At 37.8% G+C, this 72,089-nt stretch overlaps 2 protein-coding genes and 1 long non-coding RNA gene across 4 annotated transcripts in view; all 3 read left to right on the plus strand.

Annotated features, from left to right (window-relative positions):
- RBM7 (RNA binding motif protein 7) overlaps positions 1–6,690 on the plus strand; it is a 9,508-nt gene extending 2,818 nt beyond the window's left edge. The window contains exons 4-5 of the mRNA XM_027579318.2: positions 2,018–2,108; positions 5,142–6,690. Coding sequence (XP_027435119.1) covers positions 2,018–2,108; positions 5,142–5,495 — 445 coding nt within the window. The 3' untranslated portion in view covers positions 5,496–6,690. The remainder of the gene's footprint in view (positions 1–2,017; positions 2,109–5,141) is intronic.
- A 2,129-nt stretch (positions 6,691–8,819) lies between these two features.
- On the plus strand, positions 8,820–22,081 carry LOC113914256. Its single transcript, XR_003517421.2, has 4 exons — positions 8,820–13,069; positions 16,218–16,429; positions 20,802–20,878; positions 20,964–22,081. It is a non-coding gene; the product is annotated as an uncharacterized LOC113914256 (long non-coding RNA).
- A 2,485-nt stretch (positions 22,082–24,566) lies between these two features.
- Positions 24,567–34,650, plus strand: REXO2 (RNA exonuclease 2). Of its 2 annotated transcripts, XM_027579319.2 has the most exons (7): positions 24,570–24,784; positions 25,749–25,832; positions 28,657–28,734; positions 29,329–29,440; positions 30,806–30,914; positions 32,273–32,326; positions 34,186–34,650. In XM_027579319.2, exons 1-7 carry the CDS (start codon positions 24,638–24,640, stop codon positions 34,313–34,315), a joined length of 714 nt encoding a protein of 237 aa, XP_027435120.1. In that variant the 5' UTR covers positions 24,570–24,637; the 3' UTR covers positions 34,316–34,650. The 2 variants fall into 2 exon arrangements, with proteins under 2 accessions (XP_027435121.1, XP_027435120.1); XM_027579320.2 differs by lacking the exon at positions 28,657–28,734 and having other exon boundaries at positions 24,567–24,784.
- The last annotated feature ends 37,439 nt before the right edge of the window (positions 34,651–72,089 follow it).

Raw genomic sequence — 72,089 nt, forward strand, 5'->3', positions numbered from 1 at the left:
CATTAACTTGCTCAAGTTTGAACTGCTCAGGAACAGTGGGCTGGGATTGAAACCCAGGCATTGTGACTGAGCCCCAGCCACTGTCATAGGCTGCATAGTGAAGCTTAAAAGTCTATAGGAAGATACATATATATTTGGCGACTACCTGTTTAATAAGTTCTCTAAAGAAATCATAGAATGTGCTCGGAGAAAGGTCTAACAGGGAGAGATGATATAAATGAATGGGGAACTAAAAGAGGCAGATGTATCTAGATGACAATGAAGGAAAAATGGAGTAGTAGATGATGTTGGTGAAGTAGAAAGAGGATCTTTCCTACAGACCATAGTTAAGATTTGGGAATTTTCTCCTAAAAATAGTAGAGACACATTGAAATGTTTTCAGTAGGATAGTAACAAGAAGAGGTTTGTATTTTAATAAGTTGTTTGGTTCCTGTGGGAGAATGGCTCATTGGAGGGGACAAGGCTGAAAGTAGACCAGTTAGGAAGCTATTGGTAGCTAAGTATTGCTATTAGTAGCAAGATAGCAAGGAAGTTATTAGGGTGAGGTTGTTGGTTTGGATTAGGGTGGTGCCAGGATGTGGGGCGAAGTCGCTTCAGTATGAAAAGATAACTGGAAAGTAAAATTTCCAAGAAAGAATAGTGTAAAAATGGTACCTCTTAGCAACCTTTCTTGCCAACTGAAATTGTGTTTAAATACTTCTCAGCACATTTGGAACTTGAAGCATCTCAAACCACTTTTGTAGAAGCTTCAAAGGTATCTCAGGTGGAGGAAAAAAGTTTTACCTCCCTGAGAATTTCTCTGGAAAAAAATATACAAGTAAATAAGTTGTTTTTAATTTAAGGCTAGAGTGCACATCGTTTTTGTTTTCTTAAAAGGAGATTTATAGGGGCGCCTGGGTGGCTCAGTTGGTTGAGCGACTGCCTTTGGCTCAGGTCATGATCCTGAAGTTCCGGGATCGAGTTCCCGCATCGGGCTCCCTGCTCGGCGGGGAGTCTGCCTCTCCCTCTGACCCTCTTCCCTCTCATGCTCTCTATCTCTCATTCTCTCTCTCAAATAAATAAATAAAATCTTAAAGAAAAAAGGAAATTAATACTTTTTACCCCTTTAACATACACGCGTCTAACCGGATTTAAGAAAACCCAAAATGAAAAGATCTAAACTATGAGACAAATCAGTTAGTGATTTGATGCTAAGTATTTTAAAATAAAATTAAAGCACTTGCTAAAGTGACTTTTTCTGTAGAGCAAGCTACTTTTTTAGGAATTGAGAATAGGTATAATTCTTTAAAATTAATATCCTATTTATGTTACAGAACTCTTAATTTCTTGCTCCCCCAGACCTGTTCCTCTTCCCTCTCACAGTAAATGCCCACATAATTGCTCAAGCCAAAAATCTAGATTTTATCCTTTATTTTTCTTTTTCCTTCATCTGTCATATCTAATCAACCAAATCCTTTCATCTTAGTTTTCAACCTAGGCCTCTGCCCTAGTCCTGGGTTTGACAAGGTTTTTTGTTTTTTTTTTTCTGTGAAGGGCCATATGGTTAATGTTTCAGACTTTACAGGCCATACTTTTTTTTTCTTTTTCTTTGTCATTGTAACACTACATAGATAAAACAGACAGGAGTGTTAGAAAAACGGGGTTTGGCCCACAGGCTCTGTAGCTTGCTTACCCCTGTGCTAATTCTTCCCTCAGCTGGAATGTTTTGTCTCCAGGTAATCTTGTTACTTAGTTTTCACTTCAGATGTGTCTCATTTTTAGAAAGACCATCCCTGACCAGAAGAGCTAAAATAGAACCCCTCTCTCTATCCCATTACTTGCTTTTTAATCAGTTATTATATCACTTGTAACAAGGTGAAGTTGTTTTACTGTCTGAATCCTTACCCTTATCCATGAGAGCAGATAGATACCTTGTCTTGTTCATTCCTGCCTTTGACACTGTGTCTTGCTCATGATTGGTATGTAGTAAATATATGTTAAACTGTTGATTATATGTTGGTTTTCTTATTTTTCACAGGTATGAAAGGACTGTGGATAACATGACTCCATCAGTACAGATAATTCAGAGATCTTTCTCTTCTCCAGAAAATTTTCAGAGACAAGCAGTGGTAGGTTGATATTTCTCTTCTCTCTCTTTTTTTTTTTTTTAAGATTTTATTCATTCATTTGAGAGAGAGACAACCAGAGCGCAAGCAGGGGAGGGGCAGAGGGGGGAGGGGCAGAGGGAGAAAGAGAAGCAGACTCCCTGCTGAGCTGGGAGCCCGAATGGGGCTTGATCCCAGGACCTGGAGATCATGATCTGAGCCGAAGGCAGATGCTTAACTGGTTGAGCCACCCAGGCGCCCCTTATTTTTTTTCTTTTCTTTTCCTTTCTTTTTTCTTTTTAAATAAAGTAATAATTCCTTTTATTAAAAAAACTAGCACATATCTTTGTTGTGCTATTTACTCACAGGTACAGACAAGCTAGTCTCTTAGTAGCCATGAAAAATACCATGCAGTCTTCTACAAATTGAATAATTTCTAAGGTATTACCTAAAAAGTTAGTTTCATGATGAGTAAATTATCAAATTTTTGAATTTAAAACAAATTAGACCTCGATTAGCATCTACTAGAGCTAGAACTGGGGTTACCCAAATGTCTAGACTAAGTCTGCCTTTAAGTAGCTTACACACACACACACACACACACACACACACACACACATAAATGAAGTCCCTACAAAAATAAAAATAGTTACAGTGTATTGATTAATTAATATGTGTCAGGCAATATCACCTAAAAGTGTTACATATATTACTTATTTTTCAGGGTAACTGAGATATATGCCCTGTTATATAGGAAAATTAAGGGTTAGAAAGGTCATAAAATTAGCAAAGGCAGGACTGAGATTAAGTTGCAGCCTGCTAAAATTTGAAACCGTGGAGTGTTACACAGAAAATTTAATGAAAAAGAGCAACACAATATAATTAAAATAGAAAACCCAGAAAATCATGATTAGGTTTTTGAAGTATCACGTTATATGATAATTATGCAACGCAACAATACGATGTACACTTGCAAATACAATTCAGTTTATGAAGTTTTCAAAATTTGTCACAAGAAGTTTTTTGTATTACAAAGACAAAAGCAGAAGTTGTAATTGCTTTTACCAGTGATTTATGTACTTTGAGGGTTTTAAACTCAGCTTCCCAAAAATAGTCACATTTTGATATATTGAACGCTTGCTGAAACCTTAATTCTTTGAACACCCAGTCTAAATTTATCAGCCAATTAACAACATTATGCTACAAACTTGCATCTCTCTCACGGCTGTAAAATAAAATTTATCACTCATTTACTTTCCTCTGCAAATAAACTAAAATACACTTCTTGAGACATATTTGTTGGGTCTAAAGGTCACTTATAACTGAAGTTAAATAATGTCTCTAGAGGTTGTGCAAAAATGTTGACTAAAACTCAGGCATCTTCAAAAAAAAAAAAAAAAAAAACCCCAAAAACTTAGAATGTTCAAACAGGGGTGCCTGGGTGGCTCAGTTGGTTAAGCATCTGACTCTTAATTTTGACTCAGGTCATCTCAGGGTGGTGAGATCGAGTCCTGTTTCCGGCTCTGCGCTCAGTGGGGAGTCTGCTTGATATTCTCTCTCTCTCTCTCTCTCTCTGCCCCTGCCCCTACTTGGGCATGCATGTGCGCTCGTATGCGCTCGCTCACTCTCTCTCTCTAAAATAAATGTTTTAAAAAATGTTCAAATGATTCTTAAATAATGTTCTAAGTTAGTTAGACTAGCATGATCTCTGTAGGTTGATCACCCATTTTGATTTTCACTGGGCTGAAAAACATGTTTAACAGATTGAAGATAAATAGAAGAACTGCATATCACATTTGTATTTTTCTTCAGCCATTGTTGGGGGTTGGGGGTGTATGTGTGTGTTTCAAGGACTGGAAATTTATTCTCTGATATTCTTGCAACCTATGCTGAAGAGCTTCTTACCGTACATTCTCCTTAATGCTTAATAACAGTACTTGAATATATTGATTGGACTCTTTGACCAGTTTCCTCTTCATTTCCATTTTTTCTGTAATAACGAGACTGTGAGAATAGACTTAAAATCTTTGGTGTGTTTTACTGTTCCATCTTTGTCTCCAGTCTTTCATTTTTTTCATTTTGTCACCAGATCCTTTATTTTTTTCCTTTTCTTGAATTCATTTCTTCCTTTTTTCTTTGCCCAAATCACAGTGTTGACTTGTGACCCCTCACCATTTTGCAGGTCTGCAAAATAAAAATATAAGTGAAATAAAGTAAACTTGAGGGACCAATATAAGGGGATGTCAACTTTTATGTAAATACCACATATTTTTCTCATTGTGGTATAGGCTATTTAAAAAAATCATGACTGGCTAATGCTTATCCACAGGCAGCATTGGGGACCACTGGTCTAGTCAGTTCGTACTTGTCTCCGTTTTCTCCTCACTAGCCCATCTCACATCTCACAATGTTTCAAAATGAATGTTACAATCCTGTTTCGCTTATCTTCCTGGTAATTTGATTTTCTATCGTTTGCAAGATAAAGTCTGAATTCTCTAGCCTACTTACAAGGCACTCCCGTCATCTGATGCCAATAAACCTTTCTAGCCTAACTCCATTATTCACTGCTTATGAGATCTGTTATCAGTCAGAATTCTTGCTATTCTACAAACTCATTGTTTCCTTATTATCTTTGCAATTTCCTTTCCTTGGTATACTTCCCCCTTAAAATATTCCATCCATACTTTTAATACTTAGACAAAAATGCCACCTTCGTGAAGCCTTTCCTAATGTTCCTGAGCTCTTGGCTCTTTATGTGTTCATTAGACAGTGATTTACATTATAATCATTTGTATGACCTCTTCCCTTCTAAGTTGTATTCTTGAGGGCAAGGAGTAGTAGTTATGTACAAATAGCTTACAGGTGTACATTGGAATGAACAAAGCCATTGTATTTTTTTTTTTTTTTACTTTGAGTTCTGTTTAACCTAAGATCTATATGGGCAAGAGTAATTTTGCTTTTCCATCATTATGTGTTGGGTTCACTGTGACTAAATATATATTGGCTTTGATACCTAGAAATACTTGTAGTTAACATTTCCTTTTTGTCTTCTCTTAGATGAATAGTGTTCTGAGACAGATGTCCTATGGTGGGAAATTTGGTTCTCCACATCTGGATCCATCAGGATTTTCCCCATCGCATAGTCATAGTTTTAACCAGTCTTCAAGCTCCCAGTGGCGCCAAGATACGCCATCATCACAACGTAAAGTCAGACAGAATTCTCATCCCTACATCCCGGATCGGCATTATAGCCGTGAACAGTGGTACACCGACCATGGGTCTGATCATCATTACAGAGGAAGCAGGGATGACTGCTTCAGTGAGGATAGGAATCCTGATGGCTGGAGCCACGACTATGATAACAGAAGAGACAACAGCCGAGATGGGAAATGGCGTTCATCTCGACACTAACAAGTGTTAAAAGGACGAAGTTGTTATAGGGTCATTCTAGGTCCGAAGTTGTTATAGGGTCATTCTAGGTCCTTTTGGCTAAACTGACCTGGAAATGTTTTGTTAAACTGTATAGAGCAGCTTTACAAGTTGCCACGTTTCTTTATAAAATTTTTAAAACCTATTGCTACAGTCTAATACAGAAATAAGGGTTGTGGTTCCAGTTTTACTACAGTAATAACCTTTCACCTCAGGGTTTTATGAAGAGGAAAGGGTTTTATGCAAAAGAAAGTGCCACAATTCCTAATCATTTTAGACAAATGAGGAAGGGGGATGTATTATATGTGTTGGTTGTATTATAAAGCAAATATTTTAATTATCTGTTATCTTTTTGTATTGCAAGAAGTTTCTTGTTAGTGAATCAGATTTTGGTGTGTATAATGAAAACATTCAAGTTCTGATAGTCTGAATTGACTATCAATATTTTGTTAAATGAGAAAATTAATTTCAGTGATTCATTTTACTAACATTTTATGTAGAAAGCTTATTGGTAAAGTTTGGGGATAAATCATATTTGACTTCTTAGAGAATTCTTAGTGTAAGTTCTGTGACCTGGTCTTTTGAATTTTACTCCAGTTGAACATAAAATTGTAAATTTATACATGCTATCTCATTCTAAAATTTTAGAATTTGCGCATTAAGTCATGTTTGATGTATAGCTGAAGTCACTCAGGAAGTTAAATATTTTTAAATGTATTTTTTTACATTAAAAATACAGTGTTAATATAAATCCCCCTTTTCAGGAATAACACAAATGTAAATGCATAGTCAGATAAAAATGGTAAAATGTTTTACTGAAAGTATGCTTTTGTGAGGGAAAAAAAAGGTTCCTGAAGCCTTTAAGTGCTGCCTCTAACACTCAAATTTTTAAAATTCTGACATTTTCAAAGTGCCCAGGACATGTGTATAAGGATACATTTTTATTATGGAGATTGTACAGGTCGCTTTTTTGTTTGAACATTTGAAAGAATTTAGTCTTAAACATTTTCTGATTAAAAATTTTAAGATCTTGTTTAGCAGAACTTTTGTGTATCAAGATGCTGTTTCCTCTTTGTTGTAGAACTTGTTTATAAAAATATCATTCCTTGAAAATTTTTGATCCTTTTTAGTATTAATCACAGCATTTGTACTGTTGCTTTTTAATATATTGAAGACAAAAAGGACCGTGCCTTATTTTTTTGACATCACTTACTGTATACGACGTTAGCAATATGCTTCAATTCAGTGATTGCCTAATGTTAAGAATGTCTGTTCTTAGAGCATCCTGAAATACTCCTTTTGTACATATAGAACTTAATATTTTAGAATCAGATTTTTGGTGACATGGATTATAGTTCTGAGCATTAGCTAACTAGTTCAAGTTAGCCTCTGAGAGTTCACGTACTCTCAGGTCTTCCCTGTTTGTAAATAAAATGCATGCAGTTTTAGGCAAATGGAATTATTTACTCAACATGGAGAGCATTAGGATCAAAAATTTCTGTTTGCTTTAGCAGTTTAATAGAAGGATTTGTTTCCAATGAGCTTGTTCTCAGGTATCTTACCTGTATGAATATTTGTTAGCTTTTATAGAGATTCACAAAGATGTATTCTGCTTTATTGCAGTTTATCTTTGGGTCAGTTCTTTTCATATTGATTCATAGGTAATCCTGGTTCGGAATAATCTTTTTATTTTTTTAATGACTTGGGACACACCCCTTTTGAGGTTTCAGCGAAACTTTTTCACTTCAATCTCTCCCAGTTGAGGGTAATCAAACCAATAAATGTCCTGTGTAAAGGGATCAAACAAGACAGCCTCAACAAACTGAATATAGTTAGTAAGATGATTCACGTCGGTTTGGGAGCTGCAGTAGGAAGGAAGAGGTGTTTCTGTGGGAGCAGTTTCTCCCCATGTGTTCCTGAACCACCATTCTCACAAGGTGTTCTGCACAATAAGGGTTCTGTAATCAAGTGTTTTGGTAAAGTTGGGTACTATCTAACATTGAGTGTCTTTCTCTTAGTGACAACACCACAAAGCTTCTGACAAGTACTGCAGTAAAGAAATCTTTATGCTTAACCTAGTATTTTCCGAACTTATTTGACCCTTTTGTGCATAACACTAAGATATTAAGACCCCAAAGAATCTGACTCAACCCTTCTCTATCCAATCAACCAAATTTTTGATACTACTTTCTAATCATACTTTGTAGGTCCATATTCCTCACACCAACTGCCATCATCTGAGAAGGGGCAGTCATCCTCAACAGGATTATTCCAACAGCACCCTAGTGTGCCAATTTATGTAATACAATAATAGTACCCTGTATTTTTTTTGTCATAGCCTTATACTGTGTTAATTTTCTTTTTATCTGTATCTCTCTAGGTAGCTCCATGAAGGCAGAGACCATGTCTTACCACTGAATTCTCATTATCCAGTGCCTGGCACTACAGTAATACTTGGTAAATTTTTGATGAGTAAATGAACATTTGTCAAATAATTGAATAAAAAAGGGAGGCTTCAGCATAGTACTCTTTTTTTTATCGGTTTCCTAATCCTGAACCATCATTTCATCCTGTTATAAAAACTCTGTATTACAAGATACTGTGCCATTAACACTCTAGAATTCTATTTTTAAAAAATGTTAAGATTTAGATATGTATTCATGAGGTTTTCTTTAAAAAATTGTTTATTATCTTGGTTTGGGAATTATAGTTCTGCTAGTTTTATGGAATGAATTGGTAAGCTTTTTCTATGCCCTGGCAAGAAAATTGAATAATATAGGAATTATCTGTTAATTTAAGACTTGTTGAACTCATAAAACAGTCTTAGAAATAAATGATTTTCCCCCCATTTTTCCTTATTAGCCATGGGGGAAACTGTTTCCTACTTTCTCAGAAATCAATTTGAATAATTCATACCTTTCTAAAAAAAAATCAACCATTTTCTTTATCTTTCCAAATTAATTGATAGAAGTACATGGTATTTCTTACAATTTTTGTTAAACTCTTCCTCCAGTTAGAGTCCAGTTTTAGTTCGTGATATATTTCTTCCTACATCCTGGTCAGACTTGTTAGAGGCTGTGCTGTTTCACAGTTTATATATGTAAAAGCCCCTCACTGCATTGTTTTTTTTGTTTTTTTAAAGCGCATTTATTTGTTTGACAGAGTGGTGGTGGTGGGGGGGGTGCGGCAGGCAGCCTTCTCCAAGCAGGCTCCCCACTGAGCAGGGAGCCCGACAGGGGGCTCTACCCCAGGACCCTGGGATCTTGACCTGAGCTGAAGGCAGACACTTAACTGACTGAGCCACCCAGGCGCCCTGTTTTTGTTTTTGTTTTTTTTTAAACATTCTCTTTTAAAGAGATTTATAAATAAAAATCTTATTATTCCAATAGTTACCATTTCTGGTGCTCTTTGTTCCTCTGTGTAGATCCATTTATCCATCTGGTATTCTACTTGAAGTTTTTTGGGTATCTCTTACAGTGCTGGCTTTGCTGGTGATGAATTCTGTTAGCTTTCGTGTCTGAAAAAGTATCTTTCACCTTTGTTTTTGAAATACCTTTTTGTTGGGTACAGAATTCTAACTTGACAGGCCTTTTTTTTCCTTTCAGTACTTTAAAAATGTGGCTTCACTGTCCTCCTGCTTGTTATTTTTTCCTGTAAGAAATATGCTGTCAGGTACATAATGTGTCATTTTTCTCTGGCTGATTTTGAGCAGTTGGATGATAATGTGTCTTAATACAGTTTTTTCCATGTTCCTTTTGCTTGGAGTTGATTGAGCTTCAGGGATCTGCAGGTTTATAATTTTCATCAAAATTGGGAAAATTTTGGCCATTATTAAAAGTTTTGTCCTCAATTTCCTCTTTGGAAACTCCAACTACACTTATATAAGACCTCTTGATGTTATCCCGTAGCTCACTGATATGCTGTTTATTTTTTAAATTATTTTTTCTCTGTTTCATTTTGGATAGTTGTATTACTAGGTCTTCAAGCCCACTTGTCTTTTTTTTTTTTTTTCCTGAAGTGTCTAGTCAGCAATTACAGTGTAATCTTCATCTTAGACATTATAGTTTTTCTCTCTAGAAGTTTGATTTACATCACTTCTGATTGTTACTCTTTTTCTTCAGCTCTGTCGAGGTACAGTTGACAAAACTGTAAGCCGGTTAAGGTATACAACATGATTCGATACATATGACTGTGAGAGGCTTCTCCACCCCCCACGCCAGTTAATTAGCACATGACTTGGATCTTCTTTTTATATCTTCACTATCTTTACTTAAATTTTCAACAAATGGAATAAAGTTATAGTAATTTCTAATGTCCTTGCCTGCTAATTCTAATATTTTTGTCAGTTCTCAGTTGGTGTCTGTTGGTTCACTCTCATTATTGGATGTACTTTCCTGCTTCTTTGCATGCCTTGTCATTTGGATTGAATGCTAGGCAATATGAATTTTACCTTACTGGATACTTGATAGTTTGTATTTCTATAAATATTCTTGAGCTTTGTTCTGGGACACACATACGTTACTTGTAAACCATTGTATCCAGGACATGATTTAAGATTTGTTAGGCAGAATTTGAGAACTATTTAGGATTAACTCACCCCATTACTGACTGAGGCAAAACTCTTGGATACTGTAACAGGTGCCTCATGAATTACCAAGACTTTTGGTCTGACTAGTGGGAACAGATACTGTTCCTGGTCCTGTGTGAGTGCTGAGTCGTATTCCCTCTGACTTTTTGGGACAATTTTTTTCTCAGCCTTAGATAATTTCTTCAAACCTATATGCTGTTCATTACTCTCATGGATACTGGAGGAAACCTGCAGATCTCTGAGAGTTTTCTCCTGGGCAACTTAACCCTCTTCAGTCCTGTGTACTGGACATTCTAGCTGGCTTGGTTTCCCTAGATTCTCAGTCTTAGCTCCTCAACCCGTGGAATTTGCCAGGCTTTGCCCACCCTGCCCCCAAAGCACACTGCAGCTTGGAAATTCCCTCAAGGCAGCAGGCTGAGGCAATCGTAAAGCTTACCTCATTCGTCTCCTGCTTTTCAGGATCACTGTCCTTTCTACCTGGTGTGCAGTTGTCTTGTTTTGTGCTTTTTTGTGTGTATTGGTTGTTTTGGGCAGGAGGGTAAATCCTTGTTACTGCATCTTGACCGGAAGTGGAAGGTAATTCCTGGGTTTTGACAGGTAGTGTACTCACCATCCTTCCTTTAAATGGTCTGTATTTTTATGTTTGATTTTTCTCTCTAAATTGAGTTGTTTAGATCCTTTTTAAATTTCTAAGTGACTTTTTTTTCCTTCTACTGTGACTTTTAATTTTATAGCCTGTGGACAGAGAATGTGGCCAATGTGACATGAACTTGTAGAGATAACGAACCAGCTCACTGGCTGGATGATCACAGGCTTTGTGTAGGTTTCCTGGCAGTGACCTAGCTATGCTGACTCGCGGCCCGCACACCTATCCTGGGGTTGCTGAGGAGGACCTGGAGCCACACCCATCCTCCTTGGCTGGCCCTTCTGCCTGTGAGTTCCATCCCGCACTGTGTGGTGTCTGCAAGGTATTTGCCTAAAGGTTTCTTTTCCCAATTTTTATAATGGTTCCATGCATGTCTGAAAAACATTTATTTTCTCTGTCTCAAAATTCTGTCTTTACAAAATTATCTCTTACCTGACAAGATTTGTAAATCAAACATGTTAGAATGAGGAGTCATTTAAAAAATGAAAATGCATCCATTTTAATTTAATACACATAGATATACATTCATCTGCCAATCTTTTGATGTAGGGCCAAGGCCTTTTCCTTACATCTAGCTACACCAGTTGGAGTTTAGTTGGCCTTTCTTGTATAAATCACTGCCAGACTGCGTTGCCTATAATTTCCATTTTGGGTTTCTTTATAGTGGAATACAAATGCAGAGAAACTTGTGAAGGATTCAAGTTTTCTAGGATTCTAGTATTTTTTTTTTTTACAGTTGTCTTGCACACATTTAATCTGACAGCAAATTCTTACAATGATTTATCCTTACTGAATCATTACCAAGTATTCAACTAGTTTTCTAGAAATTGTTATTTTACAAATTCATATTTCACATTCATGTTCTTATTCACTGGCTTATATAATATTCAGGTTAAGAAGTTATATTAATGAGAACTAGCATAAGCAGGTTTGGAACCACTTACCTAGTAAGAGCAAGAACAGGTGAACATAGAGGAGGGGTTGACTAGCACCTAGCTTGCAATATGTCAAGGACAAAGACATTTATTACAGAAAGAATGGAGAACATCAGTTAACCCAACAAATCGGTTATGTGGAATTCAAGGAGTTAAATGTGCTAATATGGTAGATAAGTTCTATTAATTACATGTTTTAAGTTCTGTATATTTTTCTCTTCTTGATCTCTTAGTTCTGAAAGAGATGATTTTAATTTATCATTTTCTCTGAGTAATAATACATCGTGCAGTTAGTGTATATCCTGAAGCGCTGCTAGATGCAAAAAGAGGTATGACGTTCCTTCCCCGTGTCCTGTAATCGGTTATTAATGGAAATATCGTTGACCCATCTTCATGCTATTAACTTTGGACTCTATTCTGTTTTATACTGCTGTTTCACATCTTATTTTTTGTTAATATTGGCCTGCTTTGTCTTTGTCTATTTGTTAATTTTTAATACCTTTATGTCACTTGATTTTAGGAATATCTCTTATAGTAAGGTATATTTTAATTTATTCCTGCTTTACCTACTTGCGTATATAGGTTTATAGGATTGATCACCTTTTCTCTTTTTTTTCCTTCCTTCCAGGGCAGCATTTAATAACCCTGGATGCAGACTGGAATCCCCTTTCAAAAATCAACTTAATGCCCAGTGAATCATGGAATACTACATCAAAAACTAATGATGTAATGTATGGTGACTAACATAACATAAAAAAAAAAAAAAAAAATCAACTTAATGCCTAAACTTTACCCCAGAATCTCAGGGGAGGAGAGTGGTATCAGTATTTTTTAAAAGAGTCTGGTATGTAGTCAGAATTGAAAACCCTAGTGTCATACTATTTCTATTCCTGCAGTGTATTCCTTTAAATTCTCATCCATCATATTAAATTTATAGTCTTTTATCAGACAGACTGAAACAGTTGTAGCAGTCAAGGTAAAATCAGAGTGATAAAGTATAAGGGACTTACTGTGGGGATTTAACCTTACACAGCTGTGATTGCAGGTGGAAAAATCTGCTGCCCTGCATCTGGTGTTGGGCCTGAAGTCATAAATAAGTTTGCCAGATCCACAGCTGGGAAGAAAAGCTGAACAAGAACAGGAGCAGGAGCAAACCGGAAACTGCTAGAAAACAAACACAGAGCTTGCATCTGTCTCTCATCACTCTGCCTTAGATGACTCAGATGATGCCTGCAGGTGTAACCGGCACTCTTGGCTACAGAACTGCACGTATCTTTGGCTCAGGACTCAGAGAAGTTGGAGGACATGTGGCAGGACCTGGAGGAGCCATGGGCTGGGTGCTGCCCCACGCCAGCAAGGTGAACCAGGAGATAGCAATGTGCATGAGGTACGCTGGCACCCACCGCTGATCTTCTGCAGTGTAAAAAATATGACCACCCTTTCCTTACGATGTCCAAATCTCAAGTGAATTTCTCTTGTGGTCAAAACTACATTGCAGTCCTAACACGAACTATCTGGAGTTAGGCCAAACATCACAGGTTAAGGGCTTATTCCTCTAGATACTGCCCTCACTTCAGACACCAGCTGCAAGGTCAGTGATTCCTGGGCCACCCACACTTCTGACCAGTTGGCTACAAATTCAGGGATTCCCACTAATCCCTCGGGTTTGGTAATTCACTAGAATGACTCCCAGAACTCAGCTAAGAGCTATATTTATGATTACATTTTATTATAGCAAAAGGATACAAATCAAATGAGACAAAAGAGGAGACACATAGGGTGAGGTCTGGGAGGGTATCAAATATAAGGCTCTGTGTCCTCTTCCCATGGAGTCAGGGTGCATCACCCTCATGGTACATCAGTGTGTGGTACCAGGCAGGAAGCTTATCTAAGCTTTGTGTCCAGAGTTTTTACTGGGGTTTCATTTTACTGGGGTTTCATGATTGATTGAACCTTGGCCATGAGATTGAACTCTCCCAGGAGTTTGGACTGGTATCAAGTGGCTCAAAGCCTCAGCTCTAATCATGTGGCTGATCTTTCCAGCATGGCCAGACCCAGTCCTGAAACTATCTAGGATATCCAAGAATCTCAAAGGTACTCTTCTCACTTGGGAAATTCCAAGGATTTAGGGAGCAGACACAAAGGCCAGTCAAAATCTTTACTATAGAACACCAACTCTAAATGGAACTAGAGGGGGGTGGGGGAGATTCTGGGAGCCAAAGTTCCGCCCTAACTAACCTGATACAGTGCCAAACCACCACAGCAATATTGTATCTGACACCCTTGCACCCCACCAAGAAAATGCCTTTAGCATGCCTTCACTTTCCTTGCCGCTTCTCTCCCACCACAAGCATATAGACCACCTTCAGTGCTTTATCACAATTACTTGGATTTTAGTTTCAGATTGCCATTAATATTTAAAGATTTTATCTCCTTGGGGTGCCTGGGTGACTCACTTGGTTAAGTGTCTGACTCTTTGATTTTGGCTCAGATCATTATCCTTAAGGTGATGAGCTTGAGCCCTGAGTTGGGCTCCCGTGCTGAACGTGGAGCCTGCTTGAGATTCTCTCTCTCTCCCTCTCCTAACCTCTAACCCTAATCCCTAACCCTAAACTACCCCAAAACTCAGTGTTAAAAAAAAAAATTATTTGGCTGGGACTCAATAGGGATGTCTCTTCTCTGCTTAGCATCACTGGGGTGACTCAGTTCACGGCTGGATGATCCACTTTCAAGATGGATCACTCATATTACTATCAAGTTGGTGCTGGCTATTGGCTGAGAGCTCAGCCAAGGTTGTGAGCTGAGTGGTTTGGTTCCTAGCCATGGGGTCCTGCTTGGGCTTCCTTTTAGCATGGTGAATGCATTCCAAGAGTGAGCATTCCAAGAGAGCAAGGTGGAAGTATTTTATAATCTAGCCTGAGAAGTCACTTCTGCTATATTCTTCTGGTCAAAAAAGCCGCAGTGGTCCACCCTAGTTCATGGAGAGGGGGCACAGAGCTCAATGATCAATGAGAGGAGTTTTAAGATCATATTGCAAGAGAAGAATGTGGGACAGGAGCTACGGTTGTGACCATCTTTAAAAATTAAATCTGCCGTACTATTCTTCCAGGACCTAGATTCTGCAAATGGCACAACTAAAAACAACTACTGTTGTTTTCTTCTAGCAATTTTATTTTTAATTTTTCCCACTTAAATGCTTAATCCATTTAGATTTTATTTTGGTGTACATTTTGAAGTCAGGAGCCAATTTAATTTTTTCTCCAGATAACTGCCTAGTTGCTAACAAAATTTATCAGTCCATCTTTCATCACTTATATGAAATGGTGTCTAAAGCCCCCCTTGTATTGTCTATTTCTGGGCATTACAATCTACAAATGTCTGGCTATTCCTGCCCTAGAACCTAATTATTGTAGGACTATTCCACACCCACCCTATTGGTCTTCTTTTTCAAAATTTTGCTGGCTATTCTTGCATGTTGATTTTTTTATGTTAATTTTTCTGTGGCAACTTAGACTGTCTACTTTTAAACCATTCTATTGGTATTTCCATCAAAATAGTGGTTATTAATTTTAAATCACTTTTATCATTAATGAAATTGGGTGTTTTGGCTACTTTGTTTCAGCCAGTTCCGTTTTTTCGTGAATTGTTCATAATCTTTGACCATTTTTCTACTAGGGTTTTGATTTTTCTTATTCATCTGTGAAAACTCTTTGTATTTGGGGATATCAGAGCTTTGTTTGAAATGTTTCTTGTAAATATTTTCCCCAGTTACAGGAATCCTCCCCCATCCGTGGTTTTACTTTGTGGTTTCAGCTACACACACGGTCAGCTGTGTTCAGAAAGCAGATGATCCTCCTTCTGACAATCTTTCAGTAGTAGCCTCAGTCTGTCACAGTGTCTACGTCATTCCCCTCCCATCCTCTCAGCACTAGACCTTTTATCATCTCACATCATCGCAAGAAGGATGAATATAGTTACAATAAGATATTTTGAGAGAGAAAGAGACCACGTACACATAACTTTTATTACAGTATATATTATGATTGTTCTATTTTATTATTATTGTTGTTAATCTCTTACTGTGCCTAATTTATAAATTAAACATTATCATAGGTATGTATGTATAAGAAACAAACGTAGTATATATAGGGTTAGGTACTATCTTGCATCCACTGGGGGTCTTGGAACTATCTTGCAGATAAGGGGGGACTGCTGTAGTTAATTTTGCTTCTAATATTTTTTTAAGTATTGAAATAAATAGTAAATGTGTGTGTGTGCACATGAGTGGGTGGGGGATGAAAACTATCTTTTCTTGAGTGGTTTCTTTGCGATTTTGAGAATTATACATTCTTTCCCTGTCCCAAAATAAATAGTCACATATTTTCAGGATTTTTTATGCCCTTGTTTTTATATTTAAGTGTTTAATCCATTTGGGAAATTTATTTTAGTGTATTTTGTGAAGTTCTGATCGAACCAGTTTTTTTGCTTGTCTGTTTCTCCCAACACTATTAAACAAATGCCTTTTTTTTTTCCAGAGTTCAAAACATAATCAAGAAAACGTAATTTTTCAAGTTGGAAGAAAAATCCAATTATGATTTTTAAATATGATTGTGTGAAGCCCACAGATAATAGGCATTCAGGCCTGAATGTAAAATGACTTGTGGCTGGAGTATAAACACATCAAGTCACAGATTGAGGTCCTCTAGTTTCTATTTTAAGATGGGCCTCCCTCCAAATTTGGCGATCTGTAAGTTTTAAATTAAAACTTTTAATTCCTATTCATAAAGAAATAATTCCATTTAAAATTTTATTGTGGTAAAATATATAAAATTTGGCATTTTAACCATCTTAAATTGTACAGTTCAGTGGCATTTAGTACATTCACACTGTGCAACCATCACTCTGTATTTCCAAAATTTTCTTGTCACCCGAAACACACTCTGTACCTTTTACGTAGTAACTTCCTATTCTACTGCCCTTCCCACTCCCAACATTTCAGCCCACAGACTTTAAGCCTCGATGAATTTGCCTTTTCTAGATATTTTCTATAGGTGAAAGCATGCATTATTTGACCTTTTGTGTCTGGCTTATTTCATTTATCATAATGAAAGGAGTAATTGTAGGAAGTGGTTGTTACTATTATTTTATGAGTGAAAAACAAGAAATGTAGACAGTTTTCATTACTTGCCCAAGGTCACACAGATAGCATCAGAATTTGAATGTAGGTCTTTCTTACTCCTAAACTCACACTCTCAAATACCCTAGTACTAAATGTTACCCCCATCCCCGACCCTCCCAAGATGAAGTGTTTTGCTTTGGGAATCACTGTACAGATGGGGCAAAAAAAGTGAAAATAATTTGTTAGTTTTTTTTAATGTCTGTAATTTTTAAATCCATACCTTTTCTTCTCAGAATGGAATTCAAAGGCTACTTTGAGGTCACTGCAGAATCAGAAGATAGGAAATGGATGTCTTCCTATTTGAATAGTTAGGATTAGTCATCAAAGTATTCTCTAAAGTGAAGTAGCTATTTCTTATTGCTTTTACAGGAAGCAAACTAGATACAATAAATTTGAAGAATGAAATAGTACTAAGGAGTTTGTAGAGTTTGCCTTTAGAGCAATGCTTACATTGGGCTGTATCAGTAATAAGTTCTGTGAAATAAAATGAGATCTGTACAATGAGGGGAAAAAGAAACAGGTCATTAAAATTTTGGTTGTGGCACAAGATGACTAAAATTCAAAGGTAAATGATGAGCTCTGAAGAGGGTCTAATTTCATGAACATATTTCTGGTGTATTAGTTTACTCTTAGTCTATTTGCTGTTAATGACAATTTTAAAAATAATGGAAAGCTAATTATGTACTTTTCCCAACAATTACTTTTCCTCGTGTTTTGTTGGTGTTGCAAGATTTTTCCCCTTTCAGAATTACATTCTGAGTGCTGTTATGCTCATTTAAAATTTAATGCAAGTGTTTGAAGGTGGCACTTAATTTACCATGTAGAAATAGAATTACTGCTGTCAGCACTTAACGTTTGAAAAATTTTGTCAGGACAATATAATTATTTTAAAAGCCAGTGTTCATTCAAAGGAGAAGATTTCATTTGTGAAAGTGATCATTCTGAGGTTTGTCCCAGCAGCTGTGCCTCTGTGATTTGTTCTCCCAGAATCTTTTGCAGATACCTTTTTCTCAATTTCATTCTTCTCTACCTCTTTCCCTGTATTTCTTGAGCTTTTCTTGTCAGTGGCATTGTGGTTCTTACTCTTAACAAACTTGTTCGCTCCTATGCTGCTTCTCTTCCATTCTCTCCAAGGCACCAAGAAAGAACCTTTGTTACTCACTTTGTCAACTTGTAGTTCTCTGATTTGTTTCTCAAGCTGCAGCGAAATTTTGTGTGTGTGTTTTTTTAAGATTTTATTCATTCATTTGAGAGAGAGACAGTGTGTGAGACGGGAGGGAGGAGCAGAGGGGGAGGGAGAGGGACAAGCAGACTCCACACTCCATGTGGGGCTCAATCCCAGGACCCTGAGATCATGACCTGAGCTGAAACCAAGAGTTGGACACCCAGCGAACCGAGCCACCCCGAATTTTATGTTCTAATGACCAAATACAATGACATCTTTCTGAATTCGTCCTGAGTTTGATACCAAAGACTTCACTCACACCTTCAAATTTTTTCATTTTCTGTAATGCTGCCTTTTCTTGAAACTTTTCCTATTCCTACCACTTTGACCAATAGTTATCTTTCTGATTTCCTTTTTCTTCACTCACCACTTAAATATAGGCAATCTCCAAAGCATGTTCTGTAGGGATTAGGAATTGTGTTAGGTTATCAAAAACAGAGGCTCAAAAATAGTGGCTTCACAAAGTAGGGAGTTTTCTTTCACCTCCGGCAAGTTTCTAGGTAGTATGGAAGCTCCCCTAAGTCACCATGCATAGAGAGACCAAAATCATTCCTATCTTTCTGCTTTAGCATCCTCACCACTAGTTCCATGCTTAAGATGGTATCATGGTGCAGGATAGGTACTAAGGCTTTAGCCACTGTGCCAAAATTCTAAGTATCAGGAAGGATAAATCAATTCTTTTCAAGAAAACTTTTGGAAATCCAATAATATGATTGGCTAGAACTCAGTCGCATGACCACAGCCAGCCACAAGGATGGCAAAGTGTCTTGCTAAAACTGAGAAATATGCATGAAGAAAGAGGGGTATTTGATAGGTAATGCTCACTCTCTGCCACAGTCTGTTTTCTCAGATGCTGGCTACGTGATCAGAAATGGTCAGTATTTATAAATGGTGAGTTGGGTCTGTTAAATAATAATGATGATTTATTTATACTATTTATTAAGCACCTGCCACATGCCAGGTATTCTCCTGCCTTTATGCATAGTATCTGAAGCTCTTACAATAATTTTTCAAATGCCATAGTGCTCTCAGTGTTTTGAAGATGAGGAAAGAGTCTCAGAGAGACTAGAGTCTACTTGTTTAAGGAAATATAGGTAGAAATGAGCTGAGGTAGGGTTTGAATTTAGCTAGTTTGTATCCAAAGCCCATTTTTTTTTTATTATACATGGCCCACATTGAATATTCATGCACATTTTCTTTTGTCCAATAATTACTTAGACTGCTTTAGCCCGATGTCATAATTTCCGGTAGCATTTACCTTGGACTATTCAGAATATATTATAGAGTTGTCTAAACTTGGTTGCAGTGACAATTACTAGTTGATTCAAGGTTGTTATCAAGGTATCCAGAAATCACCAAGGTAGCCTGGTAGCACAGGGAGGTGGTTAGATCTGAACAACCTGTGGGTGCCAGTGACAGAAAGGACTCACACTTAATTCTCTGGGACCCTCCACCGGAGTAACACAGGACCTCGGCTCTGCTAAGCCTCCTGCCCAAATACTTGTAGGACTTCTAAACACGCCCACCCCCTAGGACACTGCCTTTGTACCAGGTTGCCCTTGCCTGATTTCCTGTTCCAAGTCTTGAAATGTTACTCCGCGTTTTCATGGAGAAATTAGAGAGGCCAGGTGCATGGGGCCAGGACTGGTATGCCAGTGGCTGCTCTTCTGCATGGAAGGCCAGTATGAGGAGTGGGAAGAGATACTCCTCTTCGTTCCCATGCCTGCTGCTGCCTCGCTTCAGTTTTGTCTTTTATTTTGTTGTGCTGGTGGAGAACTCAAGCGACATATGTGCTTTTTATTGAAAACGCTCTCTTAGGACACCTCTCCGTTCTCGTGGACCTTAGACACACAACCAGTAGGGACTAAGCCAGGAGACAGTCTACTACATGATAGTTGCATGCTGTCAGAATTACGGTTTTCCTCCCTCTGACTTAGTCGGCTTCCATGCTGCCCTGTGCTCTTTGTTTCTGGCTGCTGCTTCCTTTAGCTGATTTCTCTCCAAGGATACTCCTTACTCTTCCAAGAAATTGGCTTCTCGTGGGCTTGCTTCACCGCTTGGTTCAGTATGTGCCAACATGCATAAATCCAGCTGAGAATCTTCTTTACGTGCAAACTGGGTTTAAAAATTAGTTTTGCGAAAAAACGAAGTTCCTAAGGTTGGCCTGAGCCTATAGCTGTATTTTTTAGACAACTTGCAACCTTCTTCTCTCCCATTGCTCCATCTATCCCGTCTCTGTACATGACTTCCACGTTCACGTCTCCTTCCGTGCGCTCTTCCTGGCTGCCCGCTGGATACCTCTGTGTAGTTGTCCCAATGGAAGTGTGACTCCCAACCTTTCCAGAACTCTTACTTGTACCTCTTGCATTCGTTCTCTTTTGGGTTTCTCTCTTATTTTAAAGACTTATCATTCTAGTTGCTTAAGTTCAAGATATTCTTTCTATCTGGGATAGGCTTACCATACTATCTGTTGTCAAAGTTACCTTTTTTAAGGATCAAATTCAATTTCCAACCTCCTGTATCTCTTCAGACAAAATGAACCCCTTTCCCCTATATTCCCATAGCCCTCTCTAATCCTTTAAAGCATTGGTACAACTCTCTTTATTAAATTTTGTATCTTCTGATTTGCTTCCAGAAATAAATTAAATGAGCACCTATTATGTAATGTATTAGATATTTATATGTTTTTGCTTAATCATGCAACCCATTTTACAGATGGAAAAAGTAAAGCTGTTTCCTTATCTGCAAAGGAAGAACTCTAAACCCAGAATGAACCATCTTATTCTTAGATGGTAAGCCTATTTTAATATCTTAAATGCCTACAGTGTCTGGTATAATAAATATCATCTTAATTGTATTTTTACTTTGATATTCTAGCACAGTGTTTGATACACTCCAAGGATTCAGCGTTTGTTGAACTGAATCGAGATAAAATGCAGTTCAAATTTCATGAAAGTCTTTATAGAGTGTCAATTTTATACAAGGTGCATTTTGAAGATTATATTTGGCTTCTATTTTTACTTTTTTTTTTTACAGTGATAAAGGGTAAAGGCAAAAGATTTATCATCCTTTATTCCCCAGATCACTAGATTGAAGTAAATAGCAGTTGTCAGTAATTAACAGCAGTAAACCTGATGTCAACATTTCTCAAGACTAAGCTCCACAAAGCCGTTGAAAGGAAGAGATATTAACATCAACTGGTAAGTATTCATGAGGTACCTACTGCCTGTTTAAAAATATTTTATAAACTGTAGGACAGTTTACAGGTGTGAAATAGTTTCATTACTTTGGTGACTACTAACTAGTACTACTACCCTTATTATATGGCTCCGTGTGAGTCTTATGAAAGTACACAAATAAATGTGTTTGGAAATAAAAGTCTAGTTAAATAGGATGTAGATAAAGCATATCAGATAAAGTTCACTAGAACACAATTTTAACAGTGTTAGTTTTATGAACTTGCTGTCACAATTAACAGGAGGAACCAGGGGCCTCTCTTAAGAGGGAGTAGTAGGGAAGGACATTTTAAAAGGTAGGGTTTGGAATAGTTCTAAAGAGGAACCAGGGGGAGTGGGGATCGCCTCTGGATTGATTATCACAGTAATCTTTGCTTAGGAAGTGAGAGAGCAAAGCAGGTCTGGGGAAGTTCTGGTGAGAAAGCCCAATTAAAAAAAAATATATATATATATATAAATATATAATATTAAAAACCATGTCAGTGCTCACAATAGCCTAAGGGTGGAAGCAACCCAAGTGTCCATCAACTGACGACTGGATCAACAAGATGCCATGTGCCATATATATATAATGAAATATCAGTCAGCCTTAAAAAGGAAGATAATTATGATGCACACTGTAACACGGATGAAATTTGAGGACATTGTGCTAAGTGAAATAAGCCAGACATAAAAGGACAAATATTGTATGATTCCACCTATATGAGATACTTCGTGTAGTCAAATTCAGTGAGACAGAAAGTAGAATGGTGTTTGCCAAGGGCTGGGTGAGGGGGTTGGGTGGGTGGGAATGGGAAGTTAGTGTTTAAATGGACATGTATTTTCAGTTTGGAAAGATGAGAAAGTTCTGGACATGGAAGGCATTGACGGTCGCACAACAACGTACTTCATGCCACTCAACTGCACACTTAAAAATGGTTAAAATAGGAACATTTATTTTACCACAATTAAGAAAATAAAAGTAAAAAAACATAAAAAAGAACTAGTGATCTCTTAATTAGGGGAGTATTTGTGTGGCCTTGGTCATGTTCTGTTAGAAACATTGTCATTGATTCTGTTTGAAACATCATAGTCTGACTACCCCCAGTGTTGAGAAGCTGACTCAGAGCCCTGTTTATTTAGAAACAAAAAAGTCAAGATAAATGTGGAATGCTGTGTCTGAAAACCTTTTATCTGAATCTCTGCCCCTGGGGTGACAATTAAGGCAGCTTTTCTGTGTCAGTGACTCAAAAGGCTCAGATTCTTTAAGTAAGAGGAGATGTTCTATTCTCATTAAAATGACTTCAAACAGCAAAGTTTATCAGTCTATGATACTAGAGAACAAGATTTCTTAGCACTATAACTTTGTTGTTAATTAATAAAAGCAGTTTTTATAGGATCTGAACAGAAATGAAAAGGCAAAGTCTCTGACCAGAGTTGTGTGGAAAAGACAGAGAAATGATTGAGTCCACCACCGGATGAAGCTGCTTGCAGATTCTAATGTTCCCTGTTCTTGTTGCAGTCCTCATTTACATGGTTGGGATTTGTGAATTTGGTGCGTATGGTGCTCTGCTTTGGGACATTAATCTTTAAGATCACCAATGTAACAATATTACAGACAAAAACCAACAACTGCTAAGTCTCCTTTGCGCTATAGCACCATTCACCTAAAATGTGTCTTTATCATTATAAAGTAGTTACTATGAAAACCGAAGTTTCAAAACTGTCCACACATAATTTTTAACTACATAATATTTTAAAATTAAGGTCATAAATTTTCAGGATATAAGTTCTTAAATGTAAATAGCATTTTCTAAGTTGTAATTTCTAATAAAACTGAACAATGTTTCAGTAGTAACTTTGAAAACAAAAGGTGTTTTGTGAAAATTTAAAGAAATAATACTTTAGAAGGATGATAAAAAGCCCAATTGATAAAAGTTTCTGTATTTCAACTGATTCTACTTTCTATGAATCAAGTTAAAAACTAAGGGAAAAAAGGAAGAATGTAGACTGTTTCTTATAAAGTAGGCTACAGTGAATAAAAAGCTATAGCAAAACAATGTGACTCATCAGGCAATGCAGTTATAATATATACACATTGTGCACAATAAGTCTTTATAAGTATACAATCTGTGCAGGCAATTTCATGACCCTTCAAAGAGTTTCTATGTGCCCTGGCAGGTGGGTTGGGTACACCAAAGGAGTTGAAGGTGACATCCAGTACACTATATGCTATCCTTACAGCTCTGATTAGGCAACAAGTTTCTCTCTCACAAAACCAGCTCACCAGGTACGAATTACTATGCGATGGACCACAAGCTCTGTAATTAGTGGCAATACGGCTTTCAGAGAAAATATATAGAGGGTGTAATTCCAGCCTGAAGTCAATGTTTGTGACAAAGTTGCACTCTGCACACGAGTTTGCTACTGAATAGCCAAGATTTAAGAGATTCGTGCAATTGACACTACAGGGTCAACAGGTTCTGTTGATGGCCGTCTCCTGGAAATGACGGAAACTGTAGCTACATCGGAGATTACTCGATCAAAACCAAAGCAGATTACAGAGCAGGCAGAACTGTTTTTAGTTCATTTTAATTTGCTGCATAGATTCGTTATAAAAGGACAAGCTTTAAACTTTGAGGACTTGTAAGGGTGGAGCAGGAAGTCATTACCACTGACACCCCACAGCTGAGCTCAAACAGACCACCTCCCTCCCTAAAGAATAAAGAGCAGCTCTTTGCCAACGAAGGAAAGTCTTATTGAACACCTAATGCATGCTAAGAGATCGCTCACACGAGATCTCAAGGATTTCTAAAGGATTTGACGATAGCCGAATTGGCCTTCTGGCCTAAAAAAGAAGCACACCGCACTGCTGCCTTACGTCGATGAGAAAAATACCCAGTGGGGAGTGGAGGGGCAGGTAAGTAAAAAAAAAAAAGGGGGGGAGACCAAAAGTAAAAAATTATAAATAATTAGGTCATTTTTGACCAAACAAAGTAAGACTTCTTTTTCAACTAGGCGCTTTGCAACTAATCCAAACTCAGGAAATAACTCTGTGAAACGAATAAACTTAGTTCTGAAAAACATGCGCGTCCAGTAACATCCGAAAACACGTGGCGGGGGTGGGGAAACTGGTCGGAACACCGGGAGAGACTCCAACTCCCATCATCCCATTCGTCAGCTAAGCCGGGCTGTTCAGGGCCTGCTGGCGCGCAGGATGCTGGGACTTGTGGTTTTCGCTCCTGCGCCTCCCCGCGGGTTTGCGACGTTTAGCGACCATCGCGCCTGCGCCAGCGCCGGCTGAGAGGCTGGGGCCGTGGCGGCTGGTGCCGGGTGATGCTAGGCGGCTCCCTGGGCTCCAGGCTGTTGCGAGGTGTGGGTGGGAGTCGCGGGCAGTTCGGGTCGCGGGGTGTCCGCGAAGGTGGCGCAGCCATGGCGGCAGGGGAGAGCATGGCTCAGCGGATGGTTTGGGTGGACTTGGAGGTGAGTGCGGTCGGCGGGGGTGAGGGGAGGCGAGTGAGGTTCTGCGCGTAGACAGAGTAGCTGAGCCTGTCCGCGGACACCGGCGGGTCTCAGGTGTGGCAGGTGAGCGCCGCCGGGCTGTGTGCTGCACGGGGCAGATCGGCAGGCTGAAGTCCTGTAGGTGTTGGGGATTGTGGCTGGGCTGTGGGGTTTCTTTTCCAAAGGGAAGAGTCATCCATATGGCTCCCCCCAATCCCCTCCACCCAGATGTAAACCTCCCTAACGCTTTGGTTCCTCTGGGTATAGGGTCACTGGGGTGGGGGGGTTGGGACAGCGACTTTGCTAGACTCCAGACTCTCCTTCCGCAGTCTTAACAGGACCCTAGGTTGTTACAGCTGGACGGGACTCCGGAGATGACTCAGCCTTACCTCTTATTCCATAAACGAGAAAACCGAGGCCCAGAGAGGATTGAGCTCATTCAAGGTCATGCTGTTAGGTTCTGAGTTAGGACTAGAACCCAGTTCTGACCCCTCGAGGTTTTCCATACCCATGCCGCAGACTCCGCCCTCGGTTGAACTTCAGTTTTCTTATATATGAAATGGGGGTAATAGTGCTTTCTACATTAGATTGCGATGAAGATCAAGAGGTGTCATTAATATGAAAACTTTGTAAACTGCAGAGATGTAGTGATGTGAGTAGTCTCTTACCAAATTGAATGCTGTCAGCACTCAATTTTGCTGACTTTGCCATCGGTCCTACAGTAGAACTGGGGTGCCTGACATATAGCAGGCCCTTGGTAAATATTCACTGAATAAGTGATTCATGTTTAGTGTCTTGGGGGCTTGCCAGAGAAGCATTATTGTCTCTTTTATCCTGGCTATGGGATATAAATGGAAAATGCTTGAGGGAATTACTGTTAAATAAAATTGGGTAAAATAGACCAGAAAGATGGTTTGGTGTGTTACATATTTATTTTTGGTTGCAGATGACAGGATTGGACATTGAGAAGGACCAGATTATTGAGATGGCCTGTCTGATAACTGACTCTGATCTCAACATTTTGGCTGAAGTAGGTGATGCCACGTAATACAGTCATACTGTTTAGAGTGTATTAGAAATCTAAATCATTTTTCCCCATCTCTTTATTTAAAAAATAAGAAAACTGAGATCCATACAGGTTAAGTTCCAAAGGAATATGCTAGGTCATGGTAGGGTTGGTTCTGGAACCAAAGTAGTCTATCTCACAGTCCAGCTATTTTTCAGTTATCCATGCCAAAAATTACAGAAACCTACATGCCCTTGTTTACTGAGACCTTACTGTGTGCCTCCCACAGTTCTAAGTGCTTTACATGTATACACTCTTAGTCCTTACAACAACTATAAGGTAGGTAGTTGCACTCATAGAGGAGGACATTTTGGCACGGAGATATTGGGTAATTTGCCCAAGGCCACCTGGCTTATTACTGGGGGAGTGAGGAATTTAACCCAGGTGGTTTGAGTAAAGTACTTCTAACCAATAAGACAATCAGCTATTGTCTCTTCAGGATTAGTGACTCAGGCCAAAATACCTGTATGTCATCACCTTAATTTTAACTCGATTCTCTGTGTCCAGTTTCTGCCTTCTCAACTAGGATATGTGCTTGTCTAGATCTATATTAAGATTTTAGAATTCCCGTTGAGGCAGAATCAGAATACTCTCTTGTTGATATATTGGGCATGATTAAGGTTTTAACATGCTGCTTTTAGCTGAAACATTAAGCAAACAACACACGTGTTGCCTTTTGGCCACTTATGAAGCATTCGAGAAGTGTGTGAGGGCATCTGGTCTGAAATTGGTCCCTGGTCTCATATTGTCAGGATTTTTGGAGGCCATAAGAAACTCTAGAATGGGAACACAGTGGGGATGTTTGTGGAAAAGGTAGTCCTGTTAAAATCAGTTCTCAGAGAGCAAGAGTGATGTGCTGCTGACACTGGATAGATTTTGTAAATGCACAGTAAGACTTCTACTTATCTTGGTAGGTAAGGGACAGGAGAAGGTATTTATAGATGAATTGTGACTTTTGTGGAGTACCAGGCATACATCCTGGAGTACCGCTTGATACATCAGCTGGAGGAGAATCATGAGACTTTGTATTTCGCATCATAACAACTAGCTCCTTTCTTTCTTTCTTTTTTTTTTTAACATATAAATAAAGTGCGTTTTAGGTTTGGTTGTTTTTTCCTGTCACTTGGAATTTAGTATGGATGAATAGTGAAGAGAAGTGTCTTTATTTTGTGAGCCCTACTTACCCTTGGCTGAAGAAGAGTTTTTCCTTTAGACTGTTGATATAATGTGAAATACTGACAGTTTAATGGACCAGTTAGTTAATATGTACCCTGGAGGAAAGTTGGGTCTGTATTCACACAGCTGCAGATGAGTGTGGCATTTGTAAATAGACTCAGATGAGGATAAGAATGTTTAAAAAAAAAAAAAAAAATGCTCAGGGCTCTTAAGTGTCCTTTCTGTGGAAAATATGATTTATTCTTGTATGTGAGTCTGAGGAAAATGTTTTCTGCTGGTAGAAGAGAAAACATCCTACCCTGAAAATTTTTCTGTAGGTAGCTTAGTGTGCCAAACTGGGACCTAAAATAAGTTAGATAGCCTTAGATTAATAGTTTCCTTTTCCTATCATGGTTTGTTGAAATTGTTTTTTGTTTTTTTAACAGTATGAGGGTTTTTTGGTTTTTTAAAAAACTATGTAATCAGAACAAATTTTTTGCTTCTTGGGGATTGCCTTTACCAGTTTTCTTATTTGGCTGAAACTCCCTGTTAGTTTTAAGATGTCAAAATAGTCAAATTCTAGTCATTCCTCTCAGTGATCGCAAACTCTTTTTACCACCTTAGTAGTAATAATACCTTGGATTCATAGAATACTTTTCTTCCAAAAGTTCAAAGAACTTTGATATCTATAATTTTTTATCCTATGTTAAACATTCCGTTGGGGGAGGGGGGTCAGTTTGTTATCGCCATCGTACAGGAGAAACTATACCCATGAAGACTTATTTTAATGCCACAAGTCAGGCTTCTGTGACTGCTGGGACTCTGTCTGAGACACTCAAAAGTTCAATGTTCTGTTAAATGGAGCGGAGGATTTGAGAGCCATGTGTTACTTTTTTTTTTCTTTTTCCGAATGTTGCCAGTTACCTTTTTAACCTTTTGATACAAAAATATTGTTAAAATTAAACAGTATAACTTTATCCAAAATGTATGTGTAGAAAGCTGGTTTTTTTTGCTCTGTTCTGCTGCTGCGTAGCATTCCCCAAAGTTTGTATATTTTCTTGGTAGTTTGTATGCATGTATAAATGTGTGTTTTTTTATTTAAACACGTGTACACGAAATCACATGCACATATATACCGTTCTGCAGTTTACTTTTTTCACTTGGCAATATAGACACTTTCCAAAATGAACTCCTAGTTAGAGGTTGGCAGGCTCTTTCTGAAAAAACAGCGAATAGTAAATATTTTATGCTTGGAGTTCCACATACCTGTCACATGTTTGTTTTATAACTCTTTACAAATGTAAAAATCATTCTTAGCTTGCTGGTTAAAAAAAAAAACAAAAACAAAGGCTGGGGCTATAGTTTGCTGATCCTTGACAGATAACCAATGTCCTCTATTAGGCATTTCACTTTTCAGAAGTGTGTGTGTGTGCGCGCGCGTGCGCATGCATGCATTCATTTTAGCCATTGTAAACAGTGCTGGAATGAATAAGGACCACTTACAGAGATAACAAAGGGCCCTCATCTCTTTCTCTATCTGTATATTGAATCCTGACAGCAGCATAAACTTCACCTCAGAAACCACGGTTATCCCTGTCAATTCTGGATGACTAATGGCTTTTCCCATCCACAGGGTCCTAACCTGATTATAAAACAGCCAGATGAGTTACTGGACAGCATGTCAGATTGGTGTAAGGAGCATCATGGGAAGGTAACATTACCAAAATAACAGGAGTGCTGCTATGGGGATCAGTAACAAGCGTGTTGCTCCCACATCTGAATCCTATACCATTGTTGGATGGGATTCTGAAATGGGTTAGAGGAAGATTGCTTGGCGACCCTGGGAGACTGCTTGCTTGTTTATCTGTCATCTTTGGGACCTCTTGAGATCATCTCCTGAATGTTCTCTTTTTTCCTCTCCTGCATTCAGTCTGTCGCGAACGCATTGCGGATTGTCAAGTATTGCTCAAATCAGTCTTTTGGATAAGGTTAGACATCAACTTTCAGAAAAGGGGGAATGCTGCTTTCCTGTTAATAGTTGTTTCTTCCCAGAGCTTGGACATTGAGCACCATCTTTTTTTGACTGTGTGGAAATGCTATTAACAATCAGGAACATAGCTTATTTGACCTGGATTCTTTAAGAACAAATCAGAGCAAAGATGGCAGTTTCAGTGTGAACTTGAGCCTTATGAAGGGCCCATCTATGGTTGTATTTGCCCATTTTAGCAGTGAAGTTTCATTTCTGGATGCCTTTGAAAACTGACTTGATGTGTTTCTGGTGGGGGCTGGGGATTCTGTCTTGCAGTCTGGTCTAACCAAGGCAGTGAAGGAGAGTACAATGACATTGCAGCAGGCAGAGTATGAATTTCTGTCCTTTGTACGACAGCAGACTCCTCCGGGGCTCTGTCCACTTGCAGGTAAAATCCAATCCTATGTATACCTTGTAGATAGTCTTCCATTGTAGTGGTTCAAGAGACTGCAGTTCCAGAAAGATCAACTAAGACCATCATGCCTTCCACTTACCCTGACTTGGATTATACATCTTAATTTTCCGTTCAAGTTTCCTTATATAATTTATAACATGAGTATTGGGAAACTGCCCTGAAAACCCAGCATGGGATCTGGGGTACATAGACTCATTCAGTAAAATTTTCCTTCATGTTTTTATTATGGAAAAATTTCACATGTACAAGAAAGTTGGATTTGGTAATGAATGGTTTAACCTTGCGCCATGTTTGTTTTACCTGTCTGTTTTTTTGTCGGACATTTGAAAGTAAATTGTAGGCATTTTGACACCTCATTTCTAAATACTTCACCAAGCATTTCTTAAGAATAAGGACATTTTCTTATGTAGCCACAGTATCATTATCACATTTAAGGTAATTAAAAATAATTCAGTAACATCATTTCACATCTAGTCCACGTGCAAAATGTCTAATTGTTTTTGAACCAGCACTCAGTCAAGACTCATGCATTTCATTTGGTTATTATTGTCTCTTTAGTCTCTTAATCTAAAATGTCCACCTGTTGTTTTTCTTTTTTTTTTTTCTGTTTTTCCTGTGTGACATTGACTTCTTAAAGAAACCGGGCCAGTTCTACTAGGATTTTGAAAGTCCTGCCATTGTCAGAGGAAAGTTAATGGTCTGTGGAGGTGTATTTGCATTTGTATATGTTAATTGATATGATAACTTACACTTTCCTTAAATTTCATTAAAAAAAAAAAGTTTTGACATTAAGTATTAGAGTATATGTTGTATATATATTTTCCCTCTAGTTAGTGTGGCTGCTGTCTATTTTAAAGTACTTATTTAAAATTTAGTGTTTTTAAGATAAATTACTGTATGGAAACATGATTATGGATACGAGTTGTTAAAACTGGAATGTGAATAAAGCTTTATTTACTTAATGTGGTTCAGTTAAGTTTTTAGTGTTAATAGTGTGGCTTTCATGACAGTGGGAGAAAATTTGCACGTCTGATATGATCTGAAAAAGTAACAAATAGTTTTGTGCATTATTTTAAGTATGTGGAATGGTAGATTTATCCTTTTGTCCATAGAGAGGCCGTTTATAAATTTATTATGAGCTAGACTGACTACTCAGAAGTCTATACTTGTAACACAATCAGATGCACTCAAACATGATTTAGAAATTCCGAGATGCTTTTAGGAATTATTTGAATTAAGAAAAAAATCATTTCCATTTCAGTACCAGTTAATGAATTTTTATATCCTGTTGTATATTGCTAGAAATACACAGATGCAGTATGCTTCGTGTCTTTCTAGGAAATTCAGTTCATGCAGATAAGAAGTTTCTTGACAAATACATGCCCCAGTTCATGAAACATCTTCATTATAGAATAATTGATGTGAGCACTGTTAAAGAACTGTGCAGGTAAGGGCTATATTTAGGATCCATTAAGTTGCCTCATTTAGCATGTTTTAATTGAGAATTTGTGGAAAGTAATTGAATAGAACGGTAGAACTGTGGGTGCATAACTTCATTCCTTTCTCACTTGGACAGGTCCTTAGTTGATTCTGGACTGGTGAGAGATGGGGGAAACAATGTCGAAAATCTTCTGTATAAATTTCATTAGTCCAGAAAATTTATTGAGCACCATTCTGTGCCAGGCATTGGCCTATGTGCTGGGAACATAACAGATGAAAAGCCTTGAAATAGCATAGAATCTAGTGGGATGAGAGATGTGTAAAAAACACACCTGACAACATATACTGTATGATGACCTCTGTAATGGAAATGTGCATCTTGAATATTGAGGGCAACGGGGAAGGAGCCCCTAGCTGTTGGAGTGAAGAATGGGAAGTTGGGGAAAGCTTTACCTGGGAAATTTAAGTTGAGATTTAAAGAGGAGTTGGATGTTTTCCTGGCATTTAAATGAAGCAGGAGGATTCCAGAGAATGGGCAGAAGTATGAAGAAGTGAGGGCTTGGGAAGATAAGGGAATTACAGATAGTTCATCAATGCTGGAGTGCCAAGCATGCAGTTTGCAAAATGTGAGAGGTGAGGCCAAATCGTCAAGGGCTTGTATGGTGGGCTGAGTTGGTTAACATAAGGGATGGGTTCCTTTCAAAAAGTGTAAGTAGAGCAGTGAGTGATACGATTAGGTCATTCAGATTATAAGGTGGCAAGAAAAGAGGGAGGTAAGAAAGATTTTTGCCTTATCTTGAGGGAAGAATGGGCTAGGGACACGGCATTTGGGTGGCAGAGAAGGGTGTGGAGAATGTCCCATCTGAGACATCTCTTGGCACGGTATGGAATGCTTGAATGGGGGAGTGAGGGAAAGGAACATCTCTAAAGCAGTTGTAGTGTTCCTGGTTTGGGCAGGTAGGCAGATGATGGAATCGTTTAAAGATAAAGGGGAAAATAGGAGCAAAAGCAGATTTGGTGGATGGGAGAAGGGAGGTCTTGAGGATAAATGTAGTTTTATATATGTTGATTAGAAATGTCTAATGGATTTGTAGGTGGAGATGTCCAGCAGGTGGTTGGCTATCCATGACAAATTAGGAGAGGGCTGGAGTGGAGTGAATCTAGGAATCGTAGACGTGGGTGAGCTTGCCTAAAGAGAATATCTAGGGTGAAGAGAGGGTGGAAAAGAGAGTCCCAGGCAAGGAAGCATCTTGATAGTCACAATCCAGAATGCCTTTTTCAGTGTTAATAAATGACTGGAAGGAGGTAATTATCCAGTATATTTGAGACAGTTTCCTTTGAGAGTTCCATTTTTGCTGTGTATAGACGCTGGTATCCAGAAGAATATGAATTTGCACCAAAGAAGGCTGCTTCTCACAGGTAAGTTTGGGTCCTTCCAAGCGCTTGGCAATCTGACACACACATAACCCCCAAATTCTTGACTGCTTAAAACAGTCTGTTCTTTACTCTTTTTTCTTGGGGGGTGGGGCGGGAAACAAAGGTCAACTAGCATAAAGATAATTTTTTTTTTTTTGCTAAGATTATTAGGAATTCTCGTCAGGAGTCTAGTATTCCTTTCTGAGATGCATAGTGTAGCTTAGTTTGTAGGTATGATGAAACAGTCTGTAATCTTTCTAGTAATGAGCAGTATTAATATTCTTCCCAGCAAGGATATGAATATTGTAGCCACTTAAAATTAATTAGAACACTTTGTGAACAGTTATATAACATAGCCTAACTTTGACACTTTTGAGTGTTTCAGACCCTTTCTATTAAGTCTGCAGACTTAGGCACAGGTACACAAGAAATTTGAAGATTTTGTTTATCCAGTGTCCTGTACTGGCTCTTTTACTTTTTTTTTTTTTTTTTTTTAATTTTACCATCGTTCAGGAGGAACATAAGACTCAATTGGGGATTTAGCAGCTGGCTTCTAAGGGCAGCATTGAGTTCATCCCTTTGCTGAGTGCCTACGTGCACAGTTCTAGGCAAACAGAAAGACCGAGTCCCTGCTGTAAGGAGCCTGGCATGCTAGTGTTTCTTTGCGGGGGGATTGCACAGACCACAGCACGATACAAGTTTAGAATACCTTATCCGAAACAATTAGGGTTTGATGTGTTTTGGATTTTGGAAATTTTCAAGCTTTAGAAAGGTAGTAGTGTATTTGTGGTATTTACCGTTATATAACATGCCTTAGAAGGTCTGAAGAAGCATCCAATGGTCAAACACATGGATGTTTCTGCAGCGAAACGTACAGACATGCACACCAAATGGCATAACTGATGAGAATAGCCCCATGTCAAGATTGATCAGGTTTTGCCTCAGAGTGAGTCATAAAAGTACTTTGGATTTTCAGATGTTTTTGGATTGAAGTGTTGTAGGTAAGATGTTGTGTACCTTGATTTAGTCCACTCTCCACCATATATCCAATACCAGGGAAGAAAGCAAAACTGTCGTTTTAGCCACAGCAATAACCATCGTAAAACTCTCGCACGAACATTTATGCAGTTTATTCTCTAGAAGAAGCCCTTGGCTTATCATTCAGAGCTTACTGATTGACCTGCACACAGGTCTCATAATCTCTGTTACTTGATTTCTCAGACTACAACAGATGGGAGACAGCATGTTGGAGAAGAGAGGGTATTGTAGCTGATGGTAGCACAAATCTCTACCAGAGAGGAGGTAGATCCTCTGTTATGGTTAGGTACTGTCTGATGATCAATGTTTATTATGACTGAGTCATGAGTCATGTTTGAGCAGGTCAGTATATTTTGCATAGGGATGTGTCTAAGTATTGCACAGTGTTTCCCAAACACTGTTCCATGAGCTGTTAATGATTATTCCACACATGTGGTTAAGTTTTAGAAATACCGTGTGCCTAGTACAGCCTCCCCTTGGAAATTCATAATACACATTCGTCAATAAGTTCAGGAAAGGAATGCTTGATCTAGTTTTTCCTAAACTCACAACCCTAGAATTCTTTTTTTCCGTGGAACACTTCACCGTCTTATAGGACAGTTTAGGAGACTTTATAATCTGATATATTTTAGGAGATTTTTTTTTTTAACAGCCTTTTTTTTTTTTTAACAAAGTACTTAAATTTGCTTTATTGAAATGTTCCTCTTCTTGATGGTGTCAGTGGCATTTGCAGTTGTACCTGTTGTTACTTGTAAGAAGTTACGTTGTCAGTTGCTTACTTCCTCTGTGGACATTTCAATTCAGTATGATGTGTTTGCTTGTAGGGCGCTTGATGACATTAGCGAAAGCATCAAAGAACTTCAGTTTTACCGAAATAACATCTTCAAGAAGAAAACAGATGAAAAGAAGAGGAAAATTATAGAAAACGGGGAAAATGAGAAGACTGTGAGTTGATGGCAGTTCTCATGCTGTCAGCACGTAGTTTTTGGGAAGCAGCTGCTGGTGGTTGTGTTTGGTTTTGTTTTTTGTTCCTGCTGATTGCTTGGCACAGCACCTTCTTTCAGTTAACTTGCGTCTCCAGATTATTCAAGCAGACAGTACCTGAAATACCATTTTTCTCCTAACATTCTGTTTTCATTTATGACACAGCAGCTCCTCTGTAAGTACCAGGTCATGTCCATCCCTCGGTACATATCTGCATTTGCTTTTAGACCATTTCTTTTGTTTAAAAATAATAATAATAATAATAAAGCTAGTTCTATTGAAATGCAAATGTTTTTGTACCATCTATTCTTTAGTAGTTTGAAATGGTGGCTTTTTTCTCAGTGGTATGGCTAATGTTTAAATTCTCATGATGACATCAGGGATTGGTTAACTTTTCGTATGTTAAACAGCAGGTGAACTTGCTCTGTTTTGCTTTATACATCAAGAATAGAATAACTGGGGCAAATCTGGGCTCATTGTTATAGTTATCAAACTCACAGAGCTCTGGAATGGCTACTTTTCCCTGCACCCAAGAAATTCAAGTCTGTCATCAGAGAGGGATTCTGTAAGTAAGAAGGTTTCTTGAAGAGATATTATGTGTTACGCTATCCCTGTGCTCGTTTTATAAAACGTTGGCTGCCCTGGGTGTAATGCTCTGTAAACCAGAGGGTGTATTAGAATAATCTGTCTATGGAACACAACTCACTCTGACAAATGTCATCTTAAGTCAGAATTGGGAAGGCCCATAGGTGGCTTCTGCCTGTCCTAGAGAACCGTTGGATCTCAAATTACGTTCCTCAGCCCATTATGGCCATTATATGAACATAGCTGTGTGATCCTAATGTGTAAGAGTTGCAGATACAGAAATTACTAGACTGTAGATCAGAATTATCATAATTTTATGTACTAAGTTGTTTTAGCTTTGCAACAACCATGTGAGTGGAGAAAGACTTGAACTTTTTCCAAATGATAAGGCTCAAATTCATAAGTATAGTTAAGTGTAAGCTGAAGAAACATAAGTCTGCTGAGTTTTCTGACCAGTGTTCTTTCTGCTGTCTGGAGTTGCATGGGTTTTAGCTCATGTGCCATCCTCAGTGGTTTGGAAGACAGGATTGTATCCTAGTCGAGGACAGGGCTCTTGCATCAAACTCTGGCTTCTGATCTGAGCTTTGAAACCTGAGTTGCTCTGCCAAGTTCACTTCTCTAAGCCTCAAATTTCTTACTTATAAAACGAGAATGATGGTACCTGACTTAAAGAATAATGTTAGAATGAAATGCTTCTCATGTAGTTCTGAGCTCAGTGCTTGGTACACAGTGAGTACCCTGTTGTGATAACTAATGCGCAGTGAGAGTGGATTCGTTCAGTCAGGATCTCTGGGAAATGGTGCTATGATTGATTTGCTATGGTGACTGGGGCATTATTTTAAATCCGTGTTCACTTAATGGCCTGTGACTGTATGTTGCTGAGGATTGTTTCACTGCCAGTGTGACCTTGACCTGACTTAGTGCTTCCAACTAAAATTTGGCAAGATAGTCTTCGTTCTTACTTGTCTCTCAGGAATGTTATAAATTCTAATGCAAGAATAGATAGGAAAACACTGGGCTTGAGAAAGGTTCCAAGGAGGCGGATGCTGCTGTTAATGCTGCAGGGGTTCTCCCCTACAGCTGGCCCATGTATTCATCAGGTTAACGGTTTGAGCCCCACTGTTTAGTTTTCTTAAGAATTTTAGCTCCTGGTGTTCATTTTAAATCTTCATTCCCATCAATGACCTGCTCACTGATTTAATCCTCTATTCCTTATCTTCCTAATGGAGCAGTATCCCCTGATGGAGTATGTATTAATTTTTAGCAAGATAATTGGCAACCTGTGAAATAAGCAAATCTGGTTTGATGCAGGTCTCTATGAAGGCATGATGGTTCAGTGATCAGTTCATTATTTATTAGTCTGCTTTAAAAAAAAATTTAAATTGGTAGTGCTGGTAACTGATTTCACAGGGGATTCCTGAAGCCATGAAGTAATTTCTGTGAAATGAACTGCCATGCAAATTGGTTTAAATATAACTACAGCCTTAAGAATGATCAGTATGTTTGTTTAGCAGAGCTTGCTGTTCCAGCACTCCCGAGAGCTTTTCATTTAGTGGTTCTTCTGGCTGTCCTGTAATTATCCTGCAAGCTATATTCGTAGGATTATGCAGGTATATTTCCCCTGAATTAAACTCATAAGGTGAATGGATTAGTACAGTGATGATAGTCTCCAGTCAGCATTCCTTGAGTGCTCATGGTAATCTTGCCATGACAGTGTGTGGGCAAGAAAGACCCCTTTTTTTCAGTAGCGTAGCCATAGCAGATAAGGATGGAGCCTGAGACCCCTGTGTTTTTTCATTTACGAAACAATAGATCTCTTTATTAATAAACCAGCCAACAAATTCAAAGGGAAATTGATCGTTTCCTTTGACAGAAGTGGTATTCTTATATGTGTAAGCCTTAAAGAAAAAAGGTAAGAATAGCTAGTTGTAATGTTCAAGTGCAATTTTGTCATTAAATAAATTTTGACACATTGATTGCCTTGTGATAGTTCATGACAGTCCTAGGTAGACTAAGGCGTTCACATCTTGAAAAATTAATAAGTAGCAGGGACAGTGGAAAATTGGTTGTTAGGATAAGCCCTCTGTAGCAGATTGATGAAAGCAAAAGCTGTTATGTTCTGTATCTTTTGATGAGGCAAAAACTATTAATGCTCTGGACTTCGCTACATGCTGTCTGTCTGTTGTGAGTATTGAGTTTGGGTTATTTGACCAAAGCCTTTTAATTTTATGTGGCTCCCAATTATACCATAGCCACAGTGTTCATGGAAATGAAGAGCTCCTCCTTAGTTGAGTCTTTTCTGCTGAGTAGAGGAGTACTTGAAATTTTCTAAAAGGACAGGTCTTAAATCTACTCAACACACACACACAAGGGTAACTAGTATGGACATTTATTTCGCTTGATGTTTTTTTTTCCCCCCACAATGTATACCTATATATAAAAACATTAAGTTGTGCCCCTTAAATATATAATTTCTGTATGTCAGCTATCTCAATTAAAGGCTGCTAAAAAGGGATTATAAATCTTCATTCCACTAAAATGTAGACAGATGTAATAGTTGCTTTCATAACTGACTTGTCAAGTCGAGTGCATCTGACCCAAGCTTTAACTTGGTGTCCGGGGGAATGTAATCAGTATCGTTTTGCACCTGGGTTGTAATACCACTGGTATTCTAGGGTACAGAAAACAGGAGTCTCTCATTCAGGAATAAGACCTAGAAAATGGAAAGATTTGGGGAATGTGGAGCAAAAAATGTGTTCTTGTGCAAATGAAAACCTACCATAAACAGCCTGCAGAATCTTTGGGGACCCACGAGAGTTTGCATAATTTGGGGTGCATAGCTGTGTGAATTGTACAGCTAACCCCTGAACAACAAGTGGGTTAGGGGCGCCAATCCCCCCATGCAAAATGTGCATATGTAACTTTCTGCCCCGAAACTTTACTAATAGAATCTCTAGAGATCGCTTTTCTCTGCAGTGCTCATGCGGGGTTGATCAGTGCCACACAGCATTTTAAGTGGATATTTGCAACACTTGAGCTCACTGCAGTAGCAAAGGTGGTGGCTATGAAATTATTATGGTAGTGCAGTTTATGCAGTTGTTATTTAATACTGCATCTTCATATTTGCTTACATTTCTCAACTATGAATGGTGCAGGGTATGACCTATTAGTGTTTGTGTAAGTTTTGGTAAATTGTAACTTCTTATAATCGATTTGTATAAATTTTATGGTAGTAAATGTTAAAGTAGTATCTACATGTATTTTGTGCATTTGTGACATACCTAACCTTTTCTTAGTTTTTTCCATATTTCTAGGCTATGCAGCTCGTCTGTGGGTTATTTCAAATTGTCGCAAATCTCCAAAATTTTTCCAACATGTTTATTGAAAAAAATCCACATATGTGTGGACCCATGCGATTCAAGCATGTGTTGTTCAAGGGGTCAACTGTACTTAGTGCCACTGAACTCACTACACTTAAAATGGCAAAAATGGTAAATTTTAGGTATATTTTACCACACACACAAAAAAGGATGCATAATTTGACACAACCCATTTTCAGAATGATCCTTAGGACGAATGTGTAAATGAAAGCCGGCCTGGAGGAGCTGAACTTGTGGATGCTTGCTTGTGCCCTTGGGAAGAAGATCTTCTGTTTCCCAATTTGGAATAGCAGGAGGTGGAGAATTTAGGGAGCTGCTTTCTCTTATGTTGGCATCAAATTGGTATAAGGAATGACTGGTTTTATTTACAGACCAAGGAAATTTAGCAAATATCCTTTGGGAGCATCTAGCCTTCTTCCTACCTTTAAATTTAGTCCCATGAGAGATGCTTCTGATTTCTGCATCAGGTGTACTTCCTGCACCATCTGGGTTAACTGGCTCATGAAGGCTGCCCTGGCATCCAGGCCTGTTTTGCTTCTGTGGGAAAACCTCTCCATTTTCCATTCTACCTCACCAGCTCTCTCTAGTAGGTAATAGAATCCACTGTTAAGTTCGAGACCTTATGTAGTAAATATTTTGACTCTCCTCTGTCCATATCATTTGTGTCTTTTTCTTTTTTTTAAATTTTATTTATTTGAGAGAGAGAGAACATGAGTGGGGAGGAGGAGGAGCAGAGGGAGAAGCAGGCTCCCCGCCGAGCAGGGAGCCCGACACGGGGCTCGGTCCCTGGACTCGAGGATCACGACCTGAGCTGAAGGCAGACGCCCAACCGACTGAGCCACCCAGGCGCCCCCCTCCCGTTTATTTTTCTTTTTTCTTTTTTTTTTTTTAATATTTTATTTATTTATTTGACAGAGAGAGACACAGTGAGAGCAGGAACACAAGCAGGGGGAGTGGGAGAGGGAGAAGCAGGCTTCCCGCCGAGCAGGGAGCCAGATGCGGGGCTCGATCCCAGGACCCTGGGATCATCACCTGAGCCGAAGGCAGACGCTTAACGACTGAGCCACCCAGGCGCCCCCGTTTATTTTTCTTACACATTCATCTTTACTGTTCAAAGGTTCTAAAGTATTTCATTCTACCTTGTACCTTCTTATTCTGTCCTTACAGTGCTTTGCGAAATATGTCAACATGATTGCCCCATCATTTTTATATGCATGCTTGATAACTAGCAGAAAGCCAAGTCAGAAGAGCGGGACAGATACGAAGGACACTGAAGGGAATTCCTGGCCGTTCCTAGAGTGGAACAGGAGGAAAGGTAGCTCTTGTTTGAACTACGGGTTCAACGTAAGCTTCCAGAAATACGGGGGTTGGCCTCACATGCTCCAGGGCCTGCTTTTATAGAAAATCTTGTTTCTTCCTCTATCAGTATTAGTTTTCCACAGCTTTGGGTTTTATAAATAATAAAAATGTTAAGTTATTTGGATACTCTCTAGAGATTGCCAATGTTTATTTTGCCCAATAAGGATGTTAAAAATACCATCTTCTATCACCATTTCAGAAGAGAAAAGGCATTTTAAAACATAACAAAGGGGGCGCCTGGGTGGCTCAGTTGGTTAAGTGTCTGCCTTCGTTCGGCTCAGGTCAAGTTCCCAGAGTCCTGGGGTCTGGCCCCGTGTCACCCTGTGTCGGGCTCCCTGTTTAGCGGGGAGCCTGCTTCTCCCTCTCTCTCTCTGATTTCTCTCTTGCACTCTCAAATAAATAAAATCTTAAAAAATAACGAACATAATTTCAGAATGAGGAACAGGTACTTTAACTGGAATACATTTAGCTTTGTGAAAAATCCAATTGTGTCCTTATTTTCATTGCACTTCAGGTTGATTTAAAAAACATACCATCTTAATCCTGGGCCTCTATCAGTTACTAGCCTGGAGTTTGGGAATAACTGGTATATTTACGCTTGGGATGGGACATCTCTCCAAAACACTCCTGGGAGAGGAGAGAAAGAAGGTACCTTCTATCCTACCCAAATAATTCTTTTTTTGACAATTATTAAATGAGAGGAGTTGGAAGATAGGCAAAAAAGCCTTGTAGTGGTCTAGTTGAGATGAAATTTTGTGATGTGTTAATGGTCAGAGCATCAAAGCAAGGTGCTTTTTCCATGTGTTTTATACCATTGTTGACCCTGTACAGTCTTTCCAGGTGATTCTAAGAATGCTATGGATTCCTTGGTTATTTGAAATGTTGTTTTTCCAGTTTTGACATTCTGAAACTGTTTTTGCCTGACCTTTAGCTAAGAAGTCTTTGATGTTCTAACACTGGCTTTCTGAGGATGGGTGGGGAGAGGGGGCAGGTATGAGTTTTAAAATTATTTTAGAGTTTCAGATAAAGCCTGAAAATTAAAAAGAAAAAAAAAAACTCACCCAAATTAAATCCCAAATCTAGTTTATGTTTGAAGAATATAAGTAAGTGTTTCCTACGATTAATACTGGTTTTTGAGAAAAGAATGACAAATCCTTTTAAATACTGAGCTCCTGAAAGACCCTTGGAAATGCAGTGTTAGAGATCATGATAAAAATGGTTCTAAAATTAAGTGGGAGAATGGTCCATGCTTTGGGATTTTCTTCTTTGAAAATAGATAAATTACATAAATGTGATAGCAGATCTCCATAGTTGTGGAGAATTAAATTAGATAGTATTTAGTTGATAGAAAATAAGTTTTTTTTTTTTAAAGATTTTATTTATTCATTTGAGACACAGAGAGAGAGCAGGAGCAGGGGGAGAGGCAGAGGGAGAAGGAGAAGCAGACTCCCTGCTGAGCCAGGAGCCCGATGTGGGGCTCGATCCCAGGACCCTGGGATCATGACCTGAGCTGAAGGCAGACGCTTAACCATCTGAGCCACCCAGGCGCCCCTAGAAAATAAGTTTTATGACTAAAAAATTTATTTTCACTTATTTTGATACATTTTTTGAAGATTCTGATTGTGCTGTTTGCTTATGAAGTATAGTTGACATACAACGTTATGTTAGTTTCAGGTGTACAACATAGCGATTCCACAATACATCACTCAGTGCTCGCGGCAAGTAGAGTCATGATGTGTCACCGCGTGGTGTTATTACAGTATTATTGACTGTATTCCCTATGCTGTACACTTCATCTCCCGGACTCACTGTGTAACTGGAAGTTTGTACCTCTTAATCCATTTTGCCCATCCCCCCACCCAGCTCACCTTTGACAACCATCACTTTGTTCTCTATTTTTAAGAGTCGTTTTTGGTTTATTTTGTTGTTTAGATTGCATATATACGTGAAATCACACAGTGTTGCTTTCTCTAACTTATTTCACTTAGCATAATGCCCTCTAGGTCCATCCGTGTTTTTGCAGATGGCAAGATCTCATTCTTTTTTATGGTTGAGTAATATTCCATTGTATAAATATGCCCCCTCCTCTTTATCCATTCGTCAGTCAGTGGACACTTAGGTTGCTTCCATATCTTGGCTATTGTAAATAATGTTGCAATAAACATAGGAGTGCAGGTATCTTTTCAAATTAGTATTTTCTTTTTAGGGGGCATTTTCTTTGGGATTCAGTAGAATTACTGGATCATGTGATATTTTTATTTGTAATTTTTTGAGAAACCTCTATTCTGTTTTCCCTAGTGGTTGTACCAATTCTCATTCCCACCGACACTGCACGAAGGTTTCCTTTTCTCTACATCCTTGCCAATACTTGTTATTTCTTGTCTTTTTGATGCTACCCATTCTGACAGATGTAAGGTGGTGTCTCATTGTGGTTTTGCTTCGCATTTCCTTTATTAGTGGTGTTGAGCATCTTTTCATGTCTGTTGGCTACCAGTATGTCTTTGGAAAAATGTTTGTTGAGGTGCTCTGCTCATGTTTTAATTGGATTGTCTTTTTTTGGTGTTCAGTCGTACATGTATATGGAATTCTTTATGTATTTTGGATGGTAACCCGTAATTGAATATATCATTTGCAGATACCATCTCTCATTCAGTAGTTTGCCTTTTTGATTTATTGTTGGTTTCCTTTGCTATGCAAAAGCTTTTTATTTTGGTGTAGTCCTAATATTTTTGCTTTTGTTTCACGTGTTGAGGAGACATATTCTTAAATATGTTGCAAGGCCGATAGTTACTGCCTGTGTTTTCTTTTAGGAGTTTTATGGTTTCACATCTCACATTTAGGTATTTAATTCATTTTGAATTTACTTTTGTACATGGTGTAAGAAAGTGGTCTAATTTCATTCTTTTGCATGTAGCTGTCCAATTCTCCCAACACCAATTTTTGAAGACTCTTTTCCCTATTGAATATTCTTGCCTCATTTAACTATATGATTGTGAGTTTAATTCTAGGTTCTCTGTCCTATTCCATTGATCTGTTTATTTTTTGTGCCTGTACCGTACTGTTTTGATTACTACAGCTTTGTAGTATATCTTTAAATCTGGGATTGTGCTGTCTTCAGCTTTGTTCTTTTCAAGATTGCTTTGGCTGTTCGAGGTCTTTTGTGGTTTCATACAAATTTTAGGATTATTCTAGTTCTGTGAAAAATGCTGTTGATATCTTGGTAGGGATTGCATTGCCTTTGTAGATTGCTTTGAGTGGTATGGACATTTTATTTTATTTTATTTTTTAAATATTTATTTATTTGACAGACAGCAAGAGCAGGAACACAAGCAGGGGGTAGTGGGAGAGGGAGAAGCAGGCTTCGCGCCGAGCAGGGAGCCCGATGCGGGGCTCGATTCCAGGACCCTGGGACCATGACCTGAGCCGAAGGCAGATGCTTAATGTCTTAGCCACCCAGGCACCTCTGGTATGGACATTTTAATGACATTCTTCCAATCCTTGATAGTGACATGTTTTACTCAATAGTGACAGTTTTACTTCTTCCTTACCAAGTTGGATGTCTTTTACTTCTTTTTTCTTGTATAATTGCTGCAGCTAGGTCTTTACAGTACTATGTTGAATAAAAGTGGTGAGAGTGGACATCCTTGTCTTGTTCCTGATCTTAGAGGAAAGTCTTTCACTTTTTCACTGTTGAGTATGATGTTAGCTCTGGGTTTTTCATATGTGGCCTTTATTATATTGAGTTATGTTCCCTCTAAACCCACTTTGTTGGGTTTTTATCATGAATGGATGTTGTATTTTGTCAAAAGCTTTTTCTGCATCTGTTGAGATGATCCTGTGGTTTTTGTCCTACTCGTTAATGTGATGTATCATATTGATTTGCAAAATTGGAACCACCCATGCATCCCTGGAATAAATCCAGCTTGATCGTAGTAAATGATCCTTTTAATATATTGTTGAATGTGGTTTGCTGATATTTTGTTGAGGATTTTTGTGTCCATGTTCATCAGGGATATTGGCCTGTAGTCTCTTTTCTTATGGTGTCTTTGTGTGGTTTTGGTATCAGGGTAATGCTGGCCTCATGAAATGAATGTGTAAGTTTTCCTTCCTTTTCTATTTTTTTGGGATAGTTTGAGAAGAATAAGTATTAAGTCTTCTTTAAAGGTTTGGTAGAATTCACCTGGGAAGCCATCTGGTCCTGGTCCCAACATGTTTGTTGGAAGTTTTATTTTTGTTACTAGGAATCAGTCTGTACAGATTTTCTATTTCTTCCTGATTGAGTTTTGGAAGATTGTATGTTTCTAGAAATTGATTGATTTCTTCTAGGTTGTCCGGTCGGTTGGCACAGAATATTTTTGTTGTCTCTTATAATTCTTTGTATTTCTGTGCTGTCATTTGTTTTTCTTCTTTTGTTTCTGATTTTGAGTCCTCTCTCTTTTTTTCTTGATGAGGCTGGCTAAACATTTATCAAATTTTTTTCTCTTTCAAAGAACTAGCTCGTGGTTTCACTGATTTTTTAAAAAAATTTTTATTGTCTCTTTCATTTATTTCTGCTCCATATTATTTCCTTCTGTTTACTAACTTTGGGCTGTTTCTTCATTTTCTAGTTCCTTTAGGTGTAAGGCTTGTAATTTGAGCTTTTTCTTGTTTCTTGAAGTGGGCTTGTATCCCTATATATTTCCCTTTTAGAACTGCTCTCGTATCCCAAAGATTTTGGACCGTTGCTTTTTTCATTGCTTCATTGGCCCACTGGTTGTTTAGTATCATGTTTAGCCTCCACCTTTTTTTTTTTCCAGTTTTTTCCCTGGTAATCAATTTCTAGTTTCATAGTATTTTCATTGAAAAAGATGGCTGATACGATTTCAGTCTTAAATTTATTGAGACTTGTTTTGTGGTCTAACATATGATCTTTTCTGGAGAGTATTTCATGTGCACTTGAAAAGAGTGTATTCTGCTGTTTTGAATGGAATTTTCTGTATGTATCTCTTAAGTCTATCTAGTCTGATGTGTTGTTCAAAGCCACTGTTTTCTTGTTGATTTTCTGTGTGGATGATATATATGCTAATGTGGGTGGGGTGTTAAAGTTCCATACTATAGTTGTATTACTCTCAGTTTCTCCCTTTATGTCTGTTAATATCTGTTTTATGTATTTAGGTGTCCTGTGTTGGGTGCATAGATACTTATAATTGCTATTTTCTTGTTTGATTGATCCCTTTAACATTATGTAATGCCCTTCTTTGTCTCTTGTTACAGCCTTTGTTTTAAAGTCTATTTTGTCTGGGGTGCCTGGGTGGTGCAGTTGGGTGAGTGTCTGATATTTGGTTTCAGCTCAGGTTGTGATCTCAGGGTCATGAGATTGAGCTCTGCATCGGGCTCTGCACTCAGTGCGGAGTCTGCTTAAGATTCTCTCTCCCTCTGCCCCTCCCACTTGTGCTCTCTGTCTCTAAAATAAATAAATCTTTAAAAAAATAATAGTCTGTTTTGTCTGATATAATTATTACTACTCTGATCTTTTTTTTTTCTTCCATTTGCATGGGATATCTTTCCATTCATTTACTTTCAGGATGTGTCTATAGGACTGAAGTGAGTCCCTTTTATGCAGCTTATAAATGAGTTGGTTTTTTAAAAATCCATTCAGTCATTCTATGTCTTTTGATGGTAGCATTTAGTCCATTTACATTTAAAGTAATTATTGACAGGGGTGTGAACTTACTGCCATTTTCTTACTTATTTTTTGGCTGTTTTTGTAGTTCTTCTCTGCTCCTTCTTTTGCTCTCTCCCTTTCTGGTTTGATGCCTGTCATTAGTGTTGGGCTTCAATTCCTTTCACTTTATTTTTGTGTATCTGTTCATAGGTTTTTGATTTGTGGTTACCATTGGGTTCATATATGGCATCCCATGTTAGGTTGTTGGTTGGTTAAGTTCATACACATTCTAACAACACTGACTTTTTACTTCCCCTCCATGTTTTATTTGTATCATGTTATGTTTTATATCTTTCTATTTTGTGTATCCCTTCATTGGATTTTTGTAGATATAATGGCTTTACTACTTTTGTTTTTTAACCTGGCTTTATTAGTGATTGAGGTACTATCTTTACTATATGTTTGCTTTTACCTGTGAAATTTTTTTCTTCATAAATTTTTCTATGTATAGCCTTTTTTTTGTTTACCATTTAAAGACTTCCCTTTGACTTTTTTTGTAAGGCTGGTTTAGTGGTGATGAACTCCTTTAAGTTTTATTTGGGAAACTCTGTATCTCTTTTTCACTTATGAATGGTAATCTTGCCATGCAGAGTATTTTTGATTGTAGGGTTTTTTTTTTCTCCCAACACTTAAAATATATCATGCCACTCCCTTTTGGCCTGCAAAGTTTTTCCTGAAAGATCAGCTGATAAACCTATGGAAATTCCCGTGTATGTAGCTGTTTTGCTACTTTTGCTGCTTTTTAAGATTCTCTCTTTTTTAATTTTCACCATTTTAATTATTATGTGTCTTAGTGTGGTCCTCCTTGGGTTCCTCTTGTTAGGGGCTTTCTGTGCTTCCTGGATCTGGATGTCTGTTTTCTTCCCCAGGTTAGGGAAGTTTTAAGCTATTACGTCTTCACATAAGTTGTTTGCCCCCTTCTCTCTCCTCTTTCTGGGATCCTTATAATGTGAATATTATTACGCTTGATGGTGTCACAGAGTTCCCTTAACCTGTTCTCAGTTTTTTAAATCATTCTTTTTTCTTTTTGCTCTTCAGTTGGGTTGCTCTTCTTTACCCTGTCTCCCAGATTGCTGATCTGTTTTTCTGCTTCTAATCTACTTTTGATTCCCTTTAGTGCATTTTTCTTTTTAGTTATTGCATTCTTCAAGTCTGACTGGTTATTTTTTATATTTTCTATCTCTTGGTTGAAGTTCTTACTGAGCTCACCTCCTTTCTCAAATCTGTTATCTTTATGACCATTACTTTGAACTGTTTATCAGGCATATTGCTTATCTCTGTTTTGTTTATCTCTGATTTTGTCCTGTTTTTCTTATTTGGGACATACTCCTCCGTCTCTTCATTTTGTCCAATGCTCTCTTTGTTTCTGTGTATTAGGTAGGTTAGCTCTGTCTCCTGCTTTTGAAAGTAGTGGCCTGTGTAAAGAGGTCCTGTGTTGCCCTGTAACATAATCCCCTCCCTGGTCATCAGAACCACACCCTCCAGTGGTGTCCCCTGTGTGGGTTGCATGTGTAAGTTCTGTTTTCACTGAGACACTATTGCCGTGGGCATGTTTGTTGGTGGGCTGGCCTTTAGCCCAGCTGATTATAATGACCCACTTCACCTCCTCTGGGTGCACAGTGCAAGGTTTGCTCCTCATGCTGTAGAGAAGCCCAACTAAAGCTGCTGTGGGCTCATTGGTTGCTGGGGCTGGTACTCAGCCTAGCAGCCTGCAGTTCACCTCTGCCACAGTTCAGGCACAAAAATGACAGGCCTTGCCCCCTCCACAGCCAACTAAAAGGCACAGCTGCCATGACTGTGGGCATGCTGGGTTCTCTCTCCCCCATCCCCAGGGCAGAAATCACTTTGGAATGGTGCTGGTCCTAGCCAGGGCTGCCTGTAGAGTGTAGCAGGGCAGGAGCTGCTTTGGAGGGGTGCTTGCTGAGGTAGATGGGTTGGGTGGGGCAGGTCTGCAGGGGAACAGACTGGGTGAGGGCAAGAAAAATGGCACCTACTGGCACTTTTGTTCCCAGAGAAATCCCCAGTGGATCCCTGCCCGTCTGGCACACGTTCTAAGATTGGGTAATGATTCTTCACATATACCCTAGGCACCTTTCAAACTGCTTCATCTGTGCTGTGTCCAGGGCTGAGTTATTTAGTCTGCTGGCTCTTTAAGGGTGGAGTGTCCGTTTCTCTCACCTGCCGGCTCTCCCAAGTTAAGCCCCCTGATTTTTAAAGCTTCTGAAGTTAAGCCCTGCTGGTTTTCAAAAGCAGACATAAGGGAGACTCCTCTTCCCAGTGCACATCCCCAGGGCTAGAGGTGTCTGTGGAGTCTGTCCCCTCTAGTTGCATCAGGGCTTTGCTTTCTAACTGTGTCTTCAGCCCTTCTGCCCTCTTGCATCTGGCCTCCCTCTCCACATCTAGCTGTGGAAGGTCTGTTTGCCATTCCCCAAATCATTTTTGGATGTAGTTGTGTCTGTGCGGTGACATGAGTCTGGTTCTCCACCATCTTCCCCCAGCTTCCTCTGTGCTATTTTTTAAAAATTGAACATCTAGCCAAGACTTAACACAGTTTCATTTTCTCATGGAGTTTATGTTCTAGTGAGCAAGACAAACACTATATAAATAAAACAATAATTGTGCTATTAAATAAAAAGGCGCCGTGGTGAAGACCAAGGGGGTGGTGTTGAGGGTGGAGGCAGGGCTACTTTAAATACGATGACTAATGTAGGTTGCCATGATTAGGCAACATTTTAGTCTGGCCCAGAAAGTTGTGAAGGAGGCTGTAGGAGGCATAGAAAACTGTGGACTTGAAGTAGCAAAGAGTTTACTGTATTCTTGGAACTGTCAAAGCTTGGATAGAGCTTAGTGAGCTGAAGGAGAAGGGGACACCCCAGGCTCTTTGAATAGGGCCCTACTAAGTATTTGCTTAATTAATGAGTGAACGAGTGTAAGATTTTGATAGCCTTCATTCTGGCAAATCATTATTGCATACTAAAATCCCTTATTGCAGAGTAAAAGGTGATCATGAATGAGGTGGTATCACTGTGGATGATGGTCAACTGGTTAACTCAGATTTGAGAGCAATAGCTCAATTGGGTGCACAAATTTAGGTTCCTCTGGGTTACAGGCCCAGAAATCTGGTTTCATCAGTATACCAACAGTAGACCAGTCCCTTAAGAAGGAACTTACTCCAGGCAAACACACAAAGGGTCTGATGTGTAATTCTGAATGCTGGTTTACATCGGGATCTTTTTCTCTAGTAAGCAAGCTACCATATTAATGTGTGCTGTATGGGGCATCACTTTTTCCAGCATCAGGGCTTTGGGAACGTGGGTTTGCACTTGGAAGTTCCCCTAAATAAATTTACAGAGAAGAAGACTTTAATGTTATAGGTGTTCTCTGGATTTACTATCTTTTTAGGATAGACTAGATTTGTGTGTACTTCTAGGTCACTGGTTTGCTTTTACTAGGCTGCCTTTTCCCTTATATTTTGACAGAGTCTTTGTTTTGTATGTATTTTGTATGTCAGTTTTTTCCTGATTTTAAAATAACAGGCGAATATTTTAGAAATTCACTGTACTAAGAAGACCACTGTTAATACATTGATGCCTATTCCTTTTTTTTCTTTGTGAATTTGTGTATACAGCAGGCTGTATACTTCAAATGTAGCTCTGTTACCATAAAATATTTAAAGCAGGTGAGTCAGAGGTGACACCAAATCATCTTTGAACAGACTTCTGCCTTAGTAAGGTCGTCAAAGTGCCTCTTGGGTTATGATTATAATACAAATATTCTTGAATTTTTTTAATGTGGACGAAGCAATCAGAATACAAATAAATGATAGTCACTTTTGGCTTGTTTCCCTCTCTTTTTTTTCTTTTGCCCCTTCCCATACGTTCATCTGTTTTCTTTCTTAAATTTCACCTATGAGTGATATCATATGGTATTTGTCTTTCTTTGACTGACCTATTTCATTTAACATAAACTCTAGCTCCATCCATGTCACTGCAAGTATCTTAATGATAGAGAACAAACAGAGTTGATGGAGGGAGGTGGGTGGGGGATGGCCTAGATGGGTTGTTGGGTTAAGGAGGGCACTTGTGACGAGCACTGGGTGTTGTATGTAAGTGATGAATCACTGAATTCTACTCCAGAAACCAATATTGCACTGTATGTTAAAAAAATTTAAATTAAAAAAAATACAAATGAATGAGATGGAGATGCTAAGTAATCTGCTTAATAATCATAAGTGATTCTCTTGAGGGAAAGTGCATCTTAACAGAAATTTATTTTAAAAATGTTTAATAGAATGTTTAAGACTTTGCAAAGACATATGCAGAAGTTAAGAGACTAGAATAATGAGCCCCCAAAGACCTTAACCCAGCTTGAAGTTGACTCTACTATGTCGTTTATACCCCCAACTAGTCTCCCCCATTATTTTGTAGCTGTCCCCAAGGAGCATATCGTTTCTTCTGTGAATATTTCAGTATCATCTCCATAAGATCAGGACTCTAAAAACAAAAAACATGATATGATTTTTATCTGCAAAAAATGGACAATGATTTCTTAATATACAGTAAGTATATACATTTCCCTAATCTGTATTTGACATATACAGTTTGCAGTTGTAGCTAGTGGAATGACAAGATTTAGGTTTGATTTTTACTATATTTCCTTTTCCATACTTAAAATTTCACTGGAGCCAGTAACTGAGTGCATCCCACATTGGAAGGAAGGGGGTGTTCAGCTCTTCCTTCTGGGGAAAGGGAGGGAATCCAGACAGCTATGTGATGTCAAGAAATACCCCCCCGCCCCGCGTTATTTTCTTGAGGCTGGTAAGGAGTGGAAGAAGGAAGGAAGAACTCAGAGCTGAATAGGTTTCCTGGGCTGCCGGAACTGAGCTGTAATGACTACAATTTTAGGTTTTCCTTTTATGTGTAACTTTATTTTATTTTATTAAGATTTTATTTTATTTATTTGACAGAACGCGAGAGAGGGAACACAAGCAGGGGAAGTGGGAGAGGGAGAAGCAGGCTTCCCGCGGAGCAAGGAGCCCGATGCGGGGCTCGATCCCAAAACCCTGGGATCATGACCTGAGCCTAAGGCAGACGCTTAACGATTGAGTCACCCAGGCGCCCTGAAACGTTTATCTTTTTATTTTGTAACTTTAATGGCATTTATTAGGTGCCTACTATCTAGCATCAACAATTAGTTAGCAAAGCAAAGTTGAGAGAAGTAGAGCACATAAGTTGCAGTAAATAAACTGGTTGTCAGAGAGAAGCCAGAGAATAGCAGTCATCAGTGACAACCAAGACATCTAAGCCTCTTACAGGAATCCTCAGACATTCAGGAGGGACTTGAATTTTCTTATAGTAAAAGAAGAGGTTTGATTTCTTTTCATTAGATCTTCAGGAAAAAGATAATTCCAGAAGGCTGTGGTTCTGGGGTTACTTGTGATGCATCTGAGTTTTCATAAACCAGTGAATACGACGAGATGAATCTATTAGGGATTATAGTGTGAAACAGATTTATTACATGGACTTCCATTTGCTACAATTATTAACATGTATGCTACAACATAGACTCCAGTAGGAAAATAGTTACGTTTAGTAGGAACACGTAACTTCTTAAGTTTTTAATTTTAGTTAACATACGGTGTTCTATTAGTTTTAGCTATACATGTAGTAATTCAGCACTTACCTACATCACCAGGTGCTCATCATGGCAGGTGCCCTCCTTATTCCCCATCACCTATTTAGCCGATTCCCCTATGCCCCCAGCTACCTCCCCTTGGCAACCATCAGTCTGTTCTCTATAATTAAGAGTCTGTTTCTTGTTTTGTCTCTCTTTTTTTCCCCCTTTGCTTGTTTGTTTCTTAAATTCCATATGAGTGAAATCATGTGGTATTTGTCTTTCTCTGAATTTCACTTAGCATTGTACTCTAGCTCCATCCATGTTGTTGCAAATGGCAAGATTTCATTCCTTTTTATGGCTGAATAATATTTCATTTCATATATATACACCACTTCTTTATCCACTCATCAGTCAATAGGCACTTGGGCTGCTTCCATAATTTGGCTATTGTAAATAAAGCTGCTGTCCTTTTCCCATTGGATATTCTTTCCTCTGTTGAAGATTAGTTGACCATATAGTTGTAGGTCCATTTCTGGGTTTTCTGTTCTGTTCCATTGACATATGTGTCTGTTTTTTGTGCCTGTACCATACTGTTTTGATCACTACAACTTTGTAATATAACTTGAATCTGGAATTGTGATGCCTCCAGCTTTGCTTCCCCCCTGCAAGATTGCTTTGGTATTTGGGGTCTTTGGGGCTACATGTAAATTTTAGGATTGTTCTAGTTCTGTGAAAAATGCTGTTGATAACTTTGAGAGGGATTGCATTAAATCTGTAGATTGCTTTGGGTACTATACACATTTTAACAATATTTGTTCTTCTGATCCATGAGCATGGAAGAACACATAACTCTTTATTTGAATGGCTGGCCACTTAGGTTTTTTAAATTAAACTTTTCATTGTTATTTTGCTTATTTTTAGCAGTAGTGAACTGCTACCAAAATTGCTAATTCAAGGCCAACAGTAATAGAATTTTAATAAGCTCCTAAGTATATACATTCAAAGGCTTATGAGGTTTGTTTTTCCTCAGGTTTTTATGAAAATATCTTTCTTTTCAGTTTCCACATTTACTGAATTAAGTGTAACTCTCAGTTCATTCATGGCACATTATTATTGATTAATGCAAAACCCTCTTTTGTTTTATATTAATGCATTCCCCGTCTCTACTGCCATTTTCCATCTCTACTGTCCAACTCCTTAATCTCTGTTATATGTTCCTCCATTCTGTCTTTTTAATTCTTAATGTGTATGATGCTTTGTGTGTGTTTTAACTTGATATAAATGGTATTTGGACTTTGTATGTGAGTGGCTTCCTTTAGAATTTTCTCTGAAGTATGTATTCAGGAGTAGGATTTCTGGGTCATTGGCTATCCCTGTATTTAATTTTTTCAAGTACTGACAACAGTTTCTTATAATGGCTGCAACAGTTTTAGCTCTGACCAGAAATACAGTGTTACCATTTTCTGAGATCTTTGTCAATACTTGGGTTTGTATGAGTTTATAATTTTTGCCATTTTGTGTACATAATATGTACTGATGAAATTTGCATTTCTCTGAATATGAGTTCGAACATGTCTTCATGTTTCTTGCAGTATTGTTCCTTCTTTTGTAAGTTGTTTTATTCATATATTTTTTCCACTTTTCTATGAGATTTTCTTTTTCTTAATGATTTTCATTTCAGTTATTTCCTCCCCGTTTTCTATCCATGTGTTGACTTCGTGTGTGTTAACTTTCTTTAAACAGAGACTTTTAATTTTGTTATTGGAATGCCTGTCACTTTTCTTCTTTTAAGTTTCGTTGTTTGAGAATATTATATAGGAAATAGTTCTCTACCTCAAGATCATGAAGATATTCTCCTATGAATGTATCCTTTTGTTAACTTTATACCTTAATTTTGCTTTTCATGTTTTGGTTTCTTTTTTTTTTTAAAGATTTTATTTATTTATTTGAGAGAGAGAGAGAGAATGAGAGATAGAAAGCATGAGAGGGAAGAGGGTCAGAGGGAGAAGCCGACTCCCCTCTGAGCAGGGAGCCTGATGTGGGACTCGATCCTGGGACTCCAGGATCATGACCTGAGCCGAAGGCAGTCGCTTAACCAACTGAGCCACCCAGGCGCCCTCATGTTTTGGTTTCTAATAAACCTGGAGTCCACATATGAAGACTAAGTGAGGTAAGAATTCAACCTTATTTTTTCCATGGAGTGCACCAATTTTCCATCATTTGCTAAGTAATCCATCGTATCTCACCGATTTGTTGTTATGACTTCTTTCAGATACCAACTTTTTATATACAGAAGGATTTGTTTCTGGGCTTTTTATCCTGTTACATTGGTCTTGTCTGATTCTATGTCACTATTTTTTGTTTTGCTTTGTTTTTACCCTCGTTTTGTACTAGGTCTTAATTTCTTATAAGGTCTTTTAATGGGATAGTGATTATCCTGGGTTTTCTATGTGGATTATAAAGTCAACTTCAAATAATAACAATCTCTTGCCTGTTATTTCTTTTTCTTATTACGTTGCCAGAATGTTCTATACCATGTTGAACTGTACCTGTGGTGGTGGTATTTTTGTCTTGTTATTGACCTTAAAATAAATGCATCAAATGCTGTTCCATTAATTATGATGTTTGCTATAAGCAGGGCATTAATACATAGCCATCAAAAAGTTAAAGAAATTCAGTTCTATCCTTTTTTTTTTTTTTAGAAAAAAATGATAGTTAAATATTGAACTTTATCAAATGTCTTTCCTGCATCTTCTGCAGTAGTCATGTATTTTCTTCTTGACTCCATTGCTCTGGTAAAATCCATTTATAGATTTTCTGATACTAAATCATCTTTGTATTTATAGAATAAACTCTTAACAAAATAAATACTTAATGAAAGTATTATTAGGGTTATTTTTCAAACTCCTAGCTAGATTCTGTTAGCTGATATTTTATGTGAGTTTGCTTCTATCTTTGTTAGTGAAATTGGCCCATAATTTTTTATATTCATCAATTTTTTTTTTTAAGGTTTTACTACCCTGAAAAATGGACATCTTTCATAATTTTTCTAATTTTGGATAAACTAGAGCTTATCTGTTTCAGTGCAACAGAACTCCCCTGTAAGACCTTCTGGGAAAAGTTTCTCCAAGAGATTGTTTTTCAGATTACTATTTTAGTTTCCTTTATGTTATTGGTGTATTCAGGTTTTTTACTTCATGTAGTACTAACATTGTCATTACCATATTTTGCCTAATCTGTCTTGTAAGTTTTCAATTGGGGTATATTTGCATATAGTTTTTCTTACAGTACAGCTTTTTAAATCTTTATGATCAGTATAATTTATCCCTGGATTTAAGTATATTCTGTTTACTTGCATTTTATTATTGTTTTGTTGAACAGACTTTCCTGAAGTTGTCTGTAATAGTCTTCGTAAAGAGGGAGCACTGGGTGTTATATGCAACTAATGAATCGTTGAACACTACATCAAAAAAAAAAGGGGGGGAGCTTCTGGCACCCTTACTTTCTTTTTCTATACAGTTTTATTGTTTTATATGGGGGTCCTACCCTTTATTATTTTCTCACTTTTAGTTTCTTTGGGTGTTGTTTTCTTGCTTACATTTTCAGCTCTGCTCATTTTTCAATTTTACTTGTTTGCATTTGGAGCCCCGAATTTTCCTCTAACAAACTTCTCTTAACGAGCATCCATATAGAACACTGCCCCCAACAACTTCAGGATCAACTTTCTTTGCAAGCACCCTATAGTTTAAACAAATATTAGAAGATGGAAATCCTTCAAAGAATGTTATCTCATAACAATGCAATTAAGCTATAAATCAATAACTGTAGGGTAATTAGAAAAATTTAATATAATTCCAAACAACTTAGGTCACAGAAAATTTTAAATAGAAATTAGAAAACATTTGGAACTGAAAGTTCGTGGAAGCACTACAGATAAAAACTTCTAGCTAAGTGGTACTTTGAGGGAAAAGTACAGCTGTAAATCCTTATTTTAACAAAGGGAGTAATAAAGTGAGCAGAAATTAATGAAATAGAAATGCATATTGAGTACGGAATATCAAGTAAGCTCAAAGAAATGCTAACACTGACACATGTTTGTTAACAGGAGGCACATATAAATGGGAGAAAGGACACAACCAGCTGCTATAAACAGTGGAAAGACGAGAAAATACTGTGGATTCCACGTAAAGGCTATAGTCTAAACATCACCTTATACCCATTCAAATGGTAAAAATCAAACGTCTGACAGCAGCATATATTGAATGGAGAGGATCTGGATCAACAGTATCATGTAAAGCTTTGTGCTGGGAATGGGAGCCATTTTACAAAACAGTTTGGCATTATCTTAACAGTTAAACATTTATATGCTTTACCAGCGCTCCCAGGCCTAGGTGCAGAAGAAACCTGCAAAATGCGTAAAGTAGTTCCTAGCAGCTTTATTTGTTAAAGCAAAAAACGTGGAAGCAATCCAGATACCCACAAACAAGGGGGTGGATAAAGAAAGGCTATTCCCAAATAATTATGTTAGCTATCAAAATGATTGAGCTAAATGTATATGCAAAATTTCCGTTACATAAAATTGAGTGAATAAATAAGTTCCCAAAAGGTTAAATGTACCGTGATGCTCAGTGTAAACAAAAAATATACTCTCTTGGAATATATATACACACACACATACATATACACATACACACACATATATGGCCCTGCCCTGTGCAATAGGGATTAGACTTCATGAAATTTTGTTGGGTATAAGTATAGTAAAAGCTGCTCCATCTTACAACATACGTACACAAGACCCTTGAACAATATGAGTTTGAACTGCGTGGGTCCACTTCATGTGGATTTTTTTCCCAATAAGTATATTGGAAAGTATTTTAGAGTTTTGTGACAATTTGAAAAAACCTGTATAGGAACCGTGTAGCCTAGAAATATAGAAAAAATTAAGAAGAAGGTAGGTCATGAATGTATAAAATATATGTTGATATTAGTCTATCATTTACTACCACGAAATATGCACAAATCTATTAGGAAAAGTTAAAATTTATCAGAATCTGTGCACACATTTAGAGACTGTACATGGTGCCATTTGCAGTTGAGAAATGTTAAATGAAAAGATGCAGTATTAAATTGTAACTACAGAAAATTAATTGTCATACATACTGTCCTACTGTAGTAATTTTGTAACCACCTCCTGTTGCTATTGGGGTAAGCTCAAGGGTTGCAAGCATCTGCTTAAAATGCCACATAACACTAATCACTTCTCTGTAAGCAGTCTTTCCATTAAATTGCATCTCACAATAAAAAGTGATCTTTCTTGGTTCTTACGTATTTTTCTTCATGTTTAGTTCAATACCATAAACGTTGAATAACACCATGGGACTCATACAGAGTGCCACCAGTGATGCTGGAAGTGCTCCCAAGAAGCAGAGAATAGTCGTGACTTTATAAAGAAAAGTTGACTTGCTTGATATGTACCGTAGATTGACATCTGCAGCTGGGGTTTCCTGCCATTTCAAGATAAATGAGGACACTGTAAGATCATTGCAAAAAAGAAAGAAAAAGGAATTTGTGAAGCCATCTCGGCCAGCGACACCAGCAGGCACAAAAATATTTCACTTTTTTGCGAAATACTCTCTGTCTCATACTGCAAGTACAGCTTTTATGTGGATGCAGGATCACTGTAAGAAAAATTATACCTGTCGATTCTAATAGGATTCAAGAAAAAGGGAAGTCATTATATGACAACTTCATTTATTTATTTATGTATGTATGTAGGCTCCATGCCCAATGTGGGGCTTGAACTCATGACCCTGAGATCAAGAGTTGGATGCTCCACTGACTGAGCCAACCAGGTGCCCCCATTATATGACAACGTAAAAGGAAGATGAAGGATCTAAAGCAGAAGAATTTAATACCAGCAAAGGATGGTTTGATAATATTAGAAGTTTGGCTTAAAAAATGTCACACTAACAGCAGAAGCAACTTTTACCCAACCAAGAGGCAGCAGGTGGGTTTCCAGACATTTGTAAGAAAATCACTAAAGAGAAAGGATATCTGCCTGAACAGGTGTATTTTTTGACATTTATGAGTAAGGAAGAGAATTGAGCACCAGGATTTAAGGCAAGAAGGGATAGGTTAACTTTACAATTTTGTGCAAATGCAGTTGGGTTTGTGATCAGGATTGCGCTTATCTATAAAGCTGCTAACCCCCGAGCCTTAAAGGAAAAAAGTAAATACCAGCTGCTAGTCTTCTAGTTACACAATAAGAAGGTCTGAATAATAACAGCATTCAACATTTATTCTGGATTGGTTCCTTCAGTGCATTGTCCCTGAAGTCAGGAGGTACCTTGCCAGTAAGACACTGCCTTTTTAAAATCCTTTTAATATTGAACAATGCCTTGGGTCACCCAGAACCCCATGAGTTTAACAGTGGAGGCATTGGAGTGGTCTACTTGCCTGCAAACATAGTGTCTCTAATTCAGCCTCTAGATCACGAGATCATAAGGACCTTTAAGGCTCATTACACATGGCACTCTATGGAAAGGATTGTCAACCTGATAGAACATCATGAAAGTCTAGAAGGATTATAACACTGAAGATGCCATCGTTATAGAGAAAACCATGAAAGCCATCAAGCCCAAAACTATACATTCCTGCTGGAGAAAACTGTCTTAGATGTTGTGCATGACTTCACAGGATTTAAGACAGAGCCATTCAAGGAAATCATAAAAGAGATTGTGGATATGACCAAAAAAAAAAAAAAAAAAAAGTGTGTGGTGTGGTGTGTGAAGGGTTTCAAGATAGTGGATCTTGGAGACATTCAAGAGCTAACAGACACCACACCAGAGGAATTAACAGAAAAGGACTTGATGGAGATGAGTGTTTCTGAACCAGTGCCAGACTAAGGAAGAAGATGTAGCAGAAACAGTGCCAGAAAACAAATTGGTATTAGACAATCTGGCAGAAGGGTTCTGATCATTCAGGTTTGCTTTTGACTTCTTTTGTGCTATGGACTCTTCTTTGACATGGGTACTGAAACTAAAGCAAATGGTGGAAGAAGGATTGGTACTGAGAGAAACATTTTTAGAGAAATGAAAGAGCAAAAGAGTCAGACAGGGGCTCCTGGGTGGCTCAGTCAGTTGAGCATCTGACTCTTGATTTCAACTCAGGTCATGATCTCAGGGTCGTGAGATCAAGCCCCACATTGGGCTCTGTGCTCAGTGGGGTGTCTGAAGATTCTCTCTCTCCTTTTGCCCCTCCCCACACACTTTCTCTCTCAAATAATAAATTTTTTTTTAAAAAGTCAAATTATGTATTTGTGTAAAGTAACATCAAGTGTGTCTGCCTCCCCTTTCATCTCCTCCACCTGTTCACCTTTGCCACCCCTGAGACACCCAAGACCAACCCCTCCTCTTCCTCTTCAGTCCACTCAATGTGAAGATGATAAGGATGAAGACTTCGATGATGATCCACTACCACTTAATGAATAGTAAATCCTCATGCTGTTAATACACTGATTTGTTAAACCTATCTGGTGTGTGTGTGTGTGTGAAAGCAAGAACTGTAGATGTTTTTGGGTCATCATCATCATCATCGCCTAAGTATTCATCATGTAGAACGTCATGTGCAAGACTTGTATGGAAGTGGATAGCTTAACCTTACATAGGCATCAGGTGAGTGATATTTAATATACAATTACCAGTGTGTTTTCTTAGTTTTATGACTTGACTTTCAAAGAATGACATCACTGTACAGTATATCTCTATCTCATAATTGGAGAAATTGTGTTTCAGCCTATCGTCACAGGTAAGTGGGTTTTTTTTTTTTAATGCAACAGTATTTCCAGTACTCTTTCATGAATACGTAATACTGTAATACTGTATGCCATAAAAATTTTATAAGGATTCATTCATTTGTATATAGGCAAGGCTACTGTGAAGTGATTGTATCAATTATTATTAGTCTACCATAAAGCATATTGTTGCTTCTTATCAGTGCATGAATCATTATACTTGTAAATGACTATGAATTTCACATTATCTTTTCATTTTTTATATCTACTGTTAGTAATATGTATAACATCTACAGTGTTTTGCATCATATAAAACAGTATTGATGTAGGTGCTGATGATTCCTCTTGTAAACAGGTGACATAAACTTAAAGTATAATACTGTAAATGTTTTTTTTTCTGCTTCAATTTATTTGTTTCAGGGGTAGAGGTCTGTGATTCATCAGTCTTACACAATACACAGTGCTTACCACAACACATACCCTCCCCAGTGTCCATCACCCAGCCACCCCATCCCCTTACCCCCCTCTCCTCCAGCAACTGTTTGTTTCCTGAGATTAGAGTCTCTTATGGTTTGTCTCCCTCTCTGGTTTCATCTTGTTTTGTTTTTTTCTCTTTTCCTCTATGATCCTCTGTCTTGTTCCTTAAATTCCACGTATCAGTGAGATACTATGACAGTTGTCTTTCTCTGAATGACTTATTTCACTCAGCATAACACCCTCCACTTCCATCCACGTCGTCGCAAATGGCAAGATCTCATTCCTTTTGATGGCTGCATAATATTCCGTGTGTGTGTGTGTGTGTGTGTGTGTGTGTGTGTGTGTATACACCACATCTTCTTTATCCATTCATTTGTCGATGGACATCTTGGCTCTTTCCATAGTTTGGCTATTGTGGACATTGCTGCTATAAACATAGGGGTGCAGGTGCCCCTTCGGGTCACTGCATTTTATCTTTGGGGTAAATACCCAGTAGTGCAATTGCTGGGTCGTAGGGTAGCTCCATTTTTAACTTTTTGAGGAACCTACATACTGTTTTCCAGAGTGGCTGCACCAGCTTGCATTCCCACCAATAGTGTAGGAGGGTTCCCCTTTCTCCGCAATCTCACCAATTTTTTTTGCTTCCTGACTTGTTAATTTTATCCATTCTGACGGGTGTGAAGTGGTATCTCATTGTGGTTTTGATTTGTATTTCCCTGATGCCGAGTGATGTTGAGCACTTTTTCATGTATCTGTTGGCCATGTAAATGGTTTTTTTAAAATGATTTTTTTTTTCCCCTCTAGCTTACTTTATTGTAGAATACAGCATATAATACATATACAAAATATGCATTAATTAACTGTTTATATTATTGGTTAAGTCTTCTGGTCCACAGTAGGCTACTAGTAGTTGAGTTTTGGGAGAATCAAATGTTATACAAGGATTTTCAACTGCCTGGGACGAGGTAGGTGCCCCTAACCCCACATTGTTCAATAGTCAACTGTGTTGTGTGTGTGTGTATGAGCATACATATATATGTGTATGTATATATAATCCATATATAAATATTATAAGATTCAGGAAATACTCTGGGTTAGGGTTATGGAATGGAGAAGGATCACATGTATAAAGATTTATGTCTTTATGCAAGGGTTATGAGATTAACAAACATTAAAATATCAAATAATTTAGCATAATGACATACTAAGGGAGAAAAATGATAATCTTAGTAGGTACACAAAATCATTTGTTAGAGTCGAAATCCATTTAAAAGGAAAAAAAAACTTAAATTAGGCATATAAGAGAATTTACTTAATCTGGCATATGGTATCTATAGAAAATACTACTACAAGCACTGAACATCCCCCCTCCATGCTTATTACTAGCATCTTGCATTAATGTAGTGTATTTGTTACAGTTGATGAGCCAATACTGATATATTATTGACCAAAGTCTATGGTTTACATTAGGGTTCATTCTTTATGTTGTACATTGTATGTTACTGGCATATATATGGTATATATCCACCATTACAGTATCATACCAAATGTGACACTCTCCTAAAAATCTGTATTCCACCTATTCATCCTTCCCTTCCTCCCCTCCCCGAGCTTGTGGCAACCACTGATCTTTGTACTGCCTCTGTAATGTTGCCTTTTTCAGAATGTCATGTAGTTGGAATGATATAGTAGATAACCTTTTCAGATTTGCTTCTTTAATGTAGTAACAGGCATTTGAGTTTCCTTCATGTCTTTTTTTTTTTTTTACATTTTTTAAAAGATTTTATTTATTTATTTGAGAGAGAGAGAGCACAAGAGGGAAGAGGGTCAGAGGGAGAAGCAGACTCCCAGCTGAGCAGGGAGCCCAATGTGGGACTCGATCCCGGGACTCCAGGATCATGACCTGAGCCGAAGGCAGTCGCTTAACAACTGAGCCACCCAGGCGCCCTCCTTCATGTCTTTTGATGGCTTGATAGCTCATTTATTTTTAGCACAGCGTAACAGTTCTTGTCTGCATGTACCACAGTTTATTTAGCCATTCACATACTAAAGGACATCTTGGTTGCTTCCAAAGCCTTATTCTTAATATTACTTGAAAGTTCAAGAATTCCCATTGAGAATGGGAGCTTGTCAGTGACGCTCACTACCAATTCTATTGATCATTGTACTGGAGCAAGCCAATAATAAGCAAAAAAAAAAAACCAAAAAAACAAAAAAACAAAAACCATGTTAAGATTGGGAAGTAAGTAATAAAACTTATTATCCATAGATGACTTGAATGTCTGTATGGGAGGCCCAAAAGAGTGTAGAAAATATTTTTAGAATTAATAGAATTGAGCAAGTTGCCCAGATAAAATACTAGTATACTAAAACAAGTTGCATTTTTATATGCCAGCAAACATCAGTTATAAAATGAAAATTTAAAAACATACCATTGATAATAGTATAGAAAAATATGAAACATTGAAATAAATTTAACAAAAATGTACAAGAAACTAAGAAAATGATAAAACTATATTGAAAGAAATTAAGGAATACTTGAATGGAGAGAAGGGATTAAGATTCATAATGTGAATGTCAGTTTTCCCAAAAATAGTCATTGTAATCCTAGTAAAAATCCCAACCTTATTATTTTGTGGACCTTTGATAAAAATGATTCTCAAATTTATATTGAATTTCAAGACCTAAGTATTGGTCCACTTGTGAAGAAAAATGATAAGGTGGGCCCTCTTGAATATAATGATTTCTAAAGAACTGAGGTGAGTGTGTTTTTATTGCAGGGGTAGAGCAATAGATCAATGGAGCAGAATAGAGAATTGAGAAAGAGAACCACACGTTATAGGACTCTTGATATATAACAAGGTGGTTTTCAAATAAGTGGAGAAAGGATAGCTTTTTTCAGTTACTACTACAATATTAAATATTCAGCAAATGGGACAATTAGGTGCCCATATTTTTAAAAAAATGAAATGGTGGGGGGTGCCTGGGTTGTGCAGTAGGTTAAGAATCTGGCTCTTGGTTTTGGCTCAGGTCATGATCTTAGGGTCGTGGGATCAAGCCCAACATCAGGCTCTGCATTCTGCGGGGAGTCTGCTTGAGGATGTCTCTTCCCTCTCCCTCTGCTGCCCCCCCCTCACTCGCATGCTCTCTTTCTCTAAAATCTTTAAAAAATGAAATGAGACCCCTACTTAATACCATATACAAATTCCAGGAAAATATCTTTGTATTTTCCATGTAGGGAAGAATTTCCTAAACAGGATTACACTCACATATGCTTGCAAAAAGCAAAATAAAGTGCATGCATGCATAAAGACACACATATGCATAGCATAACAGAAAAGATTGTTAAATTCATTTACTTTAGGATGAAGAATTTCTTTTCTCAAAAACTCCCGAAAAGACAGTAAAGACAAAAGTCACAAACTGAGTGAAGATAATTGCAAGTCATATAGTTGACAAAAACTGATATCCAGTATAGACAGAAAATTCCTACCAAATAACCCAAAATAAAAAGGAATTTTATAAAAAAAATGGGAAAAACATGAGAAAAGGTACTTAACAAAAGAGAAAATTTGAATGTCAATAAACATGAAAGCGTGGTCAACTTCATTATTAATTAGGGAAATCAAATTTAAACTAATAAACATTCCTATTAGACCGGTGATATTACAAAATCTAATAATTCTTGGTATTAAGAATTTGGTGCAGTTGGAACTCTTGAGCACTACTGATGAGAATGTAAATTGGCTCAACTACTTTGGAAACTAATTTGGCATTACTTAGTAAATTTAAATATGTGCATATCCTAAGATACAGTGGTTCTACTTCTCAGTTTTAACCAGAGAAAATCTTGCACATATGCACCAGAAGACAAGTGTAAGTGTATTTATAGCAGCCCTAAAATGAAAATGACCCAAGTATTTATTGGTAGAATGTATCACTGTGGTATGTCTAGATGATACTACAACAAAAACAAGATCTACAGTTGCGGGCAACACGAATGTTAAACAAAATTGTCAGGCTACAAAAGGATACATGTAATCCACTTAAGTAAAGGAGAGGCCCAAATGAGGCAGTATTTTTAAAAATGTATACATAGTTGGAACAGTTACAAAGTCGGAATCAGGGCCGTGGGTTAGTCTCGCAGGGGAGGGGAGAGGATGTGACCCTTGGGAAAGGAGCAGCCAGGAAGCTTCTAGGGTTTTGGCAATATTTTCTTTATAAATAAAGTGTGGTGTGTTTACCTAGGTGCTTGCTTTTTTAAAAATGATTCTTTGGAAAATGTATATTTTACCTTCACGAATATATATTATTAAAAAGAAAACCACAGGTCCAGAATGGTGTCACTTAGGCCAAGTCACCAAGCCAGGGCTTAATACTTAACCTGATTGCGGTTTCAACCTTCCCCAGAAATGTAGCCTTAACCTGTCAGGCATTTTCTGGTCAGCACCAATGAGGTAATCTGTTATGGGGGTCTTCTCTGTCCCCCAAAGGAAGATGAAGTAATCCACCTAATAAGACCCCCTGCTCTTCCCTCTAAGGGAAAGTGACCTTGCCTAAAATAGTCCTTTGTTTTGCTAAAACTTTCTTGTCCCACCCTCCTTCCTATGAAAACCTTCCATTTTATACAACTCCGGAGCCCCCCTCTACTTGCTAGATGGGATGCTGCCAGGTTCATGCATCCCTTGATAGTGGCAATTAGACCGTCAGATTTACTCAGTTGAATTTTTGTTTAGCAGTATTTTACAGTAGAAATACAATAAAAAAGTTTAAATGTGATCACGTATGAAAACTTTTCAACAAATGCATGGCATATTTTTTTTTATTATTAAAATGTTTCCTTCTAAATATAGTTGTAGCTGTATCTCATGAGTTTTTCATGTAGTGCTTTTATTTAGGTTGAAGTCTTTTTTAAAATTCCCTAATTTTCTCCTTAAAACAAATATTATTTAGTAGACTATATTATAGTTTTCAGGTACATAAGATTGCTCAATCCCCCTTCCTCTGTTTTATAATAGTGTTGCATTATACTCAGAAAACAGTCTCTGTGGAGGTAGTGTTTTTTTAATTTATTTTTTTTGAGACATTGAATAAGTTTGTTATTTTGTAGCTTGAAATAACAATATGTACTTAGATGAATAAAAATACCTTTATTGAAATTCCTGCAGTGAAAATAATCTTGGTATTGCAATCCTGAAACTCTCTACACCGTTCTCTCTTTCCCCATAATGGCCTTGACTTTAATATTTCTATTTTTGATAATCTGAAGTTTCTTAGTCCTGTAGCCACAATAATATTGCAGGATAGGCTGTGATTTTCTCTATTTATATGTATTGTTTAGTGTTAATTTTTTTTTTTGAAGATTTTATTTATTTGACACAGCGAGAGAGGGAACACAAGCAGGGGGAGTGGGAGAGGGAGAAGCAGGCTTCCCGCGGATCAGGGAGCCCGAAGGCAGATGCTTAACGACTGAGCCACCCAAGTGCCCCTAGTGTTAATTTAGAACACGCTCAGCCCATTTCCTTGTCCCTTGGGTGTGTGTGTGTGTGTGTGTGTGTGTGTGTGTGTGTGTACGTGCGCACATGCACACACGCACGTGTGTGTTTCTAGTTATATAAGTAAAATTTAACTTTTTTTATCCAGTTTTATCCAGTTGTCATTCTATGTGAGTTCATGTTGTCTACTAATTTTGTACTGTGGAAACAATGTTTTTAAAAATTTTTAAGACCTGTTTATATATTAAGGGTGATATTATCCCTTGTTGAAAATTTCCCCCTCAATTTGGTATTTTAATTTCGACTTACTCTTCTTTTCTTCATCTTTTTAAGGAACAAATATCCCCACCTTTTCCTTCTTTCATCTAGAGTGTTTGGTCTTCTTTTATTGCAGAGAGAAGATGATCATTTGGCAGATAATGAATATAGCCTGGATTGCAGAATCGAGTTGGAGGTTGAAGTATGTGAGCTCTGATTTTTGCCAGTTCCATAAGTCAGTGAATATCACATCTATTCAGACAGCTTCCAGATAATAGATAACTTTGCAATATAGTGACCCCACATTTAAACATGTCAAGATAATATAACCTTCTGACTCCTTGACAAAAGTTTATCTTTTAAGTGACTTCATAAATATACTGTGCACACTTAAGCAATCCAAGGTAAAACATCTCTTCTGTCTATAGTGAGAGAATAACATTGACATTTGTCAAAGGTCAGGGCTTCGGAAATTTAACATTAATAAATCTGTGAACTGCTAGTATTTTTATGTCATGGTAGTTAAAAAAAAATAGGTTTTTTCTTTTTCAAAAAACATGTTTTAGTTCCTACCAAGAGTTTCTAAGCACATTGTTTTTGTACTAAAATCCAATCTATTCCATATTTTTGACTCAAAAAAGGTAAATCTTTTCTAAAAAGCAGGCTATTTTTAAGGATTATCTATGTAGAAGAAAAGTCTAGGAAATATGTAAGCCTCAGTACAGGCTTTTCCACATGCTTTGAACTGACTTAAAATGACTCCCCATGATAGGACAGATCTTAAATGGGCCCTGGATATTGAGAAGAAAGCCATCCACATGCCACATACTAAAGATCATCTACTAACTGTAACACAGGAGATACAGGAGGAGTGATGTTGAAAGAAAACATTAGAACTGGCCTGCAATATTGCTCTTTAAAAAACCATCAGAATTACACACACACACAAACAAACAAAAAGAAAGTTATGGGAAAGCCCTGCTAATAGCCCTTAATTGTGAGGGGTGAGCTTAGAGGTGAGGGCAGGCTGTAGGACAGAAAGCGAGCACTTGTAAGAACCAACTATTGGCATTTCACAAATTGCAGAGTTGTATGTGGTGACCATATCTAGTCCACTCCCAAAGGAGGGACTCTTTATTCTTCCTTTTGTTTTGTTTTGTTTACATTGAAATATAGTTGCCATACAATGCTACATTAGTTTCAGGTGTACAACATAGAGTGACTGGACAACTCTATATGCTAAAATATGCTCCGCACAACTGTAGCTACCATCTGTTGCCATACAATGTATATAGTGCCATTGGCTATGTTCCCCGTGCTGTACCTTGTCTCCTGCATGACTTATTCCATATCTGGAAGCCTGTTCCTCCTCCTCCCCTTCCCCCGTTCTGCCCATTCCCCTAACCCTTCCCCTCTGACAACAACCAGTTCTCTGGATTTATGTCAGTTTCTGCTTTTGTTTTTAAAATTCCACATATGAGTGAAATCATACGGTATTTGTCTTTCTCGGATTTGTTTCATTTAGCATTATACCCTCCATCCATGTTGTCACGCTGGCAAGATCTCATTCTTTTTTAAGACACAATTATATTCCAGTTTTATATATATATATGTGTGTGTGTGTGTGTGTGTGTGTGTGTATACATACACATACACATCTTTATTCTATTGATCGATAGACACTTGGGTTACATACATATCTTCACTATTAGAAATACTGCTTCAGTAAACACAGAGGTGCATATATCTTTTCAAACTGGCATTTTCATTTTCTTTGGGTAAATAACCGGTAGTGGAATTATTGGATTGTATGATATTTCTATTTTTAATTTTTGAGGAACCTCCATACTGTTTTCCAGAGTAGCTGTACCAATTTACATTCCCACCAACACTGTATGAAGATTTTCTTTTCTCTGCATCCTAGCCAACCCTTGTTTCTTTTTGATATTAGCCATTCTAACAGGTATAAGGTGATAACCCATGGTGGTTTTGATTTGCATTTCTTGATGAGTAGTGATGTTCAGCATGGTTTCATGTGTCTCTTGGCCATCTGGATGTCTTCTTTGGAAAAATATCTATTCAGATTCTTTGCTCATTTTATTTTTTTAGAGAGCAAAAGGGAGAGAGAGAGCATGTGAGTTGGGGGGGAGGGGGAGGGGGAGAGAGAGAATCTCAAGCAAGCTCCCTGCTGAGCGCAGAGCCGGACGTGGGGCTCAATCTCATGACTCTGAGATCATGACCTGAACTGAAATTTAGAGTCAGACACTAAACTAACTGAGCCACCCAGGCACCCCTATCCATCATTTTGTTAATGTGGTGTATCACATTGCAGGATCTGAGCCATCCTGCATTCCACTTTATCATGGTGAATGATCCTTTTCATGTATTTTTGAATATGGTTTGCTGATATTTTGGTGAGGATTTTTGCATCTGTGCTCATCAGGGATATTGGCTTGTAGCTTCTTCTTTTTTTTTCTCCCTTGTGTTTTTGGTTTTTGTGTTAGGGTAATGTTGGCCTTGTACAATGTATTTGGAAGCTCTCCTTCCTGTTTAGTTTTTTGGGATAATTTGTGGAAAGTAGGTATTAACTCTTCTTTAAATGTTTGGTAGTATTTACCTGGGAATTAATCTTGTTCTGGACTTTTGTTTGTTGGGAGTTTGTGATTACTCATTCAATTTCATTACCAGTACTTGGTCTGTTCAGATTTTCTATTTCTTCCTGATTCAGTTTTGGAAGATTTTATGTTTATAGAAATTAGTCCATTTCTTCTATTTTGCCTAATTTTTTGGTATATAATTTTTTTGAGGTAGTGGCTTATAATCTTTGTATTTGTATTTCTGTGATGTTGGTTGTTACTTCTCTCCCCTCTCTGATGTGATTTATTTAGGTCTCTCGTTTTTTTCTTTTTTTTTTAAAGATTTATTTATTTTAAAGAGAGTACGTGCATGCATGATGGGGGGGAGGGACAAGGGGAGAGGGAGAGAATCTCAAGCAGACTCCCTGCCGAGTGTGGAGCCCCACTTGCGGCTTGATCCCACAACCCATGAGATCATGAACTGAGCTGAAACCAAGAGTTGGACACTCAGCCTACTGAGCCACTCAGGTGCCCCTTTTCTCTTTTTTTCCTTGATGCATTTGGCTAAAGGTTTCTCAATTTTGTTTCTCTTTTGAAAGAACCAGCTCTTGATTTTATTGATCTTTTCTATTGCTTTTGTCTCTATTTCATTTTTTTTTCACTTTGATCTTTGTTATTTCTTTCCTTCTACCAACTTTGGGCATTGTTTGTTCTTTTTCTTGTTCCTTTAGGTGTAAAGTTAGGTTTTTTATTTGAGACTTTTCTTGTTTCTTGAGGTAGGCAGGTATTACTATAAAACCTCTTACCACTGCTTTTGCTTCTCCCCAAATATTTTAGACATTGTGTCTTCATTTTCATTTGTTTCTTGGTATTTTTTGATTTCCTCATTGATTTCTTCATTGACCCATTGGTTGTTAAGTAACATGTTGTCTAGCCTCCATGTGTTTGTGTTTTTTCCAGTTTTATTCATATAATTGATTTCTAGCTTCATGTTATTTTGGTAGGAAAATGCTTGATATGATTTCAGTCTTCTTAAATTTATTGAAACTTGTTTTGTAGTCTAACATGATCTATCCTGGAGAATGTTCCATGCACATCTGAAAAGAATATGGATTCTGCTGCTTTGGATGAAATGTTCTGTATATATCTGGTTAAGTTCATTTGGTCTAATTTGTCCTTCAAAGACGATGTTTCTTTATTGATTATCTGCCTGGATGATCTATCCATTGATTTAAGTGGTATGCTAAGGTTATCTGGTGGTATTATATTACTGTCAGTTTCTCCCTCTCTGTTAATATTTGCTTTATGTATTTAAGTGCTCCAGTTTTGTGTGCATAGTTATTTACAATCATTATATTCTCTTGTTGGATTGATTTCTTCATCATCATGTAATGCCTTTTCTTTTGTCTCTTATTACAGTCTTTGTTTTAAAGTCTATTTTGTCTGATAAATATATTGCAATCCTGGCTTTTTTTTCTTTTCCATTTGCATGGAATACCTTTTTTTATCCCTTCACTTTTGGAGCTCCTTGGAACTTCTTAATTGTTCTGGGCCTTCTAAATAGTGGTGGCACTTTATATACAGGAATTGGCTAGAAGCAACTTTCTAAGGGCAGCCCACTCAAGTGAAGCAAATAAAAACTTTTTTGTACTCAAGACAGACATAATGGGTCCAAGGTGTCATCTTATCATAATTGGTTTTCCTTTCTTGGGAAATGAGGAAATACTTCAAAACAAAACAACTTTTCTAAAAAATTCCAGTACCGTCTTCAAAGAAATTTTTGAGTAAGTGATTTTGAGGTGGTATTTTTCCTCATATTTAAGTGTAGAATATCATTTGGGAAAGAGGCACACAGGCATTGCTATGATGGAAGAACAACGTGCAATAATCATCCATGCATGTGATCTCTTTCTCTTAGAAAAGAAATAGTATTTAATGATGAAAGGCATCATGATTTTTCTCAGGATCTCTCAAAATACTGCTTTCCTCACGTCAATCTGGGGATGGTGATTGAGTTAGATTAGATATAGTATATCCAGTTTTCTTGCCTCCATCCTGATCTATTCTTTTTTCAGAATAGGATCTTTGCCTCTTTGCAGAACCAAAGAGTATTTTTGCCCAGTTGGTGTGTTAAAGGTGATGAAGGGTAGCAGACACACCAAAACATGTGTCTTTGGTATAAGGAATATTTTGAGCTGATTATTTTGAGAAACTGCAGACACCCAAGTAACTCTGATAACAGAGAGAAGTTACTCTTTTGTAAGGGAAATTGGCATTAGAAAGGGGGGCCTGTACCAGGAGGGGGGACTATTGCTGGAGATCACTCTTTAATCTGAGAGATTTACCTGCCTGGCAGGGCTAATTTTGTTTACTGTGCATTTCCTCTTTTCACATTCTTATGAGTTACCTTCCCTTGCCTTTGAAGTCTCAGATGCTTACCCCTATTCTTAGCTCAGGATGATATATAAGCCACAATTACTTGGTTGCCTTTTGTACTTCTTTGTGGGGCTCTCACACATACCTAATTAAAATAGTTTTTTTCTCTTGTTATTCTTTCTTTTTATTGTGTGGGGAGTGGTTATCTCAGCCAAGAACCTAGAAGGGTAAAGGGAAATTCTTTTTCTTTTTAAGATTTTATTTATTTATTTTTGCACGCATGCAAAAGAGAGAGAGAGAGAGAGAGAGCACACACGAGTGGGGTGGGGGGAGCAGAGTGAGAAGCAGAATCCCTGCTGAACAGGGAGCCTGATGTGGGACTCGATCTTAGGACCTTGGGATCATGACCTGAACTGAAGGCAGACGCTTAACTGACTGAGCCACCCAAGCGCCTGAAAAATTATTTTTCTTTCCCCGCAGTGAATTCAACCCTCTATTTCTAAAGAAATAAGAAAATTGCTTTCAGTTTTAAAATGGCAAATTTCCTTCTAGTCCTCAATTTTCCAAAAAATTGAAGTGTAATTTTAATAAGGGTACTCTATTATAATGGATAAAATGTTAGGATACACATTAGGTTAAAAAAAAAAGGACAAACAGAAAAAAGTATCCCAATTAAAAAAAATTATACATAGAAACAGATTATAAACTGAGTGGGAAATTTTCTTATAAACTGTTAAAGTTCTGTTTTGGTGGACACCTGGTTGGCTCAGTTAAGGGTGTGACTTGATTTCAGCTCAGGTGGTGATCTCAGGGTCTTGAGATTGAGCTCTCCCTCCTGGGGCTCTATGCTCAGCAGGGAGTCTGCTTCTCTTCCTTCTCCCTCTGGAAACTCCGCTCCCCCCCCCCCCACCCCATGTATGTGTGCAAATGCATATGCACTCTCTCTCTCTCTCTCTCTCTCAAAAAAATAAAACCTAAAAAAACTATGTTTTGGTTTATAATGTTATGTTTTATATTAGGTGTACCTTTACTTAATTGAATTGTCTATTTGGAAGATACTTAGAAATTGTTTATTTTTTGTCTTTATGAAAAGTAGTGTTGAAATTAAACCTAACTATTTTTTGGAAACCTTGACCGAATTGAGGAAATTTGCCACTTTAAATCTCTAAAGTTAGCCTACCTAGGCACAGATCCCAGTTCTGTCCCAAATCATTTGTGTGACCTTTGAAAAGTCACATAACTTTTTCTGTGGCTCAGTTTCCTCATCTCTAAAATGGGGATAATTCTAATGACTAGAAGGTACTAGGTTGACAATATGCTGATGGCTTTGATACAGGATCTATGTGTGTGTGTGAGAACAGTGTGGTGGGAGAGGAGAGAGAGAGAGGCTGGGAGAGAGAGGGAGATAAGATCCAAAGGTTTTGCCCTGTGGCACTCTAATATTTGGATAAGGGGTGGGGGGAAGGGTTACTAGAAAAAGAGATTGGAAAGGATCTGTTTATAGGGCAAGAGGAAACCAGCAAGGAGAGTGTGGTGTTTAGAAAACAAGGTCTTTTATGATTAATTGAATTAAATGCTGCTGTGAAGTATAGTAAGTAAGGTTTACAGTTTACCATTGGATTGAGCTCTTCAAAAGTGATTGGTGACTTTGAGAAGAGCAGTTGCGGTGGAGGGGTATGGACAAAAGCCTGACAAGAATGGTTTCAAGAGAGTGGAAGGAGAGAAACAGGAGCAGCAAGTAGAGACATTAAAAACAAACAAACAAAACTTTTGCATTAAAGCTGAAAAACAGCAAGTAATATCTTTGAAATAATAGGTGACACTGAGCATTTACTGTGCGACAGACACTGTTTTAGACACGTGTATTAACTTGTTTAATGAGGAATAAGAAATATAGGCAGTCCTTGCTTTGCACGATAGTGCAAGACCACACAAGCTAAAACCATGCAAAGCAATCTTAAGCATCAGTGGGGAGATTACAAATGTTCTGTGAACTTTAAAATTGTTTGTGAAAACATTGAACATTTTAACCAGCTCTCACTGTTGGTTATTAATGTATTGGGAAGTGAAAAAAATGGTAAAACTAATATTTACTTATGGTACACCGTAACTTAAAACATTAG

Source organism: Zalophus californianus, chromosome 11 (genome assembly GCF_009762305.2).
Source record: "Zalophus californianus isolate mZalCal1 chromosome 11, mZalCal1.pri.v2, whole genome shotgun sequence".
Classification (NCBI taxonomy): domain Eukaryota; kingdom Metazoa; phylum Chordata; class Mammalia; order Carnivora; family Otariidae; genus Zalophus; species Zalophus californianus.

What these genes read in the sequence shown, in the direction of transcription:
- REXO2 (XM_027579319.2), top strand. Translation starts at nt 24,638, where the DNA reads ATGCTAGGCGGCTCCCTGGGCTCCAGGCTGTTGCGAGGTGTGGGTGGG. An exon ending in ATCTCAACATTTTGGCTGAA is followed by an intron (nt 25,833 to 28,656) that starts GTAGGTGATGCC and finishes TCCCATCCACAG; the next exon opens with GGTCCTAACCTGATTATAAA. An exon ending in ACTGTTAAAGAACTGTGCAG is followed by an intron (nt 30,915 to 32,272) that starts GTAAGGGCTATA and finishes TGCTGTGTATAG; the next exon opens with ACGCTGGTATCCAGAAGAAT.